The sequence below is a fragment of the Ascaphus truei genome, chromosome 3, assembly GCF_040206685.1.
Source record: "Ascaphus truei isolate aAscTru1 chromosome 3, aAscTru1.hap1, whole genome shotgun sequence".
NCBI lineage: Eukaryota > Metazoa > Chordata > Amphibia > Anura > Ascaphidae > Ascaphus > Ascaphus truei.
The window spans coordinates 233,795,045-233,867,133 of record NC_134485.1 but is presented as its reverse complement, the minus strand read 5'-3'; the positions used below and the strand labels follow the sequence as shown (position 1 = coordinate 233,867,133).

Sequence of the window (72,089 nt, the reverse complement as noted above, 5' to 3'; positions counted from 1 at the left end):
CTCCTAGTCCTCCTGCCTAGCCATAGTTCTTCTTTGTCCACTGGGTGTGCTGCTGCCTTCTGTTTCCTCTGGGTTCCTCTGTCTGTCTGTCTGTTCTCTTGTTGCTCCTCTCTCTGTCTTATAGCTCTGCTTCTTGTTTGTTTCCTCTGCCTTTGTTTCAAGTCAGACTCCTATGCACATGCCTCTGTCTTTGATCCTGATCTGTTCCTGTACCTGTATTTGATTATGTTTACAGTAAAGGCCCTTGCTGGTAATCTGGCTTGTCCCTGTTTGTTCCCTGGTCTCAGTCCTTGCTCTCCGTTCTCAGTTCCTGCTCCCAGACCTGTCCCTGCTCCCCAGTCCTGTTCCAGTCTCCTCGTTGCCGACCTCTGCTTGTTACCTGACTGCGCTGTCTGCCGCCTGCCTGGGACCCTCTGATTGTGACGCCTACTACGCTCCTGCTGTTCCGGCCACCGAGATCCTACCTGCCACAGGAGTCTCCCGTGACAAATCCGTGGGGAGGCCCTGATATGCGGCCTGGGCTTTTCTTATAAGGAGCGGGGCCAAAGTGATTGCCCAGCGGTCTGCAGACCAGCCCTGGGCTTCGGCAACCCTTTCAAACGTCAGTAGAAAAGCCTCTGGATCCTCGTTCAGAGTCATTTTCCTCAGGAGGACCGAGTGTTTGTTCACAAGTTCTGGACTGGCAGACCCCTGGAATTGGGCCAGCAGCCTGGCCATCCGCTCATCCTGTGCTGCCTGCTGCTGGGTTAGGAGCTGGGTTTGCTGCTGCAATAGTCATTCATCTCTCTCTGCCTGTAGTTTGGCCTGCTCCTGCATTACAGTCCCTGCTGTTTTTGTCTGTTCCTGCATCAACAGTCCCTGCTGTCTGGTCTGCTCGCACAGAAACTCTTTTTTTTAAAAATCCATTTTTTTTCCATTTTTTTCTTTTCTTATTGTGTGTGTGGCCCTTCAACTGCAGGGGCCTCAAAACATTCCGGTACCTCTGACACCACATGTTGCAGGGTACATGCAACCACACGCGGGGTTTCTGGATAAGGCGTATTTATTGAGCCTTAAAAATACAGCACACAAAAAAAAACAGCTTCTTTTCAGCATCATAAACCTAGACAGTTCATCAAACATGCATTTTGAAGACAGACCTTATAGCAGTAATCTACTTCAGCATTTCAGTCCTATCTCTTCACCAGCCAGTCTGCGTGTGTGTACGGCCTGGGGGTTTTAAAACACCTTGATGAGGCAGCTGGGATCAAACTAATCAACTCAGCTGGAAGTTAACCTCCTCATAAGTCTGCCAGGCATAGGGCTGGTGACGTTTATTCACCCTGTCACACCAACCCACAGCCACGCGTGCACGCCTAGGATGTAGAGTAGTCGTTCAAGCCAGGTCAGGGTTATAGATTGGAGAATGGTTAAGGTAGTTGCCAAGTTCAGTAGTGGAGAGTTTCGGATCGTCGTAGTTCATAGCCAGTTCAGGATAGGAGAATGTCGGATCATTGGAGTACTTAGCCAAGGTCAGGACTGGAGACTGGAGAGTCGTCGTACAAGCTGGATCAGAGTAGAGAGAAGCGGAGTCCAAGGAGCTAGCAGGGTTCAGGCAACAAGAGATTAAACAGCATACAAAGAATGGCAAGACAGGATTCAGCAACAAGGATGTGGCAAGGCACAGCGTCACAATGACTATGCTCAGCAATGATTGCAGACTGAGGGTATATGTAGGAGGAAGAAAAAACAAAAGAACAGCGCAAAACACACATGGTGAAGTATATAAAAATAGATGTTATCATTAAAAGGTAAGTAATCTGCGTACATCAGATAATTAGGGTAAAGGCATATACTGTGATAAACGCAGAGGTTACCAATCAGCAGGTAGAGGTGATGGTAGCAAGGAATCGACACTGTGCCACGCCTGTATGCCTGCAGACCAAGCTAGACCCCAATACTGAGGTGGGAACGGTATGATACCACACACCCACAGCAGTGGGAGCAAGCCCGGAGTGTGGTATAGCGTTGATGGGCCTGTTGGAAGAGTTGTTAGTGTATACTTGCAACGCTTGGGGAATTTCCGTGAGAGTAGTCGTGTCCATTTGCCAATGTTCAGGGATCCAGAGGGTAGAGTCGTCAGAGGGCAAGCCAGGTCCTAGGAAGCCAGAGGTCAGCTGAGTCGTATGTGTAGCAGGGTTCAAAGGGATACCAGAGAGCAGAGTAGTCCAGGGTAAACGGGTCAAAGCCAGGGAAATCCAAAGTAACACAGGAGCAGGTAATCACAGGAGCACAGAGGGAACACTGCATAGGTCAGGTACACACAGGGAAACAGGAACTATGCAGAGCGAGGAAGAGGTGGACAGACAGGGATTATCAAGGAAGGTGCACCAATGACAGAGAGGGGAGGAGTAGAGAGAGAAGTGGGTCTATTTTGATTTGGTTTGAAACGGATTGGCCGGCGAAGCCGGCCAATTCAGTTTAACAGCAATTCTACTTGTTGCAAAGTAGAACAAAAGATAAACCAGTCAAACAAAAATTAAATGAACCCAACAAGGGCACTGATGAAGTGCACTTAAAACAGAAGAGTTAAATCTAAAGAACGCTTGATGGGGGATACTGAACAAAGCACCCCGCCTAACGCCCACTGGGAAGCAAACTCTGAAACCGTCCCAGTAGACTCGGCGTACGAGTACTCTGCCCGAATACGGGAGTGCACCAGCGCCCGAAACATGGCCACGATGTTTGTTGGGACCCCCTCCCCCTCCAAACACTGCTTCCTGGTTTTACAAATGGCTACTTTAGCCAATGCCAGGAGCAGGTTGACCAGGAGATCCCTAAGCTTATTGTTTCGGGACACTGGGCACCCAAAAATAAAAAGATGAGGGGAGAAGTGTAGTTAGAACTGCAGGAGAAGGCTCCTCAAGAAGGAAAAGAGGGGCTGCAGTCTGGCGCAACTCGAATAAATGTGATACATGGACTCCTGCTCGCCACAGAAGGGACAGGCAGCGGGGGAGTCCGTGAAGTGTGCCAAGTATTCTCCTGTGCTCAGTGCACCGTGGAGGACCCTCCAACTCAAATCACCGGCGGGACGGGGAACCAAGGATGAATAGAGTTCCCTCCACCGGGGTCTCTCGCCCTCATTCGCAGGGAATACCCGCCTCCAGATAGTATCTGGGTGGGTGACAAGGGCGAGGTAATGCACTATATGGAGCACTAGAGCATACATGTCTTTCCTCGGCATGCCGTGGAAACATGCCGGGGACATATCCCCCAACCTGCTGAGGTTGGGGGAAAGAGGAGCCCGAGGGGGTTGCCGTGGTTTGGGTTCCACGCAAAGATCCGGAGAGCTAGGTTTGAAAGGTTGACAAGGCTCTCCGGTCTGCAATACCCCCTCAATGAAGGTGCGTGAGTCGGGGTGGATGGCATCTTTAATCTCCCGGATCAAACGATGAGGGACGCGGGCAGTACGCAGACCCATACTGGGCGCGAGCAGCTCTGCCCTAACCCAGTCTCGCCGCTCAAAGTCCAGGAGATCCCCGACTCTGGTCACCTGCGCCAGGATTAGCCGGCGGCAAATAGAGGGTGAATCCAACATCCGAGCCCCCACTGCCGAATTATACAGCAGGGGCTCGGCGAGGAAATCAACCCCCACCGCCTGTTCCTTCCTGGTGACGGAAACCAGTTTCCAGGCCTTAAGTAAGTCTCGGTAGTATGCCGTCAGCACCGAGGGTCTCTACCTAAACCCTCGGGCCTGATGATAAAGAGTTGCCGGTCATACCTCATATTGCGCAGCTGGCGAAAGAAACTGGTCGCCAGCTGGCACCACTGCGGAGACGGATCAGCGAATAGGTATCTCTGCAGGTATTGGAGGCGGAAAGTGTGTAACTGGGAGCGGACACACACCACTCCCTGTCCACCCTCCTCCAAGGGGAGACACGCAACTCCCGCAGAGACCCAATGCTTCCCCATCCAGAGAAAATCCATCAACTTCATCTGGATATTGTTGATAAATTCGGGGGTTGGACCCATGGCTATCAGCCGGTACCATATCTGACTGGCCACCAGCTGGTTAATCACCAGGGTTCTTCCCCTGAGGGAAAGCATTCTCGACAGATACACCCATGACCCCAGACGAGCAATGACCCGTTCTTCAAGATCACTGAAGTTTTCCGGGGCCGGGTTCTCCGCAGCAGACAGGTAGACTCCCAGATACTTGAGAGTATCGCTCTCATTCGAGACATTCCAAAACGCGGGGGGCAAAGAGTCCACCTGTAAGGGACCCACCAGAATGCCGGAGCACTTGGACCAGTTGATCCGAGCAGAAGAGGCCGTGGTGTAGACCTCTTGGCACGCTTGTGCCCGCTCTAGATCATTTAGGTCCTGGGCCACGAGGAGCACGTCATCGGCATAAGCCGACAGGACTACCTGCATGTTGGGCTCCCGCAGCACCAGCCCGGTGAGCCTCCTCCTCAGTAGGCAGAGGAAGGGCTCAATGGCCAGCGCGTACAGTTGCCCAGACAGGGGGCACCCTTGACGTACTCCCTGACCAAACACAAAAGGTGCCGTCAGGGACCAGTTGATCTTCACCAGACACTCTGCAGAGGCGTACAGCATCTGGAGAAAGCCCACAAATTGTGGGCCAAAGCCAAACGCCTGCAGGGTCTGCATAAGGTAACGGTGATCCACTCTGTCAAACGCCTTCTCTTGTTCTAGGGACAGGAAGGCGAGTGATAGACCAGTCCTCTGTGCGTAGTGCATCAGGTCCCGGACCAGAAAGATGTTGTCATGAATACTCCTGCCCGGGACAGTATAGGACTGGTCGGGGTGAATCACCTCTGCCAGCACGGACTTGAGCCTCAGCGAAAGTGCTTTGGCTATGATCTTATAGTCCGTGCTGAGCAGTGAGACCGGTCACCAGTTAGAGATCTGGCAGAGATCTCCCTTCTTCGGCAGCAGAGACAGTATTGCCCGCCGACACGAAAGGGGCATCTCACCGGTCTCCAGGGCTTCGGCTAGGACCTCGGTGAAATCAGGTCCCAGCATCTCCCAGAAAAACCGGAAGAACTCCAGTCAGCCCGTCTAGCCCCGGCGTTTATCCGCGGGACATGAGATTGAGGGCTTCAGAGAGCTCGGCCAGAGTCAATGGTAACTCAAGCCGCTCCCTTCCATCCTCACCGACCGTGAGAAGCCCCTCCCATAAGACCCTGCATTTATCTGGCTGGATGGACTCTGGAGAGAAAAGATTTACATAGAATCTCCGCGTTCTGTCCCGGATGCTCTCCGGGTCAGTCAGAGGGGTACCGTCCTCTGCCAACAAGCAGGTGATATGTCTACGGTTTCCCCTCTTTTTCTCCAGCACGTAGAAGAGGCGCGACCCGCGATCCATCTCCCGAAGGAGGTGGATGCGGGATCGCACATACGCCCCCCGAGCTCTTCGATCTTCCATGTCCCGGAGAGCGCACTTCCTCTCCACGTACATACCTGCAGGTATTGGTCTCCTGCCACAGACAGCCGCTTCTCGAGATCGAGCACCTCCTCCCTGAGGAACTCGATCTCAGCATCACGCCGCTCGCTGGCACCTTTGGTGTACTCCTGACACACGAGGCGCAGGTGAACCTTGCCCACGTCCCACCACTGCTCTAACGAGGCAAAGTCTGACCTGCAACCTCTCCAGGCCATCCAAAAGTCTCGGACCGACGTCGCAAACCCCCTTGTCCTCCAACAACGTATTGTTGAAGTGCCAATATGTGGCTGAGGGTGCTGCAGGTAGCAGCGTCACCGTCACGGACGCACAATTGTGGTCCGAAAATGGCGCCAGCCTAATGACACTGGACTGGGCTCTTGACAGGCTGTGGCTGGAAATATACAACCTGTCGATCCAGGACCAGGACATCCATTAAACCCTAAACACCCTAACATGGGTGAACTCAGTGGATGCCTCAGGATGTTGTTCTCGCCAGACGTCTACCAAGAAGTAGCGGGTAATGACCTCCCGCAAGGCCGATGCAGAACACGGGTGTGGCTCCGGACCATTCCGGTCTTTCCGAGTCTCGAGGGTACAGTTAAAATCACCCCCGAGCACCATGTATTTGTCCGCGTCGACTGTCTCCAGGTATTCAGACATTCTGATGAAGAACTGCCTTCTAAGGGGTCCGGTGGCAGGAGCATACACGTTCAGGAAATTAAACGTGTAGTCCTCGTGCCGGACCCGGAGATGCAACAGGCGACCTGGAACAACAGCTTTGGCAAGCAGCAGCTCTGGTTGAAAGGACTCAGAGAACAGGGTCACCACCCCACTAGATGACGAAGTGAGGTGGCTGAAAAAGACCTTGCCTCGCCACTCCAAATGCCAGCTGGCTTCAGCCTCTGGAGTGGAATGGGTTTCCTGCAGGAAGCTCACAGAATACTTTCCCTTCTGTAAAAAGGAGAGTACCTGGAACCTGCGAAACCCGTCCTTACAGCCATTCACGTTAAGCGTACCGATGCTCAAAGCCATTGGTAGTCAAGAGTTTTGCTTTCCACAGGCGCTCAGGGTGCTACACCCCGAGAAGCCTTTATGTGGTCTCGCATCAATTTATGAAATTTCAGGACACGAAGATGGATAGGCCCAGAGATTTTGGCCTTGTGGTTAACCCTGATGTATACTAAGAGAGAGTGGAGAATGACCGAGGCATCCTTCCACCTTCCAAGGGCCAACTGCACCTTCGTTGTTCCGTGTTTGCAGAGGGTATCCTCCAGGAAACCATCTAGCTCCTGGGCAGGGATAATGGGGGTCAAAGAGTCCACCGCCTCCGTGGTGCCAGAGGACTCCTCACTGAGCCCCAACTCCCCGAGCTCCTCTTGACTGAAAAACTGAAGACCCCTGCCCTTCCCTGCGGGGGCCTTTCTCAGCCTTAAAGTGGGTCCCCTCCTCGGTGTTTCCACAAGGGGGTCCACTATATCCTCCACATCCAACCCCGGGGTGGGATGTTCAGGGTAGCCGGTGGCGGTATGGCGGAGGTAGCGGTCTCCCTAGTGTCCTCGGAGGCCAACGAGGCACACAGTGCCCTCCTGGTCACCTCTACCGCCATGCGAACAAACGGGATGCCACGGGCGTTTGCATTAATTGCAGGAGGGCACTTTTCAGCAAGTACCTCAAAGGGAGGGTCCAGCCCAGCAGTCGCCTCCAACAAAGTGCCCGACCAAAACTCCTCACCAGGAGAGCTCACATCTGGCATCTCCTAGATGCAAAAAAAGTGCTCGCTAAAACACCCTCACCCACACCCGCCTCCCCCGCTCCACCCTCCAAACTCCCAACCACGGGGGTCAGCTCTAGCCCATCCCCTTCTTCCGGTGACACAAACCGGGGCTCAGCCTTAGGTGTGCCACCCGAAGGCGGCACAGCCGGAAGGGGATCCTGGCCGACCTCCGAGTCCCCGAAGACAACTGCGTCCGGCGCGACAGATTCACCGAAACACAGGTCCCTGGGGATGGTCTCCAACTGGGAGGGGTGTTGGACTTTTCCCCAACGTTTATATCTAGGGGCAAGGCCTTATGTTGTTGTTCACTTTGGCCTTCCACCCCAGAGACGTCGGGTACCTCCTCCTGCATTCCCTCTAGATCTTCGAGGGTGAGGGGTTGTAAAATTATGAGATCCGGCTCACACTGGCTAATCCTAACCAGTGGGCCGGATGGAGCCACCTTGTGCGGATCTGATGTTTCGTTCCGCTTCAGAGACATCCGAGGGTGAACGTAATATGGTTCACCCTCCTCGACCTCCTCAATCACCCTCTTGTTTTTTGTTTTAAAAGGCTTCTTCCTGGGGGGTGATTCCCCAGGAGAGGGTGCCGCTACCTCCATATCAGGTGCTTCCTCCCGCTCCCCCACACCCTGTATGGTGCTACATTGGGGTTAAGGTGTTCTTGGGGGGGGACAGCGAGGGTGACTGTTGTGGGGTGACTTTTTTTTTCTCCCTCTTTTTTTGGGGGAGAGGTTCAGATGTCACTGTCCGAGATGGGGCAGCGACATCTTCTGCGGTCCCAAGGGGGGCCTGGGCCCTCAAGGGCTTTTCCTTCTCCCTCTTTTTTTGGGGGAGAGGTGTAGACGTCACTGTCCGAGATGGGGCGCGACATCGCCTGCGGTCCCAGGGGGGGCCTGGGCCCCCGAGGGCTCCGCCGCGGTGGGCGCAGCGGCACAGGGTGTTTCCTCCCGGGAGGAGACAGCAATAACAGAGCGCTCCATGGCAACCCCCTCTCCTTCCCTCCGCTCTCCAGGGAGAGGTGCAGAAGTCACTGTTCCAGATGGGACAGCGACATCTCTTGTGGTCCCAGGGGGGACCTGGGCCCTCGAGGGCCCTGCTGTGGTAGGTACAGCAGTGCCGGGTGTCTTGGCAGAGGGAGGGGCGGGTGCAGGAGTTGGGATAGGTCCTCTGTTCCCTTTGGGGCAACTCCTGCGAGTATGCCCCAGCTCCTTGCACAAATAGCACCTTACCCCCTCCGTGCCATAGTACACGGTGTATGTTATGCCCTCGTAGGGCACCCCAAAAGAACCCTCCACAGATTCTGTGCTCCCCGGAAGCAGCACTTGTACCTGCCGCTTAAAAGAGAGCACGTGCCTCAGCGCTCTATCCCTGCAGCCCAGCGGAATTTTTGTTATGGGAGATTTAATGTCTCCCAGGGCTTACAGGCGTGGGCGCATGAGGCTGTCTGGGATGAAGGGGGGCGCATTGGACAGGATGATTTTTGTGCCTAACCCCTCCATGGGTTCTATGGGGATGTAGGTCCCCCCTACACTAATGCCTTTCTGCACCAGGGTGTGGGTGGCAGCCAGCGTACGGAGGAAGAAAATGCCCCTCCCATACATCTTGCTGGCCGCCACCACAGCAGAGGGACCCACAACGTCTGCCACAGCCCTCACATAGATCTCCATGTTAAGGCCAGGTGACATTGGGCACCTCACCCCAAGCTTCCTGCTCACACCGGGCGTGGCCCCAGCATTGTTGTTGCTGTGGTCAACGCCTGCAGCTACCACCTGCGCCCATGTTGGAACTGGGACTGCGGGGGTTAAACTGACAACAGGAGCCGGGGGAGGTGTGGCCAGGGCACTGGATGTACCAGGCCTAGGGCTGTGGTTATTGATCCTAGGGGTCCCAGTTTTTGGAGTCCGATGTCCAGGTGTGGCCTCCGTTGCTGAACTAGTCCTATTCCCCCCAGGCATGATAAAATAAGCCTCTAAGCCTCTAAGTAAGGGGAGGAAATAGTGCTTAGGGAGAGAGTTGCAGAGAGGAAAACTGTCCCTTTAAGAACCAATTAACTGTCTCTGCACAGGGAGGGGAACAAAAACTGTTTTTTAAAAACCTGCTTTAATCTTCTATTTTCTCCCCTTATTTAACTCTCTCTCTTACAAGAAACCACACCACAATATTGAAGGTCTTAAAGTAAGACACAGAGCTCCCAAATATGCAAATGACAAAAGGAAATCAGGCTTAAAAATAGGGTGAAAATTGAAGAAAATAAACAACCAGGGGTAGGTGAGATGAGAGGGGTTGAGACTGCAGTTTCCAGCTAGCCACAGTGTAGCTTTGCTGGGTTAAACCACTGCAGCCTCTGGGTGAAAAAAAAAACGGTTTTTAAAACTGAATATACACCCAAAACCCTCTGCAAAACTCACAGTATACTCCCAGTATACGCCCCCACAAATCCACAGCAAAATATACCAAATAAAAAAAGAATAAAGCTGATTCCTTACCAAATGCCTTGGAGCTCTTCACACACGCTTCTGAGTGAGAAGCTGGAGATAGGTCAGGGGGAGAAGAGGACGAGACAGAAGGGGCAGTCAGGGGAATGGCCTGTACAGCTTGGGAGGCGGAGACAGGGGGAACCTGATAAGAAGAGTCTGTGCGCGCGCCCCCTGTAAGCTAGGGATGCGTGTGCACAGGTTGCAACACAGGCGCGGCCCGCACGGAGCAGGGGAAGACCGCAGGAGGGGGACGGAGCCAAGAGAAGGGGAACGCACGTGAGGCCTGTGCCCACGCGATGGCCAGCAAAGGCAGGGAGGAGCATGCATGCACGTCCTCCGTGGGCTGAGGGGGTGCACGCACCGGACGCATCACCAGGCACGCGGAACGTCGCGCCGCGGGCACCACGCGAGGAGGAGGCAACGGGACGGATGGCACCACAGGGGAAGGTAAAGGAGCTACCGTGGGGGAGAGGGAGCGGGAAGGATCAAGGCAGGGGTTAAGGGAGCGCGTGGGTATGCAGGACCTGCGGGGAACGCGCTGCGGCAAGGGGAGAGAGGTAGAAGGTGAAGGAGAGGAGTGGTAAGGAGTAGAAAGGGTGACAGGAGATGGGAGAGAGTGACAAGGAGAGGAAGGAATCCCCTGAGTCGTCACACATTGCTCATCAGAGGTGGTAACTTCTCTCAATCCTGGCACCAGGAATCTGTCTTTAGGTTGGCTCCTCCTCAGTCGGGATGGAATCGTACCAATCAGGTATGTCGGAAAATGGTGGATTGAAAGTCCTTATGATGGTGCAGTCACAAACTCGTGATGGCTAGTTCAAAATGTCCGTATGTGGTATTTGTCTGTATATCACAGCACAATACAGGACTCCGGCAGAGATTTGGCATTCACGGCACCGGTCAGTGACGTCAGTGCTAGTCGCATAGTCTCCTCCATGGAGCGTCGGCATCCAGAGGCGTCAGACTCGGTGTAAAGGCACACTGAATTCTCACCGGAGGATCACAGGCTATAGAGAATAGGTAACAGTAAACGAGTGACAGTCCTACGCGTTTCGTAGCAACAAGGCTACTTCCTCTGAGCAGTGTTAATTCCTGGCTACCATCACCTCTACCTGCTGATTGGTAACCTCTGTGTTTATCACAGTACATGCCTTTACCCCACTTATCTGATGTACGCAGATTACTTCCCTTTTAATGATAAAATCTATTTTTATATACTTCACCATGTGCGTTTTGCGCTGTTCTTTTGTTTTTTCTTTCTCTAATGCTTAGAGTGTGAGCCACTCTATTTGTTTCATCTGCAGACGCCAGTCCAATCATTTGATACGGTCTTGTATTCAATGTTTAAACTCACTGTTTGTTTAATACTTGGTATTTGGGTATACACCCTTGGTTGATTTTAGTCATCTATATGTGTTTTATCACTGTTAATTTATATTAGTTGCGCACTTACAATCACTTATTTTCATATATAGGAGGAGCCTCCAATAGCCAGCCAGGGCGGAACCAGGAAGTGAGAGTCGATTGGCTGCTGGTGCACACAGGTGTGCCCTATGATGCAGCCTAATCAGGGTTGAGGGTGGAACTGCTCGCGTGCCATCCTGCACGCGTCACGGAGGCCAGGGGGCGGAGTTTAGAGCATGTGTCACTCCCATGCCGATTCCTGGGGCCAGAGGGGGCGGGGCCAGTCGCGCGCCGACCCGCGCGCGTCACGGTAGTCAGAGGGCGGGGCCTGAGTCGCGCGTCAGCAGGGAGCCTGGCCTAACGTCCATAGAATAAGGGGAATAAACCCCATAATGTCCGGTGCTCTATAGAGTGTGTGTAGCTTAATATGGGTTAATGTATGATAAACAAACTCAGATGTATACATGAAATAGAAAGGAAAACGATCCCACTGCGATTGAAAATTAGAATGTTCATGAACACATAAATGAGGGAACGGAAAGGCAGACTTAAATACCTAGGAGGGGGGCCCGTTATGTGTTCATGAACATTCTAATTTTCAATCGCAGTGAGATCGTTTTCCTTTCTATTTCATGTATACATCTGAGTTTGTTTATCATACATTAACCCATATTAAGCTACACACACTCTATAGAGCACCGGACATTATGGGGTTTATTCCCCTTATTCTATAGACTGTTTCTTTGTCCTGGTAGCTCAGAGTGTGTATGTTTATATATAACATTGATTCATCTCATCAATTACCTGTTCGGAAGGTCAAATATATGGGTTATATTTCCTTACATAAATCTAAGCACCTTGGATGATATTTCATAAGAAACTCAGCCATTTGTTTCAATTTTTTTTTTAATCAAAAGGACTGGTTCTTTACATATATTATATTACATTTTTTCTGCACAACATGGAGGAGTCTAGTGGGGAAGAAAATACAGGATTGAATCCAGTGGACAATACCTATGTGTATACCTGTGGGGACAATACTAAAAGATCAAGGAAAGCCACACATTTATTTGATGGGATCTCTGATGTGATTTGTGACGAACCCTCGGATTTGACTCATCACTTTGTCAAACTCGAAAAGCTTTTGGTTGAGAATATAAGACTCTGGTGGGATATTACCTCACTGGAGAACTAAATAAGATGTAACCGGATTCCAAGGGGCTTTAGAATTAAAAAAGTTCCATCATTTGGCTTTATGAGCAAGCAGTTTGAACAAGATTGGATTGATATCCTAAATACTGTACATGTTCTGTAAAACTGATGAATTTAATTATTCAACAAAAAATGATTGAAAAATCAAGCCTAATGGTGGAAATTAATAATCTCAGGTCAAAATTACAGCCATTTAGCAAAAGGGACCAATTCGTCAAAAATGACAAAACATTGTCCTCTAATGTAGAAATAACTGAGGACATAATCAGTGATAAAAAACACCTAAAATTCGAAAGGGATCGCATTGATTATGTCAAAAACCAAGTTTATTGTTGTCAAAAACCTACAATGGTGAGGGAAATTACTGGTTCCAGTACTCCTAAAGCTAAAAAATATCCCAAAAGAAAATCAGAAAATCTACCAAATAAATCCATTTTAAAAAATACACGGGTAGAAACATCTAGCTTTGAATCCGATTTTTCAGATCCAGAATCTAGAGCTCACTCCGTCTCTTTTGATAGACCACGGGACCACTCTAGGGATCGAGGGACCTCCAAATATTCTGATAATGCCACCACCTCATTTACTCAACATAAAAATTCCAAGGGATCTGGGCAACCCTCGTCAGCTTTTTTAGAAATGGGGGCCAAAAGCCGGGGAGAACCAAGAGAAAACGAGGGGGGCAGAGGAAGGTCCAAACGAAAGAAATACGACTAGAACCCATAGATAAGGTTTATAGAACGAGGATACTCAGCTAGAGATATAGCAGCAGCTTTCGCCAAAGCAGATATTACTGAGAGGAGAAAACTTGTGTGTAAAAAAAACAGGAATTACACCTCTAAAAGAGAAATAGAAACATTGTCAAGATCAGACAACACAAAAAGTCCTTTCTTCATTAGTACATACAGTTCACAGTCTCAGGATATTTGCAGAATTATATCTAAACACTGGCATACATTATTATTAGACAAAGACATCTGCCCAATACTACAACAAGGACCAAGATTCTCATATCGGAAAGCCAAAACTTTGGCCTTCCACCTGTCACCCAGTATGTTTAAGTCCAAGTCCAACCTAACACACATTACAAGTATTCCAAAAGGCTTTTATCGGTGCGGGAGTTGCTCTATGTGCCAGTATGCATCCCAAACCAAATACATTCCATACAATAGTGATCTTAGGAAATACTACATCAAGAATTTTCTTAATTGTAACATCTCATTTGTTATCTATATTCTTTTCTGTGGCTGCGGGCACAAATATGTGGGCCGCACTATAAGACCACTCAGAACAAGAATAGCTGAACATGTACGTTTAATTAGGAAAAGGGACTTAAACCATCCAGTTCCCAGACACTTCACTCAATGTCCCCAAGGTGGCATTCATAATTTTTCCTTTTCTGCAATAGAACATATACCATGCCACCCTAGAGGTGGCAATAGGGAAAACACTTTAAACAAGCAAGAGATGTATTGGATATACACTCTCAACACTCTCCACCCATATGGCATTAACCATGAGTGGGAGCTTAAACACTTCCTTCATGGTTAAGGGTTGGGGGAGTCTTGAGAGTGTGTCTCCATACATCTCAACATACATTCTTAGTTACTATTTTTAGTTACTATTTTCTATATGAAAGACCATCAAAAATCATGTTCCGTGATCCAGTTATTCTTGAGATCATGAATGTATACATATATATATATATGCATAGGACATATATAGTTGCAATAAGTACAAAGGGCCTTGATGTAATCTTACTGTGATTCACATTTCAATTATTTACACTGTTGTTCATGCTATCATATTGATTTTTCATTATTATTTTGACATTATATATGTAATGCTCATTAAATGCATAACCAATATTTATGATGTTTAATATAAAATGTTTTTCTCCATTTACTCCTATCATGAATTTCAGGTGCAATTGATTATAATATATATCTTTTATATTTAGGTTGCTGCACATTACTCGAAGTTGTTTTTAATATTTTATTAATTAGTTTTTTGTTAATTGTTTTCTGTTATCACCTGTTTTTGTGTTTTGTGCATTCACAATATACCTTTTTGCGGGCAAGGCTCTTCTCCACATGAGGCTTTAATTCCAATCAGTGATTGACCAAGTGCTTTCAACTGTGTCAACCAAATTTTCAGCCAATAGTGGAGGGGGACCTGCCTACTTAAGGTCTGTGTGAAGAGATTCCATTTACTCTTTGATAAAGTTCCAAACGGAACGAAACGCGTCAGAGGATATGAATCTCTGTGATGTCCAGCACCATGTCTGAATAAAGCTGATTTTAATCATCATTCGTGGCTGAGTTCCTATCTGCGCAGTGACCGCCAATAAACTATCCACATCACTGGCCTAACGTCCACGTTGTGTGACAGTGATGGGGACGGGGTCTGAATCCGTGGGCGGTTGTACAGAGTGTGCAAGGTCCGCGCGCACGTACTGGGACCATGAAACCACGCATGCTGGGTATCCGGCATGGAAGACTTGTTGAGGTGAGGAGACGGTCTGCGACTGCCAGGATGGCAAATCCTCACAGTACCTCCCCCTTTAGGGGCGACCTCCAGGCAACTCCACGATGGCTTCTCTGGGAATTTAGCATGGAACATGTGAACTAGTTTGGCTGCGTGAACTAGTTTGGCTGCGGGAACTCGGTGGCTCGGAATCCAGGACCTTTCCTCCGGGCCGAAAACTCTCCAATGTACCAGATAGTGTAGCAAACCTCTGGAGATCTTAGAGTCAAGGATAGATTGGATCTCGTTTTTCAGGTTATCCTTGAACCATGAGGGGAGAGGTGGGAACCACCGGAACTGAAAAGGCATTCTGTACCACCGGTTTGAGCAGGGAGACGTGAAAAACAGAAGGAATCTTCATAGAAGGCGGGAGAGCGAGACTATATGCCACGGGATTGATCCTTTCGGAAATCGCAAAGGGTCCAAGAAATCTCGGCGCAAACTTCATCGAGGGTACCTTCAGCCTGATGTTCCTGGATGACAACCAGACCTTGTCGCCAGGTTTAAGATCCAGGGCAGGTCTGCGATGGCGATCTGCCTGATACTTTTGCCTATTGACAGCCTGCCGGATGTTGACCTGAATCTTTCTCCATAGATCCTGTAAGTCCTTAATTATGTCATCCGCCGCTGAGACCCCTGATGAGGGTAGAACAAGAGGAAGAGTTGAAGGATTGAAGCCTTAGTTCACGAAGAACGGTGACTCCAGAGTAGAGCAGCTACGTGCATTATTGTGGGCGAATTCTGCCCAAGGTAAGAGTTTCGCCCAGTCATCTTGAGAATCCGAGGTAAAGCACCGAAGATACTGTTCCAGGGACTGGTTGGTCCTCTCAGTTGAACCATTGGTCTGTGGGTGGTATCCCGACGAGAAATGGAGGGCGATACCTAGCTGACGGCAAAACGAGCGCCAGAAACGAGAAATTAATTGGGATCCTCTATCTGAAACTATCTCCAAGGGTACACTGTGTAGCCGGAAGATCTCCCTGATAAAGATTTTGGATAATCTGGGAGAGTTGGGCAGACCCTTGAGTGGTATGAAGTGGGCCTGCTTTGAAAAATGGTCTACTACTACGAGAATGGTGTCCATCCCCTTGGAAGTAGGCAAGTCTACAATGAAACCTTTGACAGATGTGTCCAGGTAGAGGTTGAAGGAGACCTGCAAGAGGTATCCTGGGGGTTTTAGTCCTGGCACATGGACGGCACACAGCTACAAAGTCTTTTATGTTCTTTTGCATACCTGGCCACCAATATGTACGAGAGATGAGGTCCAAGGTGCTCTTGGTGCCGGGATAGCCTGCAGATTTGGATTAATTACTCCATTCCAGAACCTTCTTACGGTGTGATGGTGAAGTAAAGAGACGGTCCTGTGGAGGCGAGATGCCAGAAGGGATGTGACTTTGTTGACGGACAATTTCTTTGAGGGCTCCAAATGAAGTGGCCGAGAGAATACATTTGGGCGGTAAAATGTTTTTTTGGTGATCTTCAGACTTATCGTCCAGGGAGAATTGTTGAGAAAGAGCGGCAACTTTAATATTCTTGGATCCGAGAAGGTAGGAAATTATGAAATTAAACCTAGAGAAGAATAGTGACCATCCGGCTTGACGGGCTCCCAGGCGGTGTGCACCTTCAATATAAAGCAAGTTCTTATGATCCGTGAGGATGGTTATCGGATCTTCTGTGCCCTCAAGCAGATGTCTCCATTCTTTGAGAGCTAGCTTCATGGCCAGAAGTTCCCGGTTCCCAACGTCGTAGTTGCATTGGGCCGGAAAAAAATTTTTTCGAAAAAAATGCACAAGGATGCAACCTGGACAGGGAATTCTTCCTTTGGGACAGAACGGCACCTACGCCCACGTCAGAGGCGTCGACCTCAAGGGTAAAAGGAAGCTTGGGATCAGGGTGAATGAGAATGGGGGCAGATACAAAAGCTCTTTTGAGATGAACGAAAGACTGGAGAGCAGGAGTAGACCAAGACGCAGGGTCCGCTACCTTCTTGGTCAATTCAGTAAGTGGGGCCACAAGAGAAGAAAATTTTGGGATAAAGCTCCGATAATAGTTAAAAAAAACGCTGACCTGCACGCGTCACAGAGGTCAGAGGGCGGGGTCTGACTCGCACATCAGCAGGGAGCCTGGACGAACATCCACATTGTGTGACAGTGATGGGGCGGGGTCTGAATCCGCGGGCGGTTGTACAGAGTGCGCAAAGTCCGCGCGCATGTACTGGGATCATGAAACCGCGCATGCTGGGTATCCGTCACGGAAGTCTTTTTGAGGTGAGGAGACGGTCTGCGAGCGCCAGGATGGCGAATCCTCACATCCAGATACTGTAGAGTGCATTCTTCCATCTGCATCCATGGATCAACCCCGATTCTACGGATGCCGGAACCTGCTTTCTGCCGTGCCGACCATGAGAAGGCAAAAGGCGGAAGCTGTTTCCAAGCCAAAGCCAAAGCCAAATGAGAATAAAGAAATGTTCTGAAGACTCCATAGGCAAAGAACCCTGGTCCTTATTATGTGAAGATGAAAATAGCGAAAATCATCTTCGATCAAACTGTTTGGCCGGGCACCAGAAGAGCCCATGCTCACTGCCATCGCCCACCACCACAGATTCCAAAACATTCGCCTGCTCTGACTCTTTGTCCACCGATGCTCATCCAGAAACCCCAGCTCACCTGCTCCAGCACCCATCCATGCCGATGCTCATCCGGAAACCACCACCTCACCTGCTCCAGTACCCATCCATGCCCTTGCTTGTCCGGAAACCCCCTGCTCACCTGCTCCAGCACCCATCCATACCGATGCTCGCCTGGAAACCCCCAGCTCACCTGCTCGAGCAACCAGCCACGCAGATGTTTGTCCGAGTACCCGCAGCTCACCTGCTCCAGCAACCAGCCACGCAGATGTTCCAATTAGACATACACGCATGTGCAGAAATGTGATGACAAGCATATGCGTTTCAACAAGATTCCAATTAGACATACACGCATGCGCATAAATGTGATGACACGCATATGCGTTTCAACAAGGTTCCAATTAGACATACACGCATGTGCAGTATAAATATTTTACATTCGGAAGAAGCGACGTTGTATTTTTGTATTATTCCTTTTTCCTTTATTATCCTGTGCAAATACAACATTTTATTCGTTAAAAATACTTTTGTTGTGCGTGCTCATATTTTTAATCTTCTACAGTTATAGGATTTGTGTATGGCTAAGGAGCCTCAGAAAGGACTTCTTTCCCATGTACACTATACAGTATGAACTCGTAACGTTAATCTTCAAACTACACACACTTGAAGTACCGTATGGCAATAAAAGACAGGTTAAATTGCTATTAGATTTTTAAGACAGCAACTCGCGATCTTGCACTTGAGTTTCTCGAAGGTATTGCAGACAATGCTAAAATTTTCTGCTCTCGATAAAAACACTAGTAAACACGCATCTTAACGTGGTAAAGTTTGAAGAAATCACGCACCATGACCTGGGTATGCCCAGGTATAAAACCTGTGAAATGTTCGAATAACGGCCGCTGCATCTGTACACACTTAACTGGAGGCCTGGGAAGATTTTCTAGCCTCACTAGGTGCAGGGCGCCTGCTTCAAAAGGCTTACCCTGTCCGCTCCACATCCAGGAACACCACGGTACCATTTTCAGGAGAGATACCTGGCTTCCCCGCTGACCGCGATGAGGATTAAAGTTAGAACTTGGCTGCGATCTGAGAACTTGTCCTCAGCTAAGCTAGGCTTCTCTCGCAACTCTGTGCCAAGTGCTTTGCTATTCAGAGAAAAGCACTTTTGAAAAGCCCGCAAGCGCTTCACCGGACCAAGCCTCAAGATAGTCTGGTTCTCTGATCGGCCAGTCCCCTTACATAGACCTCGCTGTCCTATCTTCAACATGGAGAAGGGCCTGGCGACCAATCAGAGAACGGGTCGTAACTGCAACAGCCAATCTGAGCTGGGGTCTCGTCTTGCTGTGCACGTCAGAGGAGGGGGCATGTCGAGGAGGCTCAGAATGCCGGCAAGTGGGAAATACGAACTGGCCATAGGGAACCATGCCTACTAGCAACGGCTTCCCCTTGTCAGCCTCATACCTCCCGCTGGGTAGGCTCCACCGAGTCTGTGAGAACAAAGAGTCTCCCCCACTGGGAGCCTTTGTCTCCAGACTTGGTACTCCGCCCTTCCCCACTCACCAAACGATCCAACACCTCTCGACTTCCATCCTCTCTTTTCATCTGCTATCTCTATGCAGACATCCCGGCTGCTTATCGAATTACCAGGACTCTCTGTATAGAGATGAAAACACAATTTAAAAGTACATCTTTTTTATGCTAACCTGGGCTCGGGAATACAATTGTTACACTAAGCATGGTGGGTGGGAAATACAATATTTTAAAGGGAAAATAAAGTGGGGACAATATGCGTATGCATACCCGCAGACCAGATGTGGTCTGTGGGTAAACTTGGGAGAAAAAATTGTATTTTTGGCCCCCCAACCTTGTACACAAGTTTTAAGCACATTTTCAAATTTTCCCAAATACCCACCCCTAAACTCCTACTCCCGAAATCCCAGGTTTATTAAACGACATTAAGGGTTACATTACACACAGTGTCCCCAGCTTATGGTGCTGCTAATCTACCGGCGACCCATGGTTTTCAGGGGTAACCAGTCGGGCTTCACCTTTATTATGGAGACTGGCTACCCCTAACGTCACAGCCCCAATGTATTCGTGTTTCTGGCTTGACTTTTATATGTTATTCAATATTGATTTTATTAAGTGTCTCAATACTTTTAAGAGAATTGGGCTACAATAAGTGCAGTTGCAACCTCTCCCCTACATCTGTTTTCACCAATGCAAACAATCAATCAGTTGTATTTAGCAGCAGACCTGAAAACTGCAGCAGTGGGAGAACCATTGAGAAAAAAAAACCTTGTCCATCAATCAGATGGCAGAGGGCTTGTGCTGCAGTGCTTACGTGCGTCATTTAAAGTAGATTCATTAAAAGTCATGGAGGAGTGGAAATAGAAGTCCTGAGGTATGTTTTATTTTAAGCCTCTGATGCCCCTCCCTATTTTCATCCCCACCTCATCCTTTTCTTTATCTCTGTCATTCATCTGTTCCCTTCCCCCTATGATCCTCTGCCAGGCATTATTCATTCGTTCATCTCCACTTACTGCTACACGTTCTGACGTCCAACATCTGAGCTCTGACGAACTATCACCCTGCTTTATAAGGAATTTATGTGAATGAAATAAAGACCGGCATCAATGAGACCCCGTATCAATTGCAGAAAGAAAATAAGTACAAAGAACGAATGATAAAAAATATATAGCTTCAAAATTAGGGACTGCAATTGAGATTTGGGAGGAGGACAAAGCCATTGTGGGAACAGTCTGTAAACATCTCCACAGGTAAGAGGATAGGCTGCTTCATTGTAGGGAATGGCTGCACGACTGTTGCTTGGATGGATATTATGTAACATCTTGGCAGTATTGATGCATTAAGCTGGTGGCCCAGATGGGGTGGATATCTCCAAACAGAATACGAGGGATATCCACCCTTTCCCCAGAGATACAGGAGTAGGTGCACATCATGTCACCCCTGCAACTGAACACAGCCACCTCTCCTCCACCCACAGGAAGAAAGGATATTCACCTTTTTTACCCACATCTAAAGTAACCAAACACTTGCACCTCATCTTCTTTACACAGACACTAGAGACAGGTACAGATGTAGCAATGGTTATTGCTCACGCTGTCTCATTATGGTGTGATATCCTGTGATATTCTGCATTATCACTGCCATTGAATCACATGTAAACTCTGTAATTATTCTGTGTTTTAACACGCTATTCAGCGTTATCAGTAGGTAAAATAAAACTTGCCCTATCTGTACTCCTCACATACTGTATGACTTCCAACAGGGAAATTAGGGACAGGGCAGTTTAATTGTGATTGGAGGTTTAGTACCAATTCTATGTCAATTTATAGATGTATGTTAATAGATGAATTAGCTTGGAAAATATCATGACTTGAGGTAGTATGCGCTTTTTGTGTATGGTACAAATTTATAAATACAAACAGAGACACGTAGTATATATATAATTAAATCAAATAGCCTTAGCTATTAGGTGTTGTGACAGCCCTTGCATGGTTTGACTGCGCCTTTAAAGAGAGGGAAGCAGAGTGCTGGTTCTCTGTGGGTGGATTCTCTTTCTACTTCAATGGAAGTGGAATCGAGAGCTGAGAAGCAGCAGGGAAACTGTGCGCCTGCCTCTAAAGAAGAGGGTGTGCAGAGCTTGCAGTGACGGCTCAGGGGAGAGTGCCTGTAGTATGATCTGGATGCAGCAGAAGCAGGTGGACGGTGTTATTATTTGCAAGAGCCCTTTAATCTCCTGCCAAATCTGTGTCTGATGTGAGTACATTACTTCATTTGAACTAACTGAAGATGCAGCTTTGTTACAAAAGCAATGTGCCTGGGAAACTCAGGAGATACTGACAGCAGGTACAACTTTTATAGTTGTCACAGCCAGTGGATAGAGTTAGTGTCAGTTAATAGTGTGAACGGTTTTTGTAACACTGCACATAGTTGATGCTTTAATTACTGTATTTGTGTTGATGTAACCCTTGCATTGCAAAAAACGCTTCTAAAAGCTGTAACTTGCATGGCATGGGGTTTCCGTATCAGACACAAATGACACACCCTGACAGTACAAAGCATCTCACAAGGGAACAGCATGGATCACCATCTTCTGGTGCCAGATCTTGTGAACACAGGGGATTCCTTTTTTTTTTAATCTTTCACTTGAAAATTAGGAAATATAAAAGATCATCCAACCTGATGTGATAAAATCAGACAGGTATATTACATTGTGCTGCGAGTAAGAGGCAGGTTGATGGATTCCAGTTAGAAGTTGAGTTGAAGATACACATCTGTATTCGGCTTCAGCAATCAGCATGCCATGTACAGGTGGTTGCTTTGTTTTGTTTTTATTAGTATCTGCAGAGATTATCCAAATTTGTGTTTCGTGGGCTGTTAACCCTACGTTGCCAGAGGTTATACCCCATTTGTTGTGAAGGGGCTAACCATATGTTTTGTTAAAAGAGTGTGTGTGTGTGTGTGTGTGTGTGTGTGTGTGTGTGTGTGTGTGTGTGTGTGTGTGTGTGTGTGTGTGTGTGTGTGTGTGTGTGTGTGTGTGTGTGTGTGTGTGTGTTTACACACACACACACACACACACACACGCTAAATTAACATGGTGACCAAAAGAAGCACATGTCTAAAACCTTAAATGTACATGGGTCTGTCCCCTGATAGGAATCCATGCATGAAGCTTTCTTTGACGTCCCTAGAGTACCTGATGAAATAGTCACACAGTCACCCGGTCTGATCTCTGGGAGAAGAAGATGGCTTTCAACGTGGAGGGGCTAGTGGCTATCATCATTTTCTACCTGGCTATTCTTTTCGTGGGTATCTGGGCTGCTTGGAGAACCAAAAACTCTCGTGGAGATGGAGATCCTCGAGAAGGGATTATTGTGGGCGGCAGAGATATAGGGCTGCTCGTAGGCGCATTTACTATGACTGGTAAGCAGGGCTGCAGGAAGTATTTTTTGGGTGGGGTTGCTGTACATACGGAAACAGTAACACACACACATTACTATAATATACAAATGTATAAACCCATGTGGAAGGGGGTGGGGGGGCGGGTAGCAGCACCCCCGCACCCTTAGCTCCAGCCCCCATGCTGGTAAATGCTAACAACAGGTAGAGACTAATAATCCCCCTCTTTAAACTTGGGAAACAAATGCACTGCATGTCTAGCATACAGTATGTACTGCAGATACAATATTTAATTGATTGCCGTATTTAGAGCTTGATTTATCAATTTATGTATGTGATTGGTTTGAAAATGTTACAGTATACGAAAAAGGTTCACATTGGGAAAATATATGAGCCATACAAAAGGAAGGCACTGTGCATTTGTATATAAATGTTTTTTTTTTTTATATTAGAATAAAATATCAACAGCAAATGGTAGATAGTTGAGCTTGGTTCAGTTATCCAGGGTAAAAAAAAACCAGTGATTTATTTACCCTATTTCTTTTTCTTCTCTAAATTTAAAAACATAATTTTGGGGAATAAAGAATAGTGTATAGCTATATGAAGCAAATACTATATTTGTAATTATTTCATATTGTTTATCGAATTAGTTTTTCTTGTACTGTACTTGTTTTCTTTAACATGGGTAGTTTGTGTATCATAGTAAACATAAAAAACATATACTTCGTTTCATTTGTTCTTTCCATCTTTGTCTTTTTTGTTGTTTTCTCTATTCAATTTACTTCCTTCATTTCTTCCTTTATTACTTTTCTATGTCCCAGTCTTTCTTTTTAGCATCAGAGAAAATGTATGTTTGCATTTCTGGCTTGAGAAATTGTTTTAATCTGACACATTTTCCCATATTTACACGTTAATGATAAAAGAAATAGCTGACTGGCTCACTGTTTCTGTAACCAATCTGTCATTAGCTTTGTTTAAAAGTAACATTGCTTGTTATACATTTGACTTTCGAGTAGACTATTAACCAATCTCTTAAGCATAGAAAACTATTGGATTGTTTATAGCCATGAGAGTCAAGCAAATGTGTCTTCATTTTGAACTTTTGAGTTGTTTATTTGCCAAATACTTATAATGTATCATATTAAAAAATGTGCATATTTTTGCTACTGCACTGTACATTATGACATGTAATCAAGTAAAAAAAAAGCATGTAAATCAGTATTTATTTATTTCTAGTTATGTTAGGAAAGACATTGGCGGTGCTCTGTTAGTGATTTCACCGCCTGTATTACTGCATATCTTTGGCTGTGGGCATTATCATCATTATTATTGTTTATTTGTAATGATAACATATTCCGCACCGCGGTACAATGGAGCGACAGAGATTTGATCGTTACATATTTGCATTGTGATTTATGTCCCAGACGATGGTTGTTTCTTGCAGTTTTTTTTTTCCAATTTAATTTGCAATTTCATTTTCTAGCGACCTGGGTTGGAGGAGGATACATCAATGGGACAGCAGAAGCAGTGTATGTTTCAGATTATGGCCTGGCTTGGGCACAGGCACCCATTGGCTATGCTCTCAGTCTGATTGTAGGTAAGGCGGAATTACATCTTGAACATCAATTTTTCTTCTCCGTCGAAACTACTGGTGGATATTCTCAATCAATTGAGAGTGAAGGAATACAAATAGAGGGGAGATGGAAAGGCTAATTTAATAACTGCGTATCACCAGTCCCAGCTCCTTTGAGAATGCAGCACTTACTTAAATAAGCTCTTGAAACCTTCAAGAGCTGTGTGCTGGTTTCTTTCAAACCTGCCCTGTAATTTTTGAAAGACGTAATGGCAATCTTATTGGCAAGAAATCAAAACGCAAATCCGATTAATTTGAATGTGTTTAACTGCATGGTTAATCTTTGTGACCAATGAGACTTCACAAATATTATTATTGTTCTGTAGTTCTGGAAATATTATTATTATCATTATTATCATTTTTCTGGAATTAAAAAGTGAGAGAAATACAAATGAATTGAAATACATTGTAACTGTGGTTTGAATATATATATATATATATACAGTGTTCGACAAACCTATACATTTGCTCGCCCCGGTCGAGTGGATTTAACCCCCGGGCGAGTAAATATTGGCCCAAGCAGCACACGTTTGGTACTAGGTGGCGAGTAGATTTTTTTGTGTGGCGAGTAGATTTTTTGGTGATTTGTCAACCACTGTATATATATATATATATATATATATAATATATATATATATATATATATATATATATATATATATAAGAAAATGGTAGTCAACGCTAACAAGAGTAAACAAAAGACAGCACTCGGTGGTAAATGAAAAATAAGACCTGTAATCAGATAAACAGCAGCACAAACAAGACCAACTTTTTGGTCCTCGTAGGGACCTTCCTCAGGGCAGAGTCCCTACGAGGTCTGAAACATTGGTCTTGTTTGTGCTGCTTTTTATCTGATTTCAGGTCTTATTTTTCATTTACCATCGAGTGCTGTCTTTTGTTTACTCTTGTTAGAGTTGACTACCATTTTCTTATTTATCCTCCCTCCCCCACAACTATTGGAAGAAAACTAATAAAAACTTAAGTTAAAAAAAAAGTAATACTCGTCCACAGGGTAGATTCGCGTCTAAACGTGGAAAAATAATGCAGATAATGTGCTACTTCCACTCACTGCACGGATGGCTCTGAGAGGAGAAATAGAAAGCCTAATAACTATGGGGTAGATCCTGAGAAGTGTGGTAAATAAGGACAAATAACGTTAAGTTACCAAATTAAGTAACGGACATTATTTTCCCTTCATTTAATACGGATCCTCAAAGCTAAACATATGCAAAAATAAAGTCTGTTAACCAAACCACCATTGTTACAGTATGTTACCTGCGTTTTCAAATACACTGCACACATTGGTCAAGCTTTAATTAATATTTCATTTATATTTATGTACAATTAAAATAAATGAAGGATGTCCATGATTCATTAAATGTAATTGTACATTAATATAAATTAATATTGTTGAGGTATGTATGAATGTATATTATTGTACACGTATACATTTTTACATTATATACCATATTAGTTCATGCAAATACTGTATATCATTTTAATCACTAAAAACCATGATATAATTTATTATGTGTTTCAGACTTTTATATGATCCATAATGAGGGGCGGAATGGAAGTGAAATGTGAGTCGGGCATTTCACTTACCTACCGGCCCTCCTCTCGCGGCATCGATGGAAGAGGGATGCTCTCTTAGAGAGGCCACACATTCTCCCCACAGAAATCAGTTTCATTGCTGTGGGGAAGAGCGCTGGGCCTCTGTAACTGTGATGAATAGTGCAGCAGTGGCCCACATTGGGCATGCAGGCATGCTGTGGTCCAGTGGTGCGGGCATGCTGTGGCACATCCCAATGGACCCACTGGCCCACCGGCCATTTGTCCAGTGTCCCGATGTCCAAACCCGTCCCTGTCCATAATATATATTTTTGTAATGTTTTTATAATGAAAGGGTTAAGACCCATACTCATTACATTGCTTTTAGGCTATTCCAAGAAATAACTCAATGATAATCAGGGCCTGGATGTGAGTAGCGGCCGCTTTTAGAAGGCGCTAAATATCGTAGCCTTGTTATCATCTGCTAACATTAACAGAGGTCTACAGGGTTGTAGCTATAGCCCGGGCAGCCCAGACACAGCCTGTGGTCCCACGCACTTAGGGTCCCACTCTCTCCCTTTGTCGGCAACCCTGTTGACCATCTCTCTCTCTTGTACCCCAGATAGAGGCAGGCGGGGGAGATAATAGTATGCGGTGGTGTGGCGAGACGCCAGAGTGATGCGCTCCTCCCTGGCTGTTCTGCTCTGTCTCCATGCAACTCCTAAGGCTAAGGCCCTGGTAACTCAGCTGCAACACGCGCCCGCGATAAAGGCGGCGCATGCAGCCGATTACCTGGTCTGCAGGGAGCTGCAGGAAGAGAGACCGGGGGGGGGGGGGCTTGGCGGGGGAGTGACGGGGGTGCGGCCCTGACTTCACCTGGCAGGTTCGCCCTCATTGGCTGAACCGCCGGGGGGCGTGCCGTATCGCTCGACGCGAGTCCTGCTCTCAATTCTTTTGAGAGCAGGAGCAGCTCTTGCCTCAGCGCTGCCCCCCCCCTCGCAGCGGGCCCGGCGCCATTGAGGGGAGGGCTCTCATCCGTGCAGCGTCTGCTATGTAGGCAGCTGGGTCAAGCCCTAACTCCTCTGCCAGCTGCTACTCTGCTTCACTCTGGTGGCCCTCCTCAGCCACCGGCGCATACCATCATCTCCCCCTGCCTGCCTCTATCACCACCCTGTCCCACAGGTAGGCATGGAGGAAGAGGGGGAGAGAACTGGAGGAGGGGGAGAGAGCTGGAGATGGGGGAGAGAGATGATGAGGGATGATGATGAGGAGGAGAGAGAGCTGAGGACAGATGTTGAGGAGAGATATCCTCCAATTTAAATCGATGCAAATTTTTCTCCTGAATCTACGGAATACGTTTACTTATAATTGCGCCCTGAAAAAAATCTTGCCCGGGGCCCGGGCATGTCTAGCTACACTACTGGGTCAGAGGATCTCCGTTGTTAGGTAAACTGCTCATTACCATATGATTTGCATATGAGTCCATTCAAATTTAAGGGTCCATTATTTTTAAGCAAAATGAAAGGACATCGTTATGCTAAGCACTTTTGGGGCTATGCGTTACAGAAATGGAAACGTTCAATTGAACGTTAAAAAATTTGCAACCTTCTGAGGATCTATCACTATGTTGTTAGAGCTAACATCCGCAATATAGAAAGAAAACGACCGCATTCCGCTCTGGATTCATGGGCACAAGCCAGAGGAAGTGACCCTTTTATCAGTAGCCCCCCTTGAGCTTTTACTGTATTGATACGTCCATACATGTTATTACCTTGTTCTCTGCGCACATTCTCTGCATCTACCCTGTGAATGAGTATTACTTTGACTTCTTTTCTGTTACATGTTTGTATTATAATTATTATTGTGTAAAGGGTCTTGTGACATAAATCACTGTCTGAAATCAATATCTGTATTATAAAGTACTGCTTGAAATAAGATTTTTTTTAAAACATATAAAGTATTATAGTAACTGGCTCTAGTGTGGGTCTTTCGTTTGGGTGCTGAGGTCAACCCACATTTTTTCTGTGTAGTAATTCAAGGATCTCTGTTTATCTTTGTTTTCACCTGACAAATACATGGTGGATATAATTTCCCCTAAAAAAAAATACGGATGTTTAAGAATCCTTTGATTTTCTGTGCTTTTATTGTAGTTACTGTTCATACTTATTGTTTCAGGTGGTCTATTCTTTGCCAAGCCCATGCGATCAAGGGGCTATGTAACCATGCTGGACCCATTCCAACAGATCTATGGAAAGCGAATGGGAGGGATGCTCTTTGTGCCTGCTCTTATGGGGGAGATGTTCTGGGCTGCTGCAATACTCTCTGCTCTAGGTAAGGCTTTTATAGAATATAACCCATCAGGGATGTCAATTTACTTTCTCTTTTTAAGGAACGTACTCAGTCAACAACAAAATGCTGTCTTTTGTATAAATATTGACTGTATATATTTCACACACTTGTTTCCATTCCCAAAGTATTCAAGTCTTGAATATTGTTTCACTGTATTGCATAAAAAAACACTGTTTAAACGTTTCCTTATACAGCATGTGTTCTGTCTGTTAGTAGATAAACTCTGTGCAATATATGTCAAGTTCAGGTAATGTCCAACTAGGTCTATGGAATGAGTCACCCAAATGAATAATATAACCACTCCTTCAAGAACTCACTGTTACAAGCAAGACAACATTGGAGCAAAATACTGTCCTTTTACACTTTAATGCTAAGGGGCTAGATGAACTAGGAGGAATTTTTATCAGCTGATATGCTGTAGGTTCAGAAGAGCTGACCATGTTAATAATAATTTTATGTGTGACATCATGGTAAGAGGCTCTTTAGTGCTTGAAATGAAGCTTTGTTTCTTATATGTAACTTACATAGTTATATATTTCAATGAATAAACATTACATTACATGTTTTGTGTACCTGGTAAGTGGGAGTGCACCTTTGAAATGCTGAAAGAAGTAGAAACTGTCTACTAAGAGATGATGTCAACATCATGTCTGTATGGAGTATAATGAATGAGGCAGATTGCTTACTGCTGTTAGGGAATTTGGCATGAATATCAATTCAGAGATAGTAAGGTCATTTCTGTGTAAGACTTCACAGTATTTTTTTTCTGCCCTGAAAAAACTTCTACATTTGTGGTCAAACTAAGTCAATATGAACATATACATTCTCATTTATCGTTTTCGGAAATATTGGCAGTGACAAAAACACCTCATATGTAGCGCATATACTGTAGGACTATTTCCACGCGTTGTCATTTCTTAACCTCCCCCCAAAATCTTTCCTCCTTTTCCATTAAACCAACCCTTTTCTTTCCCTCGCGGAACAAACTATCAAGGTTTGTCCCAGCAATGATATGACTTGAGCCCATGACATTCTCATTATTTATTAGGTTGATGGTAGTGAGGTTGCTTGTTGTTATACTACGGTCATGCAGAGAGAACGGATGAAGCTTTCACCATAGGTGAGGCTCTCCCGATTGGAGAGAAATCCCCCAATTGATAAAATGTAAAGAGAAACAAAAATCAAGCAGTGCAGATTAACATTTTAAATGTTTATTATTTGGTTTCTGAGAGTTTCCTCTGATTTGATCCCTAGTGTGCCCACCAATTAAACAAATCTAAATGTGTTTTGTTCCCGTTACCCCTATAGGAAAGCCACTTCGATTTGATTCAAGTGATCTTGCCCTGTGTAGTCTGGTTTGCTGTCAAGTATTCCCTTGCTTGAGGGCAGTCTTAATTTGTTCTAATAAACACAATTCACTGTTATTTCCAGCTGTGATCTGATTAGATGTGAAGCCGTGGGAAGCTGTTTACTTTCACCTTTTTAGGATACAGCTTTTCATAGTGATACATTATATCTGTGGTAAATATCTTTGGCTTTTTATCCGGGGGAGTGGGGACAAAGAGAAATTATATGACTCAATCAGAGAAGAAAAATATCCCTCAAAAGGAATTCATCATATGTGTGAAGCTTTGCAACATTCAGATTACTACCTATTTACGCTGCTCCTCCTACATTTTTAAACACATGTACAGATCTTCTCCTCTTTCCATAATGTATCAACCTATTCTCCCTCCTCATGGCTCCCAGAAATGTAGACATAAGCTACAACTTTAATTCTCTGGGTCTTGAGGATTGGGAAGAGATATGGAAAGCTGCAACTGAGCACTCAATCTGCATGATAATCAAATATAATACCTATAAATTACTTGAAAGGTGGTACCTACAGTGTGTGGCTCAGTGAGTAAAGACACTGGCTCTTATTCTGTAAGGTGTTATACGCGCAGATGACGTGCTATTACATAAAAAGTCCCTTTAACTTGAATTGGGATTTTCATGTGATAGCACGTCATCTGCGCTTATCACACTTTACAGAATAAGTGCCACTGACTGTAAACAGTGACACTGAGTTTGAAACAGGGGAACCTGGTTCAATTCCCCGTGTCAGCTCCTTGTGACCTGGGGCAAGTCACTTTTTCTCCTAGTCCCCAGGCACCAAAATCATAGATTGTAATCTCATCTGGGCAGGGACTGTGTCTGTAAAAATCCTATGTACACAGCTGCGTACCGTGCACTGTACTGTAATAACTGTTTATGAGGTTGCCAACCTGCCACATTGCTCACATGTGGCTGCATCGCCACAAGTTCTCTCTATTATGGACCCAAGTCCACATCTTACATAAAAACTTTTTGGCCTACACCTAAACTGCCCATAATATCCCTTTTAAGTAAACTGATACTAGAGGTGCACACACTCGTGTCAAACTTGTGCTGGCGTCATCTAGGCCTAAGGTTGTTAATCCCCTCTATTGTGGCATTTGAGGATCTCCTCACGCTGCCCCTGACAGAGCTGGCCCTGATCCCTGCGTCACACATAGTGATGTCAGATAGACCGTAGACAGTGTTTTTGACTGAAACCTCTGAGGTCCATATTTATTAAGCATCTCTATTCCATAATACACCTTCCCACGTCAGAAAACACTTTAAGGTCAAGCCATAGCGCAGGCACGCGCGATGGAGCGCATGGTGTCGCGTGGCAGAGGCGATCCGTGGCCTGCGGGATGGGGAGGGGGAGTTGAGATGGGCAGGCTTGTTGGAGGCGTGCCCATAACGTAACGTGAGCCCTCATTGGCTGAACCACTCACATGACCCGGCCGTCGTGTGACAAAATCAAATAATTTTTTTCTGCCCAGGAATCGCATGCACGGTTGCGTTTCTGCGCGCGCAGTCGCACGCTCTATGGTCTTCCTCATTGAGGTACGGCCTTTTGTTTGCATCGCATGGACTATGGACGCGGCCTAAGACTCATTCAGTTAAATGGCCTCCTGGCAGCACAAGGCATTTTCTGGAATAGAACCAGTTGGTTACAGCTTTGATGATAATGTAAAACCAGAGATACTTTAACTCCTTTTCCAATTCTATATATAAATATATATTAACAATGTTTACTAATTGTCATTGATGTTCACTCTCTTTTTTTCTATACCTTTTCAGATGTGCAAAAAAGTAGTTGCTTTTAACATAGATTGTAATCCACTGGATGCATTAGTCCATTGTAATTCCCTTTTTTTAATGAGATCGTATAAGAGTTGGTAATACTGTACTGTAGGTTGTTGCTATTTTGTATCAAATGTATTTCTTTCTTTCAGTCACTACTCTCAGTTTTAGATTATTATTATTACTATTATGTTACAGTACACAAATATTTAGAAATAAAATGTCTATGAATTAGAATTATTGTAAACCAACATAGTCCATCACTTACACTCTAACATGGATTTCTTCAGTTCTGAGATTATTTGCAGTGTTAATCTATTTAGTATAGACTTTCTTCAAACCTAACCTAATACAATAATTATTTATTACCTGTTAATAGAAAGTAAAGGAAGTACGTATTGCAAACAAAAACAGATTTACAACGTTCATCAAATTAAAAAATCCTTTGATAGCAATTGACACAATTGAGAAGTAACAATGTATTTTAGTGCTTCCTATAGATATTGGATTATTGAGCATTTAGAGAAGACAACCGTATCTATGGGGCTTATGCAGAGAGGATAGAGAAGGGAAATAGCACCATATTTTGGAGAAAATACTTCCCAGAGAAGCTTCTCCTGCAGAGAACATGGAGAGATTCATAAAATTCTCCACAGCAGGTTTCTTTACTTTAAAAATTGCCAAACACGTGGAGAGATTGGTAAATTCGCCATGTTAAAATAGGGTGGTATGCAGGTAGCATAGATGCACTGCAACTCGCCATTCTGCCCTATATTATAGTGAGTTCAATCTAGCCAGAAAAACTTGGCAATTTTGAATCTCATCAGAAAAATTAGGTAACACAGCTTTCTGCATACGACCATAACTTGCTCCAATTCTGTGGCTATTTTCTTGCCGTTTTCACATTAAATAACGTTCCTCTCTGCATGAGGCCCTATGTGTTTCTCCCAAAGAAGTGTTTGTGATGTTGTTCTCTGCTTACAAAGAACTCACTACTTTCAGTTGTAAGATGATAGTAATAACTAAACATTAGGTAATACATACTGTATGATTCACTAGTAAATGTAATAGCGGTGATGCGTTATTGAGTATATACTATTATTTTTATCATTTATTTATAATCCACCAACATATAAAATGCACTATTTTTATTATTGAAAGTTTATTGCTCCAGGCTCATGTGCCACATAATCGAAAATACTGTACAGTATGTATATTTTTGCCCCTGAGAAACAACACGTAAAAGCATTGAAATTAAAATGTATCACATTTGCTCATTAGGTGCCACCATGAGTGTGATAGTGGATGCTAACATCAACATTTCAGTGATAGTTTCTGCCCTAATTGCCACTTTGTATACACTTGTTGGGGGGCTCTATGCTGTTGCCTACACTGATGTTCTTCAACTCTTCTGCATCTTTGTGGGTCTGGTGAGTATCTCTAATTATATCTTGCAAAACATAAACAAATAACACTTTTCTGATGTATAAATCAGCCAGTGTAGAAGTCAGAAAATTGATACCAATTGATGTACATAATTTAAAACCCATACCCAATTTGTATACTTTTTCAGTTACTTACACAGTTCATTTGTATTACACTTATGGATTTTGCATTATTAAAATGATGCAATTGCTGAACATTTTCCCCCTAACTCTTATAAAATATGCTGGCATAGCTGAACATTATGTTAGATACAATTATTAGAGCCAAACTAGATTATATATACTAGAATAGGAGAAAGACAAATATAACTTGATTTAAAAAAAAGTTACATTTTATTAAAGAAAATGTGTTCAAAGATTTTCATTGTCCAAGCATTTTGTGTGCTCCGTGTCTCCATCTAGAGTTTTTCACACCAATTAGTTTATCTAATGTTGTACTGTATGAAGCTGAAACAAAATGATGACGTGTATTAAAATGATTTAATACATGACCCTTTGTCTCATATTGCAGTGGGTCAGTGTACCTTTTGCATTGATTCATCCAGCAGTTACAGACATTAGCGTGACTGCTGTGAAAGAAGTCTACCAGGAGCCATGGCTAGGCAGTATACAGAGTGCCGATATCTGGTCATGGATTGACAGTTTCCTGTTACTGGTAGGCAATGCTTCACCCATTTAATACGTTCTTCAAAGCTGTGTATTTAATTGGTCAAGTTAGAAATGTCGAATTATTCTTTGAAGAATGAATACAGAATTTGTTGCACTAGAAATTACTCCGTAACTGCCTGTATCTAGACCACCTTTTCTTCTAAGTGTTATTTACTTGTGTTGCTGCTTCCATTATCATCCCTGTTGCTTTTTACTGGTTAAAATAAAAGTCTGCTTTGCAGCCAGTCTAATTTGGACAATTGTCAAAAGGATTTAAAAACACAGATTCAAAGCTCAAATTTAGCAGAGATGGACGACATTTCCTTGGATCAGTCTCAAATAGGTTGATTCGTCTTTTCTGGATTTTTTTTTTAATTATCCCTGACAATCCGCATGGCAGAGTAATAATCTGTGGCCGGATTTTCAACAATCCGATAACGGATTGTGGAATCCACGGATTGGATTCTTAAAAATCCCTCCCGATTGAATCCAATGCATTACAACTGCTAGAGTAATACGTACATTGTAGAAGGAATTATGAATGTTTTACTACTGTACATCATCTAGCTCTATTGCCAACTAGAAAACTTGACATTATTACAGTGACTGTATAAGAATAATTAGACAGTTTGCTTGTATATTGTAGATGTTGAATCTAAATATAACCTACAGTATCAAACAATATCTGTGCCCTTCGGCATGTGATGGGGAAAGCACACACAACTTAACACTAAATTTCACTCAAGAATTGGTTTTGGAAATCTCACTATAAAAATACATAGAGCATTCTTCTCACGGTTTTATTTAACAAATAATAAATTACAATACAAACTGTGTTTGAACATGTACAGCTTGTTTTTAGACATGCTATTAATTTTAAGCATATTTTAATGAGATATGATGTTGCAACTGTAAGTACCAATGAGTACAAATACGTAATATTTTTATGAACGTCCAGTGTCCATTCTTTTTATTGCTCATGAGATTTATGTTTGCCTTCTGTGTTGAAAGGGCCGGCAAACATGCATTGTGTTGCTTCTGTAGCTTTTTCATCAGCAATATAGGTAACGGAGCTTTCCATCCTGTTGCATTTTTATACTCATTTTATATCAATATCAAGTTATATTTTCAGTTTTTATAACATGGTGAAAACATCCTTTTATATATAGTAGTTTAACTTTTGAGATGCATGTACAGTACGTATGTATATCTTTGTTTATATAGCGCGGACAGTGTACTCGGCGCCTTACAAAGATAATACAGTACAGGGAATTATAATTATACGATAAGCGCAGCAAAGTCAGACAGCAGGAAAGGAGATCCCTGTCCCGGAGAACTTACAATCTAAGTGATATGTTGGGAGACTTACAGAGACAGCAGGTGAGGGAAAAAGTCCAGTAGATGGCAGCGCTTGGCCCCCATGGTTGGTAGGAGTGACTGTGGGTGTGGGACAGTAGCCATGAGTGCAGGCTATTGGGATGCTTCTTTTGCAAGATGAGTTTTAAGGTTGGTTGGTATTAACTTAGAGGGGTTAACACTATTAGCATGGAAAGAGATGGAAGAGAGGCATGGGCAAGAGCTTGTGTGTACAGGCTGGGTCCAGGGATATGAGAGATATGAGAGATATTATTGAGGGGGGTAGAAGTTATTAGGAAAGAGGTGTGTAAATAGTTGGGCAGTGTATAGGCACAAGCTTAGGTGGAGGTAGGTGGGGAAGAGAACAGAAGCGTTTACGAAGGAGTGCTGAAACAGCAAACAGAAAACGCAATAGGGAGGGTATAATGAGATGCAGGGAGAGAGGAGGGAGGACAGAGTTCCCAGGTATTGGAGGAGATGAGGAGTAGGAGGTGAAAGAGCAGGTGTATAAATCAGGTCTGGCAGGGCAGTCTAGCACTGAAGATTAAGCAGTTTATAAACTGAGTCTATAGATGTGTACGAATTGTCAGAGCATTTAAAAAGTCAAATTTTCACAGTTGCAGAGTTGCTGTTGAAGGGCAGAGTCAAGTTCTTCTTGTAATCTTCACCTCCAATTCATCTCCATTATTAACTCCACAGACACTTCACAGATATTCCTGTTTTATGTATATGCTCATTAAGTATAGATTATTTGCACAGCTGTCTTCACAAAATATTGTAGAAATATCAAGTGTTCATGATCAAATAGGTTAAAAATGCCACTAGTAGCACTTGTGTAATCATTAAAAGAGCTGTTACCCAGGTGCAAGTATCTACTGAATATTTTTATTTGCAGGTACTGGGAGGTGTCCCTTGGCAGGCTTATTTCCAGCGGGTACTTTCTGCTTCTTCTGCTACCTACGCTCAAGTACTCTCCATCTTAGCTGCCTTTGGTTGTTTAGTGATGGCAATTCCCTCTGTGCTTATTGGCGCCATAGGAGCATCCACAAGTATGTGAAAACTGTGCCTGCTATTCACGTGGGCTCATACAGTATTACAAAAAATTGAATGGAGATAATGTTACAAATCAAATCTCATGTAACACATTTCTCCTGATTTCTCATTAGAACTCTTTTTTAATTCCATTGTAATTGTAAACATGAAACAAGCAAGAGATAACACTGGGCATGTTACATATGAAAATATACGTTTGCATAGAGCTGCCATTTCCATTCCAGCACAGTGCAAAATGCAAATCGGCGGAATCAAAAAGTCTAACTATCCTTGTAACCAGGGCTCGACAAATTCAAAAATACACTCGCCTCCAAAAATGTCACTCTCACCCCCTCATTTTACCTCCTCACAAATGCTATCGGTGGCGTGGTGCGGCGTCTCCTGGCATTCTCCTGACTTTTCCCCAGCAACTTCCGTGTCTCCGCTGCTGCTCCCGTAAAGATGGGTGTGCGGCGTCAAATGATGCTGCATTGCCGTGACAACAAGATGCTAAGTGATGTCACGACGTCAAGTTGCCATGACAACTTGACACAGCATGATGTCACTTAACGTTTGATGTCATGGCAAAACAGCCTCATTTGACGCCACGTGGCCATTTTCACGAAAGCTGCAGGAGAATGCTGTGAATTGAAGGGAGAGAAGTAGGAGAATGCCGGGAGAAGCTACATCACGCCGCCAGTAACTCTCACCAGCGGGTGAAATGCAGTCTCCTCAGGCAGGGGGCGAGTGCATTTGTCGAGCCCTGCTTGTAACTATGTCTGCTGGTCACATCAAAGATTTAGCATGGACATTTAACAATTCTTTCTCAAAATTTATTAGACAGATTGTAAAGTGTTTAATATGTGTTAGCATTTGGATAAATATAGAAAAATATGTAAAAATGTTCAAAACAATTCCAAAGAGAAAGTAGTTTGTTTACTCGGATCAGCAACATAGTCCTCCTGCTTTTCACCTACAGATGTAGCAGACGTTATAGCCCCCATTAACATGAGTTAAATCACAAAATAATATGTTAAATAAAACGTGTGTTATTTCCTTAACACTTGTTTTCAATAGTACTTACATTGCGTAACGGGTGCAATAATGTCTGCTACATCTGTAAAGTATATTTAAAAGAGGTATACATTGAACTTCTAATGTACCTAGGATTTCACATAACGTGCAACAATCCATAGATCACTTGAAGATACAAGGTTACTAAATTATTAAGCAGCAAAGTCTAACACTGGACATACATCACTGCTAAAGAAACTCTGTCTTCAATCATATCAAAATCACACCTTCCTAAACCACCATTCCTACTGTTATCAATTGTCATAAATAACAACACTGAATGAGTAAGTTGCACAGCAGGGACATGCAGAACACTGAATGAGTAAGTTGCACAGCAGAAAGATACAGAACACTGAATGAGTAGGTTGCACAGCAGAGACATGCAGAACACTGAATGAGTAGGTTGCACAGCAGAAACATGCAGAACACTGAATGAATAGTTTGCACAGCAGAGATATGCAGAACACTGAATGAGTATGTTGCACAGCAGAAACATGCAGAACACTGAATGAGTAGGTTGCACAGCAGAGACATACAGAACACTGAATAAGTATGTTGCACAGCAGAAACATGCAGAACACTGAATGAGTAGGTTGCACAGCAGAAACATGCAGAACACTGAATGAGTAGGTTGCCCAGCAGAAACATGCAGAACACTGAATGAGTAGGTTGCCCAGCAGAAACATGCAGAACACTGAATGAGTAGGTTGCCCAGCAGAAACATGCAGAACACTGAATGAGTAGGGTGCACAGCAGAGAGATACAGAACACTGAATGAGTAGGTTGCACCTCAGAGACATGCAGAACATTGAATGAGTAGGTTGCACAGCAGAAACATGCAGAACACTGAATGAGTAGATTGCACAGCAGAGACATGCAGAACACTAAATGGGTAGGTTGCACAGCAGAGACATGCAGAACACTGAATGAGTAGGTTGCACAGCAGAAACAGGCAGAACACTGAATGAGTAGGTTGCACAGCCTATTTTGGACCAGTGTCGAACTGATTGGCCGGCAAAGCCGGCTGATCAGATGAAAAAAAATACTCGTTGGTGATCCAACGGGTACAAAGAAAATCCGGTGAAACTAAAATATAAAATAAAACTTGTCAAAGTGCACTGTAAAATAAATAACGTGCACTAAATTAGGGAGGTGAGTTTAAATAAATCCAAGTTAGGGGACACCAAGCAGAGCACTCCATCCAGAAATATGCAGAAAACTGAATGAGTAGGTTGCACAGCAGAGATATGCAGAACGCTGAATGAGTAGGTTGCACAGAAGAGACATGCAGAACACAATGAGTAGGTTGCACAGCAGAGACATGCAGATTACTGAATGAGTAGGTTGCACAGCAGGGACATGCAGAACACTGGAAGAGCAGGTTGCACAGCAGAGAGATGTAAAATGCTGATTGAGTAGGTTGCACAGCAGAGACAAGCAGAACACTGAATGAGTAGGTTGCACAGCAGAGACATGCAGAACACTGAATGAGTAGGTTGCACAGCAGAGACATGCAGAAAACTGAATGAGTAGGTTGCACAGCAGAAACATGCAGAATACTGTACAGTATGAGTATCTTGCACAGCAGAGACATGCAGAAAACTGAATGAGTAGGTTGCACAGCAGAGACATGCAGATTACTGAATGAGTATGTTGCACAGCAGGGACATGCAGAACACTGAAAGAGCAGGTTGCACAGCAGAGAGATGTAAAATGCTGATTGAGTAGGTTGCACAGCAGAGACATGCAGAACACTGAATGAGCAGGTTGCACAGCAGAAAGATGGAGAACACTAAATGAATAGTTTGCACAGCAGAGATATGCAGAACACTGAATGAGTAGGTTGCACAGCAGAGATATGCAGAACACTGAATGAGTAGGTTGCACAGCAGAGACATGCAGAACACTGAATGAGTAGTTTGTACAGCAGAGACATGCAGACCACTGAATGAGTAGGTGGCACAGCAGAGACATGCAGAACACTGAATGAGTAGGTTGCAGAGCAGAGAGATGCAGAACACTGAACGAGTAGGTTGCACAGCAGAGGTATGCAGAACAATGAAGGAGTATGTTGCACACCAGAGAGGTGCAGAACACTGAATGAGTAGGTTGCACAGCAGAGACATGCAGAACACTGAATGAGTAGGTTGTACAGTAGAGACATGCAGAATTCTGAATGAGTAGGTTGCACAGCAGAGGGATGCAGAACAATGAATGAGTAGGTTGTACAGCACAGGGGTGCAGAACACTGAATGAGTAGGTTGCACAGCAGAGGGATGCAGAACACTGAATGAGTAGGTTGCACAGCAGAGGGATGCAGAACACTGAATGAGTAAGTTGCACGGCAGAGAGATACAGAACACTGATGAGTAGGTTGCACAGCAGAGGGATGCAGAACACTGAATGAGTAGGTTGTACAGCAGAGAGATGCAGAACACTGAATGAGTAGGTTGCACAGCAGAGACATGCAGAACACTGAATGAGTAGGTTGCACAGCAGAGACATGCAGAACACTGTGTAGCCCTTTTTCCTCAGTACCAGGGAAGGAACTACCAATGCTGCTATTACCTGTTGGCAACCAGGAGTCCTAAGCCTCTGTCACTGGGAGCCTGGGGTTATTCCGGTTCATCTTGGTGCAGCACCTCCACCTGCAAGGGATCCCTACGTGGTGGGATAAGCCCCTTACAGGAACAATACCAATAATACACACACTCAGGTATATAATAATAACAACCTTTACTGAACACACTATAACAGTACCCTGTACCACACAGTATAATAGGCCAAGCCCCGTAGCACCAATGAGTGTCCCCAAAGTACATAGGGTGCTATGTACACTGATGTCCTTTTCCCCCAATATCAGGACCCACCCAAAAGTGTAGGAGATAGTGCTAACCCTTGGAGTGTTGGTGCACGTAGTTGAGGTACCTGCCGAGTACTCCAGTACTCGGTGCGGCCGACTTAGCAACAGGAATCCGCTGATACAGCAACGTTGTCATCCACGATGGTGTCCGCCTCTGCATTGTGTGATCTCCGTTAGGAGTGTCTCACCTTTAAGAGCCTCTCTCAATACAGGTGATCTGGTCCCAGACCACCAGCCACAATCACCGCGTGGCGTCTCACGGTGATATAACCTAACTATAGGCAGCTACTGGGGAATGTCCCTAACTATGGGCTTCCCTGTAGCAGCCTCAATCTATTGGTGAGTTGGGGGCCCAGCTGGGGCTTAAAGGGGTTGATCTGGCCTAATCTGGGTGCCACTGACACTCAGACCCTACCATCCTCTTCTGCATCCCTGCTCCAACTGGCGTTGCTCTCCTAGCACACAAAATTGTATCTTGCTGAAGGGCAACCTTGCAGCCCTATTCGCTGTTGCGCGTCATGTTGTCTTTGCCCCAGGGGCTGCTGGGACTTGTAGTTCACATGTCGGTGCTTTGGCTGAAATGGCCACCGCTGCTGGGTCTCCTGCGCATGCGCAGGGTGTAGTAAGATGGCCGCCGCACTTGATGCAACTTCTTCTGCGCATGCGCGGCATAAAACAAGATGGCGATGCCCTGTCCGGGGTCCCGCCGAGGAGCACTGTCGCCCCGGTCGCCCCTGCAGTAGCCTCTCATCCCCTGCACCCGCAACGGAGGTAGGGTAAGGGGACCTGGCTACAACTGAATGAGTAGGTTGCATAGCAGAGTGATGCAGGACACAATGAGTAGGTTGCACAGCAGAGAAATGCAGAACTCTGAATGAGTTGGTTGCACAGCAGAGACATGCAGTGCACTGTGAGTAAGTTGCACAGCAGAGACATGCAGAACTCTGAATGAGTAAGTGCACAGCAGAGACATGCAGAACTCTAAATGAGTAGGTTGCACAGCAGAGACATGCAGAACATGGCAGCAAACATAAGAAAACCATAAAAGTCCATTATTTGGTATAAATTACCTTGATTGTTTTATTGACATATATATTGAACACAGAGTTATTACGTTATTTACATTCTAATGACAGTTTTTATTAATTGGGCTTAAGCCTGTTATAACAAGGTCATCTTTCTGCTGATACCCTGGCACATACAATGATCTTTTAAACATACTGTAATTAGCTCAAACCTGGGATGCTTGTTACAATACCTTGGACTTAGAGTACAATATTTTTTTCACTATGATTTCAAACTAAACTCTAGAATGTGAAGCCATGAGTGGGTGGAACTGATTACTAGCATGCAACAGGTCAGTTACTAAAATCTGGTATGTTTTCAGATTGGAACCAGACTACATATGGTTCACCAGGTCCGCAGACCAGGCATGAAGCAGATATGATTTTACCCATTGTACTGCAGTACCTGTGTCCTCCTTACATTTCTTTCTTCGGCCTTGGTGCTGTATCTGCTGCTGTGATGTCATCAGCTGACTCTTCCATCTTATCAGCCAGTTCCATGTTTGCACGGAATATTTATCAGCTCTCATTCAGACAAAATGTAAGTTTTCTTGAAATAATGTTAATTTGTGGGTTTGATACACACTACTATTCTAGTAGCTTTGATAACTTTGCTGCTATCTCAAACTGTGTGGCATGTTCCTGCCGAACTGTTTGTCATATGTGTTATCACGGTATTCAGAAACAATCGAAACCATCTCAAACCATGAGGTAGGAAAATGCTAATACTGCCCGGGTCTGGGGACCCCCTGCTTCCCAAATTACAGGCCCTGGTATAGGGTGCCGGTATCTTCTATGCGTTTAAATGTCCCGGTCACATGACGCAGGATATTTAAACATTGCAAAGGGATACCGGTACCCCATAACGAGGCCTGTATCTCGGGATGCTAGGGGTCCCTGGACCTGAAATCAATGCGGTTCAGCTGCGAAGACCCCCTGCTCTCTATACTAGTATTCAAATAAAAATAAACTTCATTACCTTAGTGGCTAGCCACTAAGGCAATGTAGTGGTTAAACGTTAGTACCCTGTTTATTGGGGCAGAGGGGGTGGATGAAGGGGTTAGTTGCCCAAGGGTGGGTGTTTAGGCCTGCCGTGTAAGTTGCGGGAGGAGTTAAACCCTTCACTACCATAGCGGTTGGAACGGCTATGGTAATGATGGGGTAACCACTTCTGCTACCCACCCGAGAGGCCTAACTAGGCACCCTTGGCGTACCTACTCCCCTTCACCAAATCCCTCAACCCCCAAATAACATTAAAAAACACAACAACCCTACTACCCACCTCCTCTTCCGCCAACAGCCCCCTCCCCCCAACACATACAGTACAGTAATGAGCAAAATTACTTTTACCCAGATATGGATAACAGCTCATTTGCCCATTTGAAATAAAACATTATCCAGCCAGCATAAAGTAAATAAAACTTCTACTTACCCCTGCCAGGATAAAGGCCATCCTCATCACTGTCCTCTGCATCCATGTCCTCCGTGGTCTGGAGCAGTACAATAAAAAATACAAACTAATGGCCCCTAACCCCTTAAACACCATAGCAGTTAGTAACCGCTATAGTAATTAAGGGGTTAACCCCCTCCTCAGCTACCCACCTATGTGGTCTAACACCCTCCCTACGGTGACTACACCCACCCTCTAAGCATTGATTGGCACAGTGGTACATCATGCCCATATAATCTGGGCATGATGAGCTACTATGGCAGTCAATAGGCAACCTGAATTTTGTTTTAAAATAAATTCAGCACATATATATGCATGAATGATATGAGGCAATGTTGTATTTCTTTTCAAAATAAAACTTAAACCTGATAATATTCCACAGGCATCAGACAGGGAAATCGTCTGGGTCATGAGAATCACTATACTTCTATTTGGAGCAGCAGCAACAGCCATGGCACTACTGGCAAAGTCAGTGTATGGACTATGGTATCTCAGCTCTGATCTTGTCTACATTATCATCTTCCCTCAGCTACTCTGTGTCCTTTTTATCAAAGGAACCAACACTTATGGCTCCGTGGCAGGATATGTGCTCGGGCTATTACTAAGAATAAGTGGAGGAGAACCGTATCTATACCTACAAGCGTTTGTCTGCTACCCTGGCTGCTATCCAGATAAAAACAACATATATTTGCAAAGATTCCCTTTCAAAACTCTTTCCATGTTAACCTCCTTGTTATCAAATATAGCTGTTTCTTACTTAGCCAAGTACCTGTTTGAAAAGGGGTCATTACCACCAAAGTTAGACATCCTTGATGCTGTGGTGGCCAAAGACAGTGATGAAAATATGGACAAGGCAACTCTCGTGGAAAGTGACAATATTCTTTTGTCTGAGCTGGCCCCTGTGAAGCCAAGGCACAGCGTAACACATGCTGCAGCGTTCACCAATAAGGAGGCTATCAGTGACTTGGACTCAAGCCCAGAGTCCCCTGAGCCAGGAAACAAGAAGCTGTGACATAGCCATAACAAAACTGATGCTCTTACATACAAAGCAATGAAACTGTATACATTCACACACAAGGGTAAGCAGCGTTTTAGCCAAAATATGTGTTTTTACAAGACCACCGTCACTGCACAAGGCTTATTTGAACCCTTTCAGTGGTGAAGGCACTTAAAGCACATTGCTCTGCATTATGCACCTCCAACACTGATGGACGTTCAAGATACCTTATACCTCCTGTTGTGATGTCTTCATTAGTTGGCTTGATTTTTGTTAAAGAATTTAGCAATAAATGATATGCTCATCTTAGTAAATAGAAATAATATTAAAAGGAACACAGATCATTAGGAAGATAAATATAGTCCATTTTCAGTGGGAATTCAACACCACCTAAATCCCATACAGTTATATTACCTCTTGTGCAAATCACCTTGCTACACTATGAAGGAATACATTGCAACATTGTTACATGGTTTTTATTCTGCAAACATCCATCTCAATGAAAATGCACAGAAGAGCAATAGCCCTTTGGACGGGATTTCCAGGAAACATTAGCTCTTTCCTATTACTTTGATTATTTTTTATAATATGGTTTAATAACACCAGCAGTTTTGCACTATTCTTTTTGATATTATCAACAAAACAATCAGTTTAGAACGGCCCACATTTACATATGTATCCAATGTTATTGCAACATTTGGCGCACAGCAGTGAGACATACAGAACGCACCACAAGTTTAAATCAGCTGCGTGCCAGAAGAGGGTGAGGCTATCACGCCATTACACCAATGGGAGGATGCCAAGCATTGCAACAATATTGGCTATATCTGTATTTATTTTATAATACAAAAAGTACATCACTTCTTTTGGTTAAACGATAAAAAAACAGCTCCTGGTTATGTGCTTGCATAATTTTTGTTGCACAAATTGCCTGGAAGGAGCAGAGATTTTTTTTACTATGGGTCAGTGAAAGTAGTAACACCAATTTGTTGTGTTTTGTGATAGGAAACCAGGCAAAATTTACATCTATCTTAGACCACGTTCTGAAATTCAGTTATAGTATGTATTTGCCACTTCTTCCCTTATCTAGGGGGAAATTCACTAAGTTCTGATAAGGGGTATTGGAGTTTGATCCCGTGGTAAGTGCCATTCAATTCAACACCGTGGTACTATACCCCTTATCCAAGTCCTAAAATCCATTACTCATCTGCCTCCCTTGGAACGCACAGATAACCAAAACGCAGTATTTCACATCTATTACACAAGACAATCAACACGCTTAATAACATGAAAATATGAAAGGCAGTGTGGTTCAATCACAGTCAATAGCCACTATGCTTTAACTAATAAAAAGAGCCTTCTATATACCCAAGATGAAACTTGTATGCATTGATCAGAACATGGATGATGGAAGTCTCTCCAACAATGTCAACTCATTTAGACGTTTTTTCTATAAAAGTGTCCCATTAATGTTATTGTGACAGTCGTATGAGTCTCCCAATATACAGTGTCTAGGGCAACAGGGACACCTGATAAATTGTCCTATATGGTAATACAAGCCATTTATTATGCTAAAACAGATAACTTAGTAGGCTAATAAGCAGCTGTAGACCTCTAGAACAGTGATTAATATATATAGTGTAGGACTCTTTTACTTCTGCACATGATTACTTACAAAATGATAATCAGCATGTAGATTCTATCTCCTATAAGTAATGTAAGAGATTGGTCCATGACAAAAATACCAACACTGCAGATGCCAAAGAATGCAGGTGTTGGAGATAATTACACCATTCTGGGGCACAAAAATAAGTTAAGGAGCAAAAAGTAGGACAATATTGGACCTGGACAGGACATGTGATGATTATGCAGTGTTGTGGTCTTTTTACTGGTGGCACATTCAGTTCACATTGTCAGCCTACAGTGAATGAATGAGTGATAGCTCAGTGACTATGCTCATTGCTTAACTCATTATAGCCTACATTCACTAAGCTCCTTTAAATTGTAACAAATAATGTAACGTTACCTAAAATAAACACACGTTATTTCCCTGAGTTAATGCATTAGCGTCATTAGCTCATTAGCATAGGGGTTTACGTCACATTATTTTCGGATATTCTTGCATTATCTTCCAATATATATAAAACTGAAAATCGTGGTTTTGAGTGTCTGTAGACAATTTCATTGGTCCGTCGGTCCGCCCGCCCACGGCTCTCATTGGCCGGTGTGTCTCACCCCCCCACCCCCGTGTGTCCCAACCCTCAAGGCTCTCATTGGCCGGTGCGCTCTTACCCAGGGGTCCTCAACCCCCGGCCACCCTGCTGCCTGAGGTGAGGAAATGCTCCTTGGTGGTGGTGGCGCCGCCTGTTGCTGCTGCTGCTGGGAGGGGGCTTAACTGTGACATGTGAGTATTTTCCCCCCCCAGCTCAGTTTCTGCCCCCCCCAGCTCAGTTTTTGCCCCCCACCTCCGTTTTTGCCCCCCGAGCTCCGTTTTTGCCCCCCCAGCTCCGTTTTTGCCCAACCCAGCTCTGTTTTTTTGCCTCCCCAGGTCTGTGTTTGCCCCCCCCCAGCTCCGTTTTTGCCTCCCCCCAGCTCCGTTTTTGCCTCCCCCCAGCTCCGTTTTTGCCTCCCCCCGACATAAACACAGTGACACACACACAGTGACAGACACACTGATGCACACAGTGAAACCCCCCCTTCCCCCCCCCACCCCTGCCTTTCCCCCCCCCTCCTGCCCCTGCCTTCTAAACCCCCCCCCCCACCCCTGCCTTTCCCGCCCCTGCCTTCCCCCCCACCCCTGCCCCTGCCTTTCCCCCCCTGCCCCTGCCTTCTCCCCCCCTTCCCCCCACCCCTACTTTCCCCCCCCCCCCCCCCACATGGGAGAGAAGGGAATCCGGCGCCACAACCTGTGACAGAATCCAGGGCACTTCCGGTTGATTTGAAAAAACTTTATTCCACTCACAAACAAACAACAGGCTACACCACAGTCTCCCCCTCAACGCGTTTCACGCTCGAATCAGCGCTTCGTCTTGGAGTGGGGAGCTGTGGTCTGAGCCTGCATATTTCTGCTAAAAAAGCCCGCGAAAAACAGGTTTTAAATGTTAACCTCCGAGGTACCAATACCATTATAACTTGTAACAAGTGCACAACTATCCTAATACAACTATATGTCACTACTATCCTTGAACTGTGTACACACATACACTTGTCTCACTCTAAATAGCTGAAGAATAATGCACTGTACCGGTAATATAACAGAGATAAAATAAAAACACTGCATGCAATATTTCTAGAGGTAAAAAACATTAAGGACAACATAAGTGTTTAACCCCTTATTAAAGACAAGGTCTGGTAATCAAATTTTGTCTTTTTGACTCTATTGTTAATAATAACATATTAGAGAATATTACAAATAGTAAATAAGTATATAAGTCCTAAATGACAGGAAAAAAGAGAGGGGGTAGGGGAAAGGAGGGGGGGTGGGGGGAGAAAAGGGGGGAGGAGGGGGAAGAGAGAGAGACAAAAGATGGAACAACAAGATAGAGGCAAACAATAAAAAAAACATAATAAAAATAAAAATTAAACTCTGATACCAGAGTTTAATTTTTATTAGGTCTTTATTATTGTTTGCCTCTATCTTGTTGTTCCATGTTTTGTCTCTCTCCCTTCCCCTCCCCCCCCTTTCTTCACCCCCCTCCTTTCCCCTACCCCCTCTCTTTTTTTCCTGTCATTTAGGACTTATATACTTATTTACTATTTGTAATATTCTCTAATATGTTATTGTTAACAATAGAGTCAAATAGACAAAATTTGATTACCAGACCTTGTCTTTAATAAGGGGTTAAACACTTATGTTGTCCTTAATGTTTTTTACCTCTAGAAATATTGCATGCAGTGTTTTTATTTTATCTCTGTTAGAGGAGAAGAGATGGAAGTAACACCAGGAATTAATGCATTATTCTTCAGCTATTTAGAGTGAGACAAGTGTATGTGTGTACACAGTTCAAGGATAGCAATGATATATATATGTATTAGGATAGCCGTGCACTTGCTATAAGTTATAATGGTATTGGTACCTCAGAGGTTAACATTTAAAACCCATTTTTCGCGGGCTTTTTTAGCAGAAATATGCAGGCTCAGACCACAGCTCCCCACTCCAAGACGAAGCGCTGATTCGAGCGTGAAACGCGTTGAGGGGGAGACTGTGGTGTAGCCTGTTGTTCATTTGTGAGTGGAATAAAGTTTTTTCAAATCAACCGGAAGTGCCCTGGATTCTGTCACGGGTTGTGGCGCCGGATTCCCTTCTCTCCCATGCAGTATACACAGAAGGCTGCATGCCAGGATTTGGAATGCAGAGGAGAGCAGGACCGAGGTCTGCAAGTGAGCTTCCATAGGTAAGGTTTCCTTCCCAAGCTCTGACCTCACTTTTGGCCCATTATAGCTCCCTGTTCCTTTCCTATGTGACTTTTGCTGACACTTATTGTGCTGGACGACGGCCTGAGCGCAGGACAGTTTTCTCTTCCCCCCCACCCCCTGCCTTTCCCCCCCCCCCCCCCCCCCCACCGCCCCTGCCTTTCCCCGCTGCCCCTAACTGATATTGTTATTTCCCAACATTAACCCTAAAGGAGTTTGGTGAATATGGGATGCATATCTTTTAGGATTCATGTCATGTCATTCAAAACAATGGCCATTATAAAAATGTTTTTTACGGGAATAAAACCTGTTAACATCTATGTTTATTTTGCCTGAGAGATGTGTGATATTATATTTTTTGTGTATTCTGTTTGTACATGTTATGAATAACTAAAGTTTCTATACCATATGTCTTTTATAATATGCACCTTGCCTTGCACAATGCAAAAAAAGTGTTTTAAATCTTGTGTATACTTTTGCTATGGGTGATATATTTTTCAGCTCATGTTCCATCTTTCCTAACCAGTTGTGTCCATGTCTAGATATTGGGGATGTCATCACTGTGAAAATGTTGTCATAAACTGTGCATAAGTAGGTTTCTATGCTTACTGTATATTTACTAAATTATGTTTTAGAGCATTGAATACCAAAATGAATATCAAGTATGAGGGGAACAGGTGGTGCCCAAATAATTCCTATTGAACAAACCTCTACAGTATTTATTACTATTATTTTAGTATAAGATTTGTTTAAGCATATCAGTCAACTTTTTGTGAAAACTACATTATTGCAGTTAGGGGAAAAAACAGCAGCTTGTTGAAATGTCTAAGCTCCACAGTGTGCTAAGAAGGAGCAAAAACAATACAGACTTACATACATCCACTAAACTTTGTACAATCAAGGGCATAACAAGGCGTTGCTTTAAACAAGATCAGGCGTTACAGTATGTTCCGAGTTAACATGGTTTCCACAGAGCTGATTATATGCAAAAATAGTATCTGAACAGTATCTCATTAGCATAGGCTTAACATTACGTTATCTTCCAATAACGAAATGTTAAGTACGTCTTGGCGTTACTTCAGTCCAGACCCCCAAAATAGGCATATTTCTGGAGCGGAGAGAGAGAGAGGAGAAGAGATGGAAGTAACACCAGGAATTAATGCTGTTATTTAAATCATGCCTAACTGTGACAGTTTAGCCACACAGACACTGTATGAGCCCTATATCCGGGCATGGATGGGAGTAACGCCAATTTGCTATGACTTAATGTACTGTAACGTTAAGTCCTGAAGAGAAACCTTCAAAGTCCATCAGTTCTAAAGCAATACACAACACTTCAAATTCTCAACTACAGGAAATACGGAAGAAGCAATACTCCTTTATACTTTTCATGAACAATACATGGGCTGAAGTTACTAAATGATATGTTTAACTGTATGCACAGTTAGATTTACTATATATTAATACTGATCAACTACAAATATCTTACATCCCTTAAAATCCCAAATGAAGCAATGAGGCAATGTTGGAATTAATTATACCTTTCAGTACAAGGGGAGCAAGCTTTGATGCTTAACCTCTGACACTGAAGGGGATAATAGAATCATAAAGTAACCCATCCTTGTGAGTGCACATGGCAAGGGATAAAGTCATGGCAGCCCAAACAAGTGCCTTATTGCATTTTTGAGTACTAATTATCAGAAGCTCTATGAAATGTATTAAAACACAGATAGTTCATGTGCAAATCTTCCACCTAGTTTTTAGGGAGGATACTAAAGGATACTAAATATATGTACATCCTATTATTTAAGAATGATTCACTGTTTTTGTTACTGTGGTTTCATAAAGGTTCCATGTATATCCATTATTTGTGCTCCTTTTGCATCGTTTTTTTTTTATAATATAATTGTATGAAAAATGAAATCAATATATTTACATTAAGGCAATGAGGATCAGAAAGTACTCTGAGTTATGAAGATGCTGTCGATAAATGCATTCATTTTGAACACAATATTATGCTTTTTCATAATGCGTTTCCCCTAGGTACTAAACATGGACCTGTAGCATGAGAACAACGACATGCTGTTAGATAAAATATATGCGCAAACCGTACAACACTTTTACACACCGCTGTTTGTAAGATATAGGAAATTGGACATACTGTACAGTAGGTGAAATGGGCATGGTATTGCTGTTATACAAGTGAATGTACCCACTTTACAGAAGTGACAGTGGTATAAAAAAAAAACATGAATTCTCATTCCAGTAGGTAACCTCCGTCCTTCTTCCACCTTTATGGTGTATCTCTATATTTCTTCTTCTCCATGTAGCTTTAACATATATACAAAGTAATGATGTACATGTCCAACTGGTCTGAAATGGTTAAGAAAACCATACCAGCTTCAAAGGGATTATAACAGAGGGAAATATCAATCACAGTACTACTACTCTGCCCCTTAATGAGAAAATATAGCACTGGGCGTCTCATTCCCTGACAACAAGCATCACTACAATCCACAAAGTAAATATTGTAATTACATCATACGCATCACACTATGGTTTAAAAAGCAAACATTTGTCGTGCATACAGTGAGGACTGGCAGCACTGAGCTATCTTTTGTCTCCACTATATGCAAAAAAATCATTTGGACCACAGTGTGATGTGATGTGTGCAATGGACTTCAAATATTCACATTGTGGGATATCATACGAGTGGGTTTGAGGGACACTTCACATTAGCATCATAGCAAATTTCTGTGCAGAACTTATCATTTGAACCTTGGAAGTGCAGAACTATTGATTATGCGACTATAGAAATCAGTGCCATCCACAGGAAGCATGATTGTTAATTGCTTGTGTTGTTACACAGTTCAGAAAATGTAATAGTTGCACATATAGACTTGCAAATAAAGTTAATCACCACTCATAGCCATCGGGAATTACATTCAGATCCTGTCCCATTAAAGTTTAAACTTGTCTTTTTATGGGCAAGATGTGCATCATCACATTTTAGTCTTGTATTAACCATATCAGTTCAATGTATAGATAACGTCAGAGTATCATTTCATGCTGTTTAAATGATGAATCTTATACTGCATTTGCTGTTATCAAAAAGATAACAGCTGCTACATATTTCCCATTCGTGGTTCCAATGTAAAACTATAATGTGCAGAGAGAAACGTATTGTGCGTCTGCCGTTTGGCAGCCATTTGGGATTGTTGTTATATAACATATATTTTGTCTGTCCCAGAAATGATATAACAAACATGCTTAACAAATCAAATAGAAATGTGTTAATGTTTTCAGTGCTAAAGTGCTGTGTGGAATAGTGCCAATGGAATTCAGCAAAAGAATTGTCTAATTTCAGCTTTATTTTTATGTACGTAATAAACAGATATGCAGTTATTTTATTAGGAAGCAGAGTAATATGTAATTAGCATAAAAATGTAGTTATGCTTTAATAAACGTTTTTTTTTTTATTTAAATACTGCTCAGTTGAAGTTCTTACATTGTAATGAACAACCAATGCAAAGGAGACTGGATAAATATTATGGGGCTTATTCTGTAAACTCTGAAAACTCCCATTCAAAACAAGGTGTGTACTGTAGCTTAGAAAAAATAAGCCCCAATGTGTGTGTGTGAGCTTAAACAAGAGACCAGCTAAACACCTAATTGCAAGAAGGACCAGTATAATGCATTGCTGTTTCCTCTGGCACTCAGGATAAAGGTTTTAGCTCTTACTGCACTCTGTTTAGATAATTACAGTGGGTGTAGATTTTCTTTGTAAGGTGCAGGCAGTTGAAGAGTGGCCGCGATCCCACTTCTGCCCAGGGCCGCTTTTTACATTAGGCCGACTAGGCGCAGTGCCTAGGGTCTACGAACCTTTTCACTTGAAAAAATACCCAAACAAAAAAAAATCACAAAATAAGACAAAACAGCACATTTTACTTTAAAATGCCTTTGAAGTATCAATACCTTTAAATATCGAAACAAAAGTATCGATGCCAAATATTGCTAGTATCGAAAGAAACAAGCAAACGATGAAATTAGCAGAAAAATTAGTAAAAATATCGGACACACAGGCCTCTAGAAATAAAAGTGCCCAGGGCCTACGAAGGCCTTAAAACGGCCCTGCTTCTGCCACCTAGTTTAAACGTGGATCTGGATGCCTTTGGTTGTCGCACTGTTTTAATTAAGTCTTACACAAGACACTTTAGCATAATAAACTGTTTATTTTGCAGGGTAGCTGCAAACATAAACAAAGACATCTGTCCCTGGAAACACGTACATAGACAACATATAAGATGATCTACATTAAGGTGAAAATGAGCTCATAAATTCAATTAAAATGACATTGTGTTTTTATACCACTACATTTATTTCTAAAGCAAATGTGTGTTAATAAAATAACATAATTTTGATGCTAATGTCTTAGATAGAATGTACATTTTATGTACCCCCCATTTTATTAATATGGCGACGCAAATTAGGTCACTACAGCATTTGCCTGATTACTTTACTTTAGACCTAAAGCTTATACTGTAGCTATCATCTTAAAGGCATTCCTTGCACAGGATTGTGAATGGAATGGAATTTAACACCACAAATACTAACTCCTGTTGCATTAATGAGGATTAATGCAACAACCACAACGCAGGCGTTTTATTTATTTTTTTAAATCCTCTTTTCAATCTATTTAAATAAGAAATCCCACCATTTTACACGCGTTTCATATAAATTGAGTTCCATGGAGAATTGTTTGCACTTTACCTTACTGTATTATTTTAAATAACACTTTCAAGAAGCAAAGTGTGTCAAGGGGTTTTCATAATTAAAAACCAATTTTAAAATGACAGACTATTATAGCAAGAGTACTCTAAAAGCCTCAAAGGGACGTCCCGCAGGGACAAAACGTGCAAATGTGATGATACTTTTGCACCTAATGTAAACTGGATTAATTAACACTGGAAATCTGAAGACAAGTCCCAGAAAAAGTGGTCTAACATATTTGAGGGGTTGTGTGCATATATGACACAAATTGACACAGGAATTTAGCTCCGTAGAGCAAATCAGTGCAAGAGGAAACTTTGTGACCCATTAAAATGAATGGGCCATTTGGTGCCGTCTGTTCCGGGAAGGTGTTGTGTGGAATATCACTGCTTGGTAAATAATGCATTCTTTCAGCACTACTAACAGTAACTGCACAGCCCAAATAAGATACTGAGCTCACCTCCTCACCCCCACCTAAACATTCTAATACTAAAACATCAAACATAACACAATACTAGAAGAACGTGAACCCCTACAACCCCTACATTCACACATCTTGGTTGAGGAGAAACAGAAGATAAAACTTAACTAAGCATCTTCAAAGGAGAATGATGTAATATTAAGTCGTGTTTTTCCTGTAAAAAGCATTAACTGCACTATAATGGCACTTTGTGATAATTATATGCAAATGAGGCGTTACCCTTTTGCAAATCCACAAAAGTTTGTTTAGTTTAACGTGGAGACTTAGGGGCCTATGCTATAAGCCTTCATTTTAAAAAAATCACCGGGCCGTTTAATTCGCCAGTTTTAGCTTTGCTATCACGGTTTTCAGAAAGCCTTGATTACCTGTGATAGCAAAATTCCCAAAACGGGCGAGTAGCCGGCGGCGTGATGTTCGCCTCTCTGAAAAGGCCTTACCCGGTGATTTATTTAAGCTGCAGAGAGAGCTGCTCAGAGAGGGCCGCCTCTCCCGGCGCAAATCTCGCCAGCGATCAAAAGTTTTTAATATAAAATGTATTACTAGTGTAGATGAGCAGGGGTCTCCGGAGCAGAACCGTGTTGATTTCAGGTCCGGGGAACCCCTGCTTCCTGAGATACAGGCCCCACTATGGGGTGACGGTATCTCCTATGCATTTTATTCCCACGGTCACATGACGCAGGACATTTAAATGCATAGGAGATACCGGCACCCCATAACAGGGCCTATATCTCAGGAAGCAGGGGGTCCCCGGACCTCAAATCAATGCGGTTCTGCTCCGGAGACCCCCTGCTCATCTATACTAGTATTAAGATTTATATTTGAAAAGATTCATTACCGTAGCAGCTAGCCACTAAGGCAATGAGGGGGTTAAATCTCAGAAGCCTGTTTCTTGGGGCAGGGGGGGTGGATGAAGGGTGGGTTATTAGGCCTGCCTAGTAGGTTGCGGGAGGAGTTAACCTCTTCACTATCATAGCTGTGGGAACCACTGAACGGTTAACCAGTCCCGCTACCCCCTGAAAGGCATAAACATCCATTCTTGGGGCTACTACCCCCTTCACCCAATCCCTCAACCCCTAAGAAACAAAAATAAACACAACAACCCTACTACCAACCTCCTGTACGCCCAACAACTCTCCCCCCCCCCCCCAACACACATACAGTACAGTAATGGGCAAAATTACTATTATTCACCTATGGATAAAAGTGCATTTGCCCATTATAAAAAAAATAATGGTAGGCTCTGGGGGAGCGAGTTCAGGCAGGTTATCGAGTTTGGTTTTCCTCCTGCCCCTGATCCCCGTGGCTGCTGCCTGGGGTAGGAGGTAGGCACAGGTGGAGCAGGATTGTCAGGCAGATTCCTCGCTCCGGAGCGTACCCCTCCATCCCACGGTGGAAGCGGGGGGGAAACCGGGAGTAAGTCTTCAGCATTGAACAACCCCCCACCCGGCTCCAGATACCCACAGCTGCTGCCCGGGATGGTTAGTAGACTTGGGTGGGCGAGGTCTGGCAGGCGGGTTCTCGCAGCAGTCCCCCCCCCCCCAACCCCCAGTCCCCATGGCTGCTGCACGGGGAGGGAGGGAGATGCGGGGGGGATCAAGGTTGGCAGGTGGGGTTTTTGGGGGGGGTTTCACCCCCGGAGCTTCCCCCACCGTCCCACATTGGGAGCAGGGAGTGACAATAAGATTGGCAACGCTCTGACGATAACTGTTGCATATCTCTTGTCTATTTCAGCTGGGATCTCCGTTTTTCCCCTCTTCGGATTCATGGCATCCTGAGTGGCCTGCTTAGCACTAGGCACATTTACTGTACACTCCCTTAGCTCTATATTTAGACCAGTCTTTGCTCCTGCAAGTGCGCATAGTATTTATATAAACACGCACATTCAGATAGCCTTCTTACCACACCAGCGATGGCGCTAGCGATAGTCGAGCAATTTAGTCTGCTCAAGCTCAGGTGGTGAACTATGAAGAAGGATGGTTAGACCGGCGGCTAAATGCATTGTTTATGAACAGGCGAGGCCATGGTAGCGGACAAGTCCGTTGCATTCCTGCAGCTTCATGCGCTAGACAAGCATCAGGCACTAAGGCCACCCCCGTCACAGAGCTATTGATGGGGCTCGGCCACGAAGGAAACAGGCCACACCAGGTGGAAGTCATGGGCCATGTGCAGGATGACAGCTTCTGGCCAATGAGCAGTAAGGCAGGGCGTCACAGTACGCAGGACGGCTACCCGGTGCACGTTTGCAGCCTCCAGCCACAGAGCCACGAGGCAGGGCGTCACGGTACGCAGGACGCCAGCAGCTGTCACGGGTGGTGGGGCAGCAAGATTGCCAAACGCCACATCAGCTGGTGCAAGGAGACCAGACGGCTGCCCGCATCTGCAGGCGGTAGTGTTGTATTTCGGCCGCCTGCAGCTGGTGGAAGTTCTAAACAGCTGCCCACAGCAGTTGCGGGCAGTGGACAAACAAGACGGCAAATTGCAGCAATTGCAGGCAGTGTGGTGAAGAGCCGGTAGCACAAAAGGCCCCCGCTAGAGTCACAACGGTCCGGGTGACAGGTTAGGACCCCAGGGTTGTTCAATGACGCAGAGCTGGCAATGGACGAGGATGAGGTTCGGCCCGGTTCCCCGTCCAGGTCAAATCCCCCTGCGACGCCAAGGATGGGTAAAAAAAACGGTGGTGGTAAAAAGGGGTTAGTTGCGCGACAGATAAGCGCTTTTAAGAATTGGATCTTGCCAGACTGGGAACTGGGCTGTTTGAGCCCAGGGTGAGTACGAGTTGGCGGGGTCATTTATACATGACTTCGAGCGCCTGCTTCGGAAGGGGACACGAGGTCAGCAGTTCAAGGGCCGGCTGACCGTCCCCGCCCCCTACTGTCAAAGGAGCACTCTGGCAGGGAGTGGCATTTACCCCTTTAAGGTTTTTGAATAAATAAATAGCTGCGGCCTTTTATGCCTCCAGTTCCGGTCTCCTGTCTTTATTTGTACGTTCCATGTGGGTACAGGGCGGGGGGAGAGGGGAGCCACATGGCAGCCTCTACGGTCATGACTTGTGCAATCTAGGACTCGCTTGCATAAACTACAGAATATCTATTACGAACTCTGATTTTGTTCTAGTGTCTGCATAAAAAAAACACTTTTCAAGAACTTCACACTACATTGGCTTTAACCAATTTATATTATTCTGAAGCACCATCTGATCCCAATATCGCCAGACAATAAGGCTAAACATTTACTAGTACGTAGTCAAATCTAGAAATTATTTTGGTTCAACAATGACTACATGCTAGTGTAGCCCCGGGTTTATTTTTCACTTGCTGACCCCCCTCCGCGAGTGCCGAGTGGTCGCGGGTGCCGCCGGAGGCAGCGACGGACCCGCCGGCACTTCGCGAGGGTGGGGGCCAGTGCAGGGAGCGCTTGGCATCCCTGGAGCTCCGGCGGCGTACCCGGATAGCGGGGGCCGCCATGACACGTTGCGCGTGCGTGGGATTGCGCATGCGCAGATAGGGGCAGGGAGTTAAAGAAGCCCTTAGGAGATTGCATGAAAGCAGAGTCAACCAGAGAAAGGCTGCAGCGGCCATTAGGAGTTTGCGCATGCGCAGGGCAAGTGCGCACGCAGCCCCAATGCTATAGCAGCCTCCTGGGAACTACAACTCCCAGGAGGCACAGCGAGGGAGACACCAGATGTCTCATAGTGGCCAATGAGGGCCAAGGATTCTCAGCCCAGGAGATTGATACTTTTTGCGGGCTTAGAGGAACGGCAGTTGGAGCTGGGAGCAGGAAGGGGGAGGAAGGGTGCAGGGAGCAAGTGGCTCCTGCACCAGGTAAGGATCCCCAAGTCCCAGGAAGGCTCCAATCCCTGTTAGGGTAGTGGGTAGTACTGAGGGACAGCCCCTAGGTTAGGGACGCTGCCCTTAGGTGTGTGAGGGTGCAGGCTTGTCAGTGTCACGGCTGGTAGTGCTGTGAGCGCTGACAAGTAGGCACAGTGTGTGCAGCGTGTGCTGTGTGTTGCTGCAGGTTGACTGTGCGTGTGAAGTGAGTTGCTGCAGGTTGCCTGTGTGTATGCAGTGTGTTTGCTGCAGGCGTTAGGCTGAGTTAGCCAGAGGGGACCCGGGTGGGCACGGGATAGGTAGTGTGGGTGCAGGGGGTCAGTGACCCATCTGCATAGGATAGGCTACCCCGCAGGTCCCAAAAGTATTCCCTTAAGTCACCATAGGTTGCTGCACTGCAGGGACGGCCTATAGTGAGAGCGAGCATTACCCCTTATTGAGTACCAGTTAGGGACAAAGCACAGAGTTGCGGTGGTTGCAGTAATCTGGGACCGACGGCTGGATACCGTGATATCTGGAGGCTACGTTTGGAGGCGTCTGACCCTTTGTGAAGTTGTTGCCGGTCACAGCCGTGACCGGAAGGTATTATTACATCAAGTGCACCAACACCGGTCAACAGGCGCTGATCCCGCCTTAGGCGTAACTCTTTAGGGACACTGAGTGAGTGGCTAAAGAACTGAGTCTATACCAATATACTATATATGGACACGGTGTGTGGGGCACGCGGTGAGGGGACAGCCCGCTAAGTTTATACCGTTAGAGTATAATCATATGTATGTGTTATTGCTACGTTGCATTCTCATTAGTAAAACCCAGTTTCAATTCGGGTAGCAGGGGTTGGGTGGAGGGAGTAGTTGGGGTCTGGTTTCCCTGGGACAGCGTGCAGGTGGACTGTGCGAGGTGCACAGGTATGGGGTGCGCAGGGAAAGTTCAGGGACCTGCCTAGGAGGAAATGTAGTCATAGTTACCTCCATTCTTTAATTCTTTCCTCACCTCATTCTCCTTTACTGTGTCTCAGATCTCCTGGAGCCACAGGTGTTGTACAGCGACCAGTAGTTCCTTTGGGAGGGTTCAGAAAAAGGGCTACACTAGTAACCACACATTTCTTTAAATACAGAATGTACGTTTGTTACAGCCAAACAAATGGGATCATCTTATCTGAAGTTGAGTTGAAATGTAACGTAATGTGAATTACACAATATCATTATACTGTATATAATAAATAATGTGGAAAAAGTGGCAAATGGCTTTCAAAGAGTATTGACAGTAGACTGAATAAAACAACCAATGTAAAAAGTCAGATAATTCTATGAGCAAGCCTGTTGATTTGCATATAAATTACTTGACCTTTTTCAGCCTTGGGGATATCGCAATTAAATTAAAAACATACAAATTGCCTACATTTCCAACATTCTGTCATTCAGTGTACCTATTAAGCTAAAATTGCACATTACCGTTTATAATGATATTAGAATACCCGTGGGGCTACTAACAATTTTTGATACTGGATTTTAATTTGCAAACCCACCAGTCCTTCCAGGTAATTACTGTTAGTTTATAACATGAAAGGGTAACAGTGGGGGTATATTTCTTTTTTTCTGTGTCAACACATGAGTTATTTACCAATTACATTTGCCGACTAAACCAAGGGCAGAGAGACAGGTTCAGTTAGTATGGTTCTCTTTTCTGGCCAGGATGAAATTTCTACAGATCCCATAGAAAATGCACCAACAATTAAAGTGAATAGGTGTAATTCTGCCAGTATGGGTCCTGTTGGCAATTCCTCTTACAGGGCTAATTTAGAGTCACATTTGCTAAAGATTCACTTCCATGCGCAATAAAGTGCTCCAATGCTTAGCACTGTGTATTCAAGTTACCAATCCAAGCAGTTTAAAAATATATATTTTTTTTTCCTTTAATATATTTATTTATAAAATGTTTTACCAGGAAATAACACTTTCAGAGTTACCTCTTGTTTTCAAGTATGTCCTGGGCACAGAGTTATGATGACAAATACATGGTTACATTAAGTGAGCAGGTTTATACATTACATATAAATACATGGCATGCACCTTTTTTTGAAAACCAATTACCTAAGCTGCCGATCGATTCATTCTCCCATGATCTATCAGCAAAATCCTGCTTTCCAGGGTTCGCTAAATGGCTGCCTTTCCATTTCAAATCAATCCTACAGTCAGTAACTCAGCAGCAACAATGTAGTGTTATATTACTAAGGTAACATTATCTATTGTTACAGTTTGTAGCTCAAACTGCTGGGAAAATTGGTAACAAATGATCACAAACAGGAAAGTGTTACAAACATCTTGCACGGCTGGAGAGGTGTTTTAAAACCTACTGTAGAAATCAATGGATGCTCAGTATATTAAAACTCATAAAAAATTGCAAGAGTTGAATTTTGAAATAAAAAAAGGCAGTAAATATTATCTAAGGCTTCGGTCCCAGTGTCAGCTCCTGCACGCGCGTCTGGCGGCCTGGCGGTGCGTGCATGGGTGCAAGCCGTGATCTGCGTCCTGTGCTTGAGCTGCAGGGGGAAGACAAGATTGCGATGGTGGGAGGGGCCACACATGCCAACTGGGGCCTGCCCCATGGTGGGCTGTGCCTTGTGTGCGGGGTGCATGCTGTAGCGAGCGCCGCAGCGGTCACTGGGGACCTGGCCTAATACTACAGGGCTGATTTATTTATTTTTAAAACACAGATGTAGAATATTGCTTGGATTGCTCCATTAAATATGGCCTAAGCGTTAATAAAATGACACAAAGTAAAATGATAAAGAATAAACACACGTCCTTGAAGTAGGACGACTGTTCTCATGCCTATAAAATCTCTTGCAGAAGCTCATCCATCTACTTTGTATAGTATGCTTGCTTTCTGTTTTATTATACTTATCCTATACAAATCAATGTAAACCCACATCTGCATTCAAATATATTTGTTACGCTATCTGCTGTACAGAAGTAATCTCGTAATAATCGAAAAACATGGGATGCTATTTCTTAAACATTTGGGGTTTGTAGAAATAAATGTTCTCCTTTCCTCCAAAGAACTAACAATTTAAAGCTTCAGACCAAGCAATATCCTTGAAGAAGCATTCTTTTATACAACTTTGAATTCCATTTTTATTTAAAACATTTTTATTGGGTTAAGCAGCGATATACAGAAAAATAAAACATTCAAGAGTGAGTGTTGGGGGGGGAAAGGGAGTGGGTACATAAAAAAGAAATGGGGGAGTTAGGGAGGGGGGATGGGACAGCTTTTTGGTGAATTTACAATTCTTATTGCTTTATACAATTTAAAGGTCGAGTGGTGGGTATAAATATCGTGTGGGAGCTTCTTCAGCCAGGGTAAAGAGCCGGCCTGAGGGCCTTAAATAAGTACAGATAGGACGTAATAGATATTCTGTAGGTGGCGACGGTGGAATCACCTGGGATTGCTATAGGCTGAGAGTGATACTAGTTGGTCCCGGGGGTTATAGAGTCAGAGAATCCCGATCTATATATGTGCTACCTGTGTGCACTATCCAGGGAAGCCAGACTTTCTGGAAATTTTGGTATCATTAAGAAGCTTGTCAGTTTTTCCATCATACATATAAACCACAGTTTGTTTCTAATAGTCTGAATTGGTGGTAGTTTGTCCTGCTTCCATAGACTCGCGATTGCGTATCTTGTCGCAGTGGTAATATGGGTAATTAGCTTGTTAGTAGCCCTTGTGTGTTCCTGGATTGGTTTGTTTATGAGGAACAACCAAGGGTCCATGGGAATCTCTGAGCCCAGGATCCACTGGATCCAGGACGTCACCTGTCTCCAAAGGTCAGACACCTTGGGGCAGGACCACCACATGTGTAGAAGGGTGGACACTTCACCGCAGCCTTTGGGGTGTAAAGGAGAGTAGCCCAGGACATATTTAGCAATATTCTCAGGGTGTTACACCAACAAGTCATAACTTTATATGCGTTTTCCCAGATAGTTGAGCAAATAGAGCTTTTAGCCATTGATTCAAAAATGTCCTCCAGTCATCAGCCTCCAGCTCCTCTCCCAGATCACTCTCCCACTTTTTCATAAAGTTAAGCTTATCCTGGGGTTCTGCAGCTGGAAGGGAGAATTGGCCATATAACATCGAGATTAACCTCTGGTGGGAGTGCAGACCCAGACCGAGCTTCTCAAACATAAAAACTGGTTCAGTAGCAATAACTCTGGCATAGAAGGCCCTAATCTGGAGATACGAAAAATCTCACCCGACGGGATTCCTTTATCCATTACCAGTTTGTCAAAAGGAGCAATCTTAAGATCGTGGCTAATGTTAAAGAGTGTGTTAATGTTTGCTTTGGATTACATTTTTAATATATTATAATGTAACAAGCATTTTTAGTTTTAATAGCAACCATTTACAAAGTCACATCCTCTTCCTCTTCTGCAACAGGCTCTGGCACACCCCTATTTGAGCCCTGCCCTCTCTCTAGCAGTGCACTAATTGTATCTAGTGACTGCCTGGTCACATGATCTTCCCCACAGAACTTTGCATCTTTGGTCCTCTTTTGCTGCATGGACACCCATTTAGTGGACCCCCGAGCCGTATCTTCGCCGATCGATCGGCAACTTCGCTAATTACTTATTGTGTGGATTGTATTGATGCACAAAAAGGGGGAAAAGGGAAAAAACTAAAACATCTTTTTTTTTTTGAACGGCAGCTTGGACTGCTGCTTTAAGGCTTAGGAAGATAAGGTCACTTATCAATGGCCACAAGAAGACCTGCAATGGGAATTTGAACTGCTACTCTTTCAGCCACAGTTGTGGTCAGGGGCAGAAAAAGTAAACAGTGGTACCTGGTGCCAAAAGTTTTTTTGGTCACAAGCCCCCTTCAGTACCTCCACTACCCCCTCCACCATAGTGCAATGCTGCATCTCTATGGCCCCTAGTTTGTAAGGTGTGATAAATGCAGGTAATGTACTATCACGTGAAAAGCCCCATTTACTTTAATGGGGCTTTCCCTGCGACAGCACGTAAACTGCGCTTATCACACCTTACAGAATAAGGGCCTATGTATTGTGTGACACGATTTTTCCTTGCTCAACAGTGATTACCAGCCGATACACAGTAACCAGAATTCTTAGCTGCTGCACTTATGCAGAACTACAAGGAAACCAGGAGAAATTAAAAATACTTAAAAAGACAGTAAGATTAGGGCCCGGGCAATGGGCCCCTGAATGCCATGCCTTTCTGTGCCTTGTACTAACTGCACCAGCTACAGTTCTGCCCATGGTTGTCATGAGCTTGTGCCATTTGGAATGTACGTCCTGCAACCATATATAGTAGTGAAAGTCATCCTTTCATTGTTTTATTTAACGTTTAAGGGTTAAAGTAGTATGTTATGCGGGATCATGTGAAAACAACTAATCTTATATGTATGTCCATCTTTCCAACATCATGACTTCCCCACTTAAAATTGACACCGTGTCTTCCGATGGGGTGATTCATAACATTTGTATAGCTTTTCGTGCAACAGATTTGTTTTTGCACTATACATGATGAGCTGTATATAGTAGATGTCATAAATCAAAGTAAACAATCAATATATTTTATTATAGCAAAAGCATTATAAATTGCTCCAGCGTAAATCAATATTCATGGGTTGATTAAAGTTCACATTTCCGTTTTCTTTAATACGCCTATAACTTGTATAATTTAAAATAATTGCAAGTGTCCTAATTTCAGTGTAGGGGAAAATGTAGCATCTTCTACCCATCCCTTTTCAATTGTAAATAAGTGAAAGGATAGGTGGTCGGGCCATATGGCACTATACTGCAACAGAAATGCACTGGATTTAAGAGGCAGGAATTCAGCACCTACTCCATATATATGTAACGGTTTTTCCAGGCCCACCCAATCTCACATTGGCCCCTGTGGTCTACTAGCCCCATTACATGTATGTATAGTGTGTGGTGCACCTGCTGGCTTACAGGACTCCTGAGTCTCCCGCTGGGTTGGCATGGGGATATCAACACGTTTTTAACACTGTTGCAGACCTCCACATGACTCTCCTGAACACAGTCAGAACACAGACTGAACTGAACTACTAACTTAAGGCCCGGGCCATAGAGGGGTGAGGAGAGCGGATGCGCGCTAACGCTGAGGCTCGCCTGCTTCAGTCAGCGCGATTCCACAGACTTGCAGGCGAGCCAGCGTGCGCGAAGGGAGCCGGGGGGAGGTGGTTGGAGGCGGGGCAGTGACATCGCTGGGCCAATCGCCCGCGACGCACTGACGTCAATGTCACGGCGCCAACGTCACAGCGCCGTGACGTTGACGCTGCTTTGCTGTGATTGGATGTTTTCAGCCGACAGCGCGCTGAAAAACAGCTTGGCGCTCGGCTGAAATCTCCAAAGCCTCCGCACGCCTGTGGACGCTGCGTCAGCCCCCTCTCAAGGCATCCTCATTGAGGATGCAGAGGCTCAGCGCCGAGCGTCCGCATGCCTCAGTGCTGCTTGTCCTTCTATGGACGCAGCCTTAGGCAGTGCTGTGTCTTATATAGACTCAGAAAACAGCCACACCTCTTGTGTCACTAATAGTGGACACAGAGCATGTTACCTCTCCTCTTGTGTACATATGACACCTCCCCAGGGTGTGAGGGCAAACCTCCATGATTGATGCTGGCAATCCTGCATACTTGCCAGGTTTTACTGCCAGCATGAGAGAGAACTGTACACCATTTTTATACATGGCTACATACAGTAACTGCATAAAAAATGTACAGGCATACCCCGCATTAACGTACGCAATGGGACCGGAGCATGTATGTAAAGCGAAAATGTACTTAAAGTGAAGCACTCCCTTTTTTCCACTTATTGATGCATGTACTGTACTGCAATCGTCATATATGTGCATAAGTGATGTAAATAAGGCATTTGTTACAGGCTCTATAGTCTCCCCGCTTGCACACAGCTTCGGTACAGGTAGGGAGCCGGAATTGCTGTTCAGGACGTGCTGACAAGCGCATGCGTCAGCTGCTGTTTGCATATTGGGCGATATGTCCTTACTCGCGAGTGTACTTAAAGTGAGTGTCCTTAAACCAGGGTATGCCTGTATAAGATTTTTTTGGATCCATCACAGGTAAAAGTACAATGTGATTGAGAGTAGCACCAAGGACTGTATTACCACTTATTCTTAATTGCAACATTACATTTTCACATTTTAAGAGTATTTATATGACGAATAAAAAAATAATTCCCGTGTTTTCTTATAACATACGTTTAATGAAGATTGGCTACAAAGAAATACTGTATCATAACATACATAATTATGCTGGGCTTCATTCAAGTCTACATTGTTTGGTATGTTAGTAGTATTTGACACTGGACGTGATGCAGGCTCACTTCTTGGGAAAGCCTTCTAGGGAGTTTTCATTATTCAGCTATTTGCGGTCATTAACTGCGCTAACAATCTCTAGTATATTTCACTGTTTTCTAGTATATTTCACTGTTATGTGATTAAACACTATAAGAAAGCAAAGTTGTAAATGATCCCCAAGTATTGCTGCCTTTCAACAAAGCTTTAAGCAAAAAACTTAGGCCCAGATCCCCAAAGCCCTGTTATGTGGCTTAACCCTATTTAGCGTTACAGAAAGCATAACCATGTATCTTCAAAGGAAAAAAACATCAAGTTCAGTCATATTTTCTCCTGTAAAGAGTTAACTACATTATAACTGTTATTGATAATCACATGCAAATTTGGTGTTACCCTAACATTGCACATCCACAAAAGTCTGTTAAGCTTAACGGGAAGCCTTAATGTTACATCAGTTAGGTCCTACCTACATTTCGCGTTACATTGAGACCCGAATAGAGGGCTTTTACATGGTGTTGATGGGTGTAATGCCACAATCAAGCAGGAGTTAACTAACATACAGTAGTGTACGTTTAAGCATTATTTGCCTCTCCTCTTCTCTCTTTCTCAATCAGAGTCTGGATAGGATTAATTCTAAGATATACCTAACGTCACATTATTATTTATTTATTTATTTATAAAATATTTTACCAGGAAGTAATACATTGAGAGTTACCTCTCGTTTTCAAGTATGTCCTGGGCACAGAGTAAAACAGATAATACATGGTTACAAATACAGTTACATAAATGAACAGGGTATACATTATATACAAGACATTGCGTGCACAGTTAAAGAAAATATATATTATGGGCGAATGAAACAGTTACAGACCAGGTTAAAATGTGAGACAGCCTTAGATTTGAAAGAACTTAAACTGGTGGTGGATGTGAGAGTCTCTGGTAGGTTGTTTCAGTTTTGGGGTGCACGGTTGGAAGACAATGCAACATTATTCTTCAATAAAGTGTAACGTTAAGCCTGAGTTATCGTGAGATGTACACCGGCCATAGTCTTTGCATATTATTGGGTTTGAGGATACGCATTAACCTCAGGAAAATAATGTCCATTTCAGTTTTAGGCTAAGTCACGTTATGAGCCCAAATTTACCGGAGCTTTGAGGATCTACCCCTCAGTGAGGAGCCCTGCCCACCTCAGGTTATAGTGGAACTAATCATGCCATAATAGCTGTTGCATTTGTCCTTTTAATACATTCCCTAATCATCTTTTTTGTCCCTCGCTTACCAAAAAGGAACTAGTGTTTTTAGAAAGTAATATGTAGTGTTATCAGGCAATGTAGTTTGTGCAATTAAATGCTACACGCTAAATAATTTTCTGTAACATAATGTGTATGAAGTATTTTTCATTAACACAAGATCTAGTAGCCCATGGAAGATATACATAATATGCCCCCAACTTACGTTATTGATCATATGCTTAAGGTGAGAGCAGTGATTACTAAGTTCCACAGCTATGAGCTTTAAATATACAATGGCAAACTGCCAGACAAATGTCTCACAAGGGAGCTTTTAGGGAGCAGGAGCCTTGATAAGCCCATAACTTATAGAGCGTGTATACCTGCCTGGGGACCAGTTAGTGAATGGGAAGGACACCATATGCCAACAGCTCTTCTCGTGTATAAACCTTCCAGAATTCCAGTTCAAGTGGAAGTGGTTCTATTATTGCACCAGCACAAAGGATTGTGCAATGGCTAAAGCAAGGCTATGAGGGAAATGGTGATTTTAGCTTGAAGTGACATCTTAAATATGACAGAAATACAAAATGCTTTAAAAAGTACATTTGCCAGTAGGTTTTCTCTGAAGCAATACATTTACTGTCTGCCAAAATGTTGTTTTTCCTATGGTTCTTATTATAAAGTGTACTTATTCTAAAGTTTACAGAATAATGTGTTTAATATTCCAAATGTATTTTGCAGTATTATGTACAAGCTGCATTTATATTTTCATTTAGTAATATTGGAGGATTAGTATAACAGTGCAATGCCCAACAAATATTTGTATTATTATTTTGCATTCTACAGGATATAACAAATCTTAGCATATATACGGATGTACCTGACATTATTACCCCTGTATGCAATAAATAACGCAAAGACTATTTCAATAGGGCAGTGGCACAGTATTTCTTGAAATAAATATTGCAGCAGCTTTGATGGGTGCAATAACATCTGCTACATATATATACAAGAAAGTTTACGGTTTTGTGTTTCCACTGTAATTAAACCTTTTTCATAGAACGTGGACTTGTAGATTATCAAATCTTGTGAAATTGCAGCAGCAGCAGCAGCAGCAGCAGCAGCAGCAGCAGCAGCAGCAGCAGCAGCAGCAGCAGCAGCAGCAGCAGCAGCAGTTTATAATAAAGCACAAATATATATATATATATATATATATATATATATATATATATCACAAATACTATGGACATATTTTAATGCCACTATTCATCAGTAAGTTTTTGATTATCTATTTCTTGTCCAGCTCTAGAGATTAATTTTAGCCTTAGATTGCAGGCAAATACATTTTTGATGGAGGTTCATGTTGTACTTCTAACTTGGTCACATACAATTTCATCTACTGAACCTATTCAGTGATGAGTGATTACCGCTTCATGTATAAGGACATAAAATAAAAATGACTCTGTCTGAGATTCATTCAGTTGAGTTCTATTAAAAGCCCCTATCATTCATTCACTGTGTAAAATATTTGCTGCAACTTACTATTAAGGTTTCAACTAATTACACATACATTATATTTTAAAAAAAAGAGGAGAACTAGCATGTAGATTTGACATGGAACCACGTACAAGCGCAGAGGGACACTCTGGTTCAGGTAATATGAAAAAATACAAACCTTCCCCACCCCAACCCCTCCAAAAAATCTAGGAACACAGACTTCTCTTTTTTTTTTTTTTTTCAAATAATTTTATTAGGCATTGGTACAACAGGTGATTTACAGGTTCATTTCACAGCCTAATACATAAACTTTTTTAACTTTTTTGAGGGGAAAGAAAAGGCAACCTTGGTTGTCGTGGAAAAGGAGGTCCTCGGAGAGTGAGGACAGAGGGGCGGGGGGGGAAGGGGGCGTGGGAAGGGGGGAGGGGTGTACACAGACTTCTCTTTAAAAAAAATGTAAAATATTATTTATTTATTTTAAACTTAATTTTTATTAAAAAAATTTAGGGAGAAGGGAGGAATGAAGAAAATAAAAAATGGGGGGGAGGGAAAGGTACAGAAAATAGAGATGGGAAAAAGTTCACATTCATTTACAATTTTACCTTACAAGATTTCTTGAAATATTCTATCACACAGTTAATATAAATATCATTTTTTGCCTTTTTTTTTGTTACAACAAAATTAAGTGGGTATTAATTTCTGGTTGATTTTCACTCAGAATCCAAGGTAACCACACCTTCTGAAAATCTGTGTAGGTGTTTGTTATTAAGACTAACCATTTTTTCCATGTAGCAAATCTGCCAGACTTTATTTTTAACTTTGGAAATTGAGGGAATAATTGTTTGTTTCCATACTGCCGCTAATTCGCGTCTTGCGGCTGAAGATATGTGGCACAGTAATTTATTTTCATGTCTCGTGAGGGGGTAATATGGTTTGTTTAAAAGAAATAACCAGGGATCCATTGGTAGGTCCAAACCGAAAAATCTTTGTGACCACATACTGTATTCATTTCCAGCCAATAAGCTGCTATGAATGGGCACTCCCACCACATATGTATAAATGTGGCTTGTACTCCACATCCTTTCGGACATGTAGTTGGGTACTCTGGGATGAATTTAGCTAGTCTCATGGGGGTTAAGTACCACCTCATCATAACTTTATAGGCATTTTCTCTGATTGTGATACACATTGATGATGTGGCAACTTTTTGAAAAATATCATTCCAGTCTTCCATGTCTAATACCTCCCCCAGGTCATCCTCCCATTGTAGCATATATTTCAGTTTTTGATTAATTTGTGGAGGGGGGCTAACAAAGTATCCATACAATTTAGATATCAGTCCAGGTGTGTTACTATCTGCTAGACAAAGTGACTCAAATCTAGTTAGCAATTCGGGGGGTCGGATTTTGTTATAAAAGGCTTTCAATTGAAGGTATTGGAGGAACTGATTGTTTGGGATAGCCTTTTCTTTGTGGAAATATTCAAATGTTCTGGTAAATCTTTCTGAACCTACATCTTTTAATCTTGTGATACCTGCTATTTTCCAGTCTATAAACCTATTACGGCCTATTCCTGGACCAAATTCTGGGTTATCATATAGTGCAGTCATAAGTGTATTCCGTGTTGTAAGGAAGTGTCGATTTGCAACTGAGTTCCATAATTTGAGTGAATGGGCTATAATTTGGCTGGATTTGAGTATTTCGGGACTCTTTCTCACTGGGGACCATAGAAGATTACTTAATTCGACTGGGGCAACTAAATCCATTTCCAATGATACCCAGCGTCTGTGGACTGGATTAGAGTGCCATAGTATTAGTTGGCTTGTTTGGGCTGCTTTGTAATAGGACATAAGGCATGGTAGTCCCAGCCTCCTGTCAGGGTTATTAAAGATCTCAAACCAGCTAAGGCTCCGGGGCCCGATGGCTTCTCAAAGTTATACTATAAAAAAAAAATTTTTTGATGTGCATGGGTACTGTATGTCAAAATACAGATGTAGCAGATGTTATTACCCTCATTAACGTGCTGCGTTAGGTTAACGCTGGTGCGTTATTTAAAAGTAGGCACATTGAAAAGAATGGTTAGTAAGAAAACGCATTAAATAATGTGAGTGCTGTTTTATGCATTATTTTGTGCATTATTTAAGTAATAATCCCAGAAGAACAGGGCATTACTGGCCAATAATGCCCTGGCTGTAAGAGTTGAAGGCCGAGGCGAAGCTACACACACATGCTACACCCATAAACGCTGCTGCTGACACTGACACACACACACTGGAGCTCTATACACACACACACAGCACCTCTACACAGATATACAACACAACAGCACACACACTCACAAACAAACTGCAGACAGCCACACTTCTTTGTAGACCCCCCTCACCACCCCCCCCCGCCCCCACACCTCCCCCCAATTCAACTGAATCTGCTCAGAAAATCTCAATCAGCTCGAGAGGGGGAGGAGTGAAACCGTGGCTGATACTTTTTGACCAATCCGCTGTCTCAGAGCTGTTACTTTAATCTAACCAATCCCATGCCCTGTCTCAGCTGTTCTGAAAGCTGATTGGCTGGAAATAAACAGATTAAAAACTGCACTTTGCAAGCTGCTAAAATTCTGGGCATTACTGATTGGATAATGCCCGGAATTTTAACCAATCAGAGAGCAGGGTTTTCAATAATGCCCTGAATTTTACTGCTTTAGCCTATAATTTGAGTTAACGCAGTAATAACATCTGCTATATCTTTATTTTTGTTGTTGGATAAGTGATTTCTATAAAAAATAAGCATTCATTCAATACAATGGCTTTAATCAAATAGGGGTTGGTCTGAATTACTGAGTGATTCACATACACAAAAGGAAGAGTTCCAGTCAATTCTACCTACATTGTTTACATGACATTATCCAGTAACAGATGGATAAACAGAGTCATATCAGTGCATTTAGACCATGTTTTGTCCATCCAACAGACAGAACCTCCCTTGAAAAAGCTTAATATCACTTAACCTAATGGTATATTCAGTGCTGGAGATGCAATACAAGCCTGAAAAGTAATCATTCACAAGAATATATGGTAATGTGAGTTATTTGTTATCAATAGATACAATAGAACATTTTCGGTGAGGCTGACAGAATGGATCTTCTTCTCTCAAGATTGATGAGCTTGCAGCTAAATCAAATGGGAGGGGGTTCAAATCAATTTTGTTATGGCTCGTTTATACCAACTCTGCGGGTCTATTTCCTATAGTACTAACTGGTGTGGAGAAAGATAGCCTGCAGATCAATAAAATATCGTATTCACTATGTCTTGCTCCCTCCTAGCATGATAACTAAGATATTCACTGAAAACGGTACATAAGCTAGATACTGTATGACTTGGGATGGGTTGGTCCGTCTTGTTTTCTTTATTTAATTCTTTACACCCCCATTTCTTTCCTCCTCTTGTTAACTTTCAGATCTGGTGTTCGTATCTCTGTCTTCTACAGAATATGTACTGTACGCTAAAATGTTTTTGTATGTGTTTAATGAGAAGTGCTACATACATGCATAGTATTACATATACATCAGCACACACCTATGCACATTTCGCCTTGCTCTTCAGGGAGAAGCGCGCATAAGGGTGTGGTGATGTACTGTCCGACAATGTTTTTAATCAGGTTACATTCAACTCCTGATTGTATATGCCCATTCACTATGCAAGAACTGATTTGTGCTGCAGTTTGTACACCACAATATCTACAGGTGCAGCCACCAGTATTAGAACTCTTGCTTGGGAAATTCTGGGGCAGCCTCGCAGTAAATGCCTCAACATTTCTGTGAGATTCTTAATGGCCCATCGGATTAACACAGTGGGGGTCCCTGCAGTCACATTCAGTTTGAATGGGACTGCGGGGACCCCCCGCTGTGTTAATCCGATGGGCCATTAAGAATCTCACAGAAATATTGAGGCATTTACTGTGAGATTGCCCCAGAATCTCCGAGAATTTCCCAGGTAAGTGTTCTAATACTGGTGGCTGCGTCTGTACTGTTATGTCTTTGCTGTGGGGAGTGGCACTCTCGAATATAGCTTTCACCTGCTGAATATAGGGCGTGTTGCAGCTTTTTCTTTCTTTTCTTTTGGTACCATATACTGTAAGAAAAATTAAGTCAAAGTTACAATTTTAATCGTTTTTAACATATTAAAGACAATCAATGTGAATAATATAATGCGCTGTTCTTTAAGATTCCTCAGAGACTGATTAGCAATTTGTTTCCCTCAGCAAATTACACAGCAGTGGACCTACTTGGCTGCACGCTATTAGAACCTAATGAAAAATGTGCCTTTTCATTGCAGTCAATTGGGTGTGACGTTAGCACAGCACTTATTTCTGGCCTCAGTCAGTGACTGAACTCAGGGTTCATAACTGATCTAATCCATTAAACTTAATCAGCGTGCATTACCTCTTGAGAGATATAAATAAATGCCTGGAATGATGTCAAGTAAATGAATGAGGGAGCGGATACAAGATAAAGAGAAATGAGGCAATAACACATTTCTGAGAGGGACATACGTCCAGCTGCATGTCATAAGCTTGTATAAAAGCAGGTCCAGATCCAATATCACCCTCTTTGTTGCTGCATATCAAAGTTTGCCTGCTGCAGAACCATTGTAATACAAAGCAGCATAGGATCAGAAAAGAAAAATCTCAGTACATTTTGGTCATTTTCTTTCTTGGTATAGTGTCACGATCTACCTTGTCCCAGTTAACTACCATCTCGGGGCAGGGATTTCAGTACAGAAACGGTCAGTCTTGATGGAACTTTTTGTGTTTTGAACCTTTTCAGTGGGATCTTTTACTAGCACATTTATTAGAAACATACACCTATTGTCTTCACATTTTGCTTTGCTTTGAAATGGTTAATTGACTTCCATAGAGAAGTAGAGAAATGCTGAAATGCACAACCAATGTTTTTCTGTACGTTGCACAACTAACGTGAGTGTGTATATCTTTATTTATATAGCACCCTCCATGTACATAGCACGTTACGGCAGTAACAGACGTGACATAAGCGGAATAAGCGCTTCAACATAAAAGTAGACATTAGGAAAAGGCTTGAATTGTAACCATAAGATGCAGAGTTTATATATGTCTTTTAATTGATTTTATTGTCTGTTCACTTCAATTATTATTTTTGACCTCACAATAAATATTCAGATCAGTTAATTGCTATACTCATTTTGAGTGCCCCTATTATGAGTTTCTGCAGCACCCGTCTTTTGGTGGCTGCATTTCTTCTCTTTTGGTATATATTAGGAAAAGGCGCCCCTGCCCCGAAGAGCTTACAATTTAAGTGACTGGCTTTTTCTTTTTGTGGCAGCGTCCATTAAAAAGATGAAAACAAACATTTCTGGAGCAGATAAAAATCGTTCAGCCCTTATTTTCATTTTAAATGGAACAAGCGCTTGACCCACATCTGTGAGTGCATAAAATGAAGTGATTTATTGATTGTTAATTAAGTTAGGGTAGAT

At 43.6% G+C, this 72,089-nt stretch overlaps 1 protein-coding gene across 3 annotated transcripts; it reads left to right on the top strand.

Annotated features, from left to right (window-relative positions):
• Positions 1–20,217: 20,217 nt before the first annotated feature.
• Positions 20,218–45,396, top strand: SLC5A7 (solute carrier family 5 member 7). Of its 3 annotated transcripts, none has more exons than XM_075590347.1 (9): positions 20,218–20,247; positions 22,186–22,417; positions 23,877–23,990; positions 27,753–27,908; positions 32,364–32,512; positions 33,039–33,182; positions 35,427–35,580; positions 40,888–41,105; positions 42,397–45,396. In XM_075590347.1, the coding sequence occupies exons 2-9, from the start codon at positions 22,240–22,242 to the stop codon at positions 43,024–43,026; spliced, it is 1,743 nt and encodes a 580-aa protein (XP_075446462.1). In that variant the 5' UTR covers positions 20,218–20,247; positions 22,186–22,239; the 3' UTR covers positions 43,027–45,396. The 3 variants fall into 3 exon arrangements, with proteins under 3 accessions (XP_075446462.1, XP_075446461.1, XP_075446459.1); XM_075590346.1 differs by lacking the exon at positions 20,218–20,247 and adding an exon at positions 21,051–21,250; XM_075590344.1 differs by lacking the exon at positions 20,218–20,247 and adding an exon at positions 21,051–21,250 and having other exon boundaries at positions 22,151–22,417; positions 42,397–45,395.
• The last annotated feature ends 26,693 nt before the right edge of the window (positions 45,397–72,089 follow it).

Excerpts from the sequence above, each read along its gene's own strand:
- SLC5A7 (XM_075590347.1), top strand. The coding sequence starts at position 22,240 with ATGGCTTTCAACGTGGAGGGGCTAGTGGCTATCATCATTTTCTACCTG. Across the intron at positions 33,183-35,426 it reads TTGACAGTTTCCTGTTACTG|GTACTGGGAGGTGTCCCTTG; the intron begins GTAGGCAATGCT and ends TTTTATTTGCAG. Across the intron at positions 41,106-42,396 it reads AGCTCTCATTCAGACAAAAT|GCATCAGACAGGGAAATCGT; the intron begins GTAAGTTTTCTT and ends AATATTCCACAG.